This window comes from Solanum lycopersicum, chromosome 12 (assembly GCF_036512215.1).
Source record: "Solanum lycopersicum chromosome 12, SLM_r2.1".
NCBI classification, from domain to species: Eukaryota; Viridiplantae; Streptophyta; class Magnoliopsida; order Solanales; family Solanaceae; genus Solanum; species Solanum lycopersicum.
Genome location: NC_090811.1, coordinates 11,561,259 through 11,633,347, shown reverse-complemented (window position 1 = coordinate 11,633,347; position 72,089 = coordinate 11,561,259). Strand labels below are relative to the sequence as shown.

The following is a 72,089-nucleotide window of genomic DNA, read 5'->3' as shown; positions in this document are numbered from 1 at the left end:
TTAGTTAAATAGTATCTATTACCAACTGTGATAAAACTTATTGGTAAATTACTAATTACTAACTTTTATTTGAATAGTTGATAAGTTTATTAATTGAAGTTAAAATTTTTGGTAAATCAATGTCTAGTGTTGAGACTTTCATATGTAGTTTGTGTTGTTAGGCGTTTTAAATTTTGACTTTTAGTCAAAACTTGGTTTTGGTCAATAATTTGGTAAACGTGCTCATATTAGAACTCTGTCAGAGTCATTGCCTTCTAAAGGTATTTATCTAACAGGAAGGTTGATTCATGTTCTGAGGCTTCTATTTTTTGTTATGTCGTTAGGTGTTTAAATATAATGTTTTGGCCAAAATTTTACTTTGGTCAATATTTTTGTGAATGTGCTCAGATGAGAAAACGGTCAGCGTAATTAACTCCAAAGGTCATTTTTATCTAATAGGATGGTTGGTTCTCGTTTTGAGGCTTTCATTTTTAGATGTGATGTTAGGTATTTTAACTTATAAATTTTGGCCAAAATTGAACTTCGATCAATATATTTGATAAACGTGCTCTGATGAGGATTTTGTGAGTGCATGCAAAAGGTTATTTTTTTATGTAATAAGCTAGAGGGTTCGGATTTTGAGGCTTTCATTTTTTGTTTGTGTCGTTAGACATTTTAAATTTTGGCCAAAATTTCGGTTTGCTAAAAAATTTTTTTGGTAGTCGTGCTCGAATTGAAACTTTGTCACTGAGGTTAGTCATATAAATTTAGTTTTGATATTTTAGGATGGTTGGTTTGGGTTTTGATACTTTTATTTTTAGTTTGTATCATTATGTGTTTTAACTTTTAACTTTTTGCTAAAATTTGAATTAGGTCAATTTTATGGGAAACAGGCTTAAATTTGAATTTTGCCAACGCGGTTAGCTCTGTAAGGTCATTTTTCTCCTTATTAGATGGTTGGTTTGAATTTTGGGGTTTCCATATTCAATTTTTACCTTAGACGTTTTAACTTTTGGCCAAAATTTAACTTTGCTTAACATATTTGTTAACGTGCTCTATGAGAATTCCTTCAGTGCATTTAGCTTCAGAAGGTCATTTTTATATCTAATACGGTGGTTGGTTCTGGTTTTGAGGCTGCAATTTTGAGTTTGTGCTGTTAGGCGTTTTAACTTTTATGTTTTGGCCAAAAATTAGATTTGGTCAATATTTTTTATAAACGTGTTGAAATTAAAATTTTTGATATAATGATATGTGTCCTATTGAGATTAATTTAACTTGTTATGATAGAGTTGTCATTGTTTCATTCAAATATGATTTATAAAATTGATATTAGTATTTTTAGATTTATATTCATGGTCTTAGATTTTTAAATGCAATTAATAAATATTTTACTATTGAATAATCATTTAGTTAATAATATTTTGAAAATATTGTTAACCAATGACTAACCTAACATTGAACTTGAATGATATATTACCAACTAACAATCAATTAGTAAATTTACTAGAAAAATAAATAATCATACTTAAGTCTTTAAAATTTATTACCAACAAGGGTTGTGGTAGAGTTGTAAGTAGGACTTGCGCATTGGTCTTGACATGAATGGGGGCAAAATAGCCAACACAGGTTAAAGGTGCTTGGGTGTTGGCAAAGAAACTTGAACATGCAAGGCTTACATGCGGGTTGGAGTCATCGGCAAGGCAGCGTGTTGGCATGACAAGGCAAAGTTGTGAAGACTTGACGATGGCAAAAACAAAGGCATTTTCACGTGAATTTCTGAAATAAAACTATGTGTTGGAGGGCAGCTAAAATATTCTGAGTATTGAAAGCTGGCTGAAATATTATAAGTGTTGGAATGTAGCCTGAAATATTCTCAGTGTTAGAATATTAATATTTCGTGTGGATAAGGATGTAATTTGAATTAGATTCTATCTGTTAGAAATATAGTTGTTGGAAACATTAGTTTGAATCCTGTGATAACAAGTGTCGGACAGGTGTCATTTGTAATTGCCGCATGTAATTGCCATGTGCAGAAATTTTATAAAGGTGGAAATTTTGTTTAAGGCCATAGAGAGTGATTTTGGCCTTAGATAAATTCATGAAGTCTTCCCTTTGTATTAATTACAATTTTAATAAAGGTTGGGACGAGTTCATGTACATTCTATTCGTTGTTTAACTTTGCTACTTAAGTATTTATATACTTAGTCAAATTTGTGTGAGTAATATAGGCTGAGTGTTGCAGACGTTTGCAAGACTGCCTAGGGTGGCATTCGGTAAAACTAAATAGACCCTCTTTCAATTATTTTTTGTTACTAGAATTTCCAACAAATTAAATCGAATAATGAAGGAAAAAATTTAATAACTCCTTTTAAATTACGGCCATGTTTCAAAATTTGTAGCAACATTTTGGGTGTTTATCAACTGATTTTTGGTTGGTAAGTTTACCAACAAATTAAAATCAGTTGATAATATTCACCGACAAGATTTTTAGCAACGAATTAATATAAGTTGGCATTTGGTTGATAACTCAATTCGCCAACCAATTTGATCATTTTACCAACGATTTTTTTGTTGGTAATTGGGGTTCCTTTTGTAGTGACTTGTATAATTCTAATATAAGTAATGTAGTACGTAATGAAGAAACTCAAAGTTCTAGGTCTAAGTATAATGAAGATGATATTGATGATATGTTAGATTCTTATCTTGATCTTTCTCATAATTATAGAAATGGATTTGATGTATATATTAATAAAAATACATAACCTACTTATGATATTTGAGAATTGTGGAGCAATCGCGACAAGGGATTTCCAAAACATCAACTGGTTTCTCAAGATGTGTTAACTATTCCAGCTCTTCAGTGGCTTCAGAAGGCGCTTTTAGTGCATCAGGATTTCAAAGTGGAGAGAATAGATATTCATTAGCAGAATATAAACTAGAGACATCTGTACCATTAAGCGATTGGAATAATTGCGAGAGAAAAAGTTATGGTCGCCCACCTTTACCAACCAAATTTGAAAAGGATTTTAATGAAATAATGCCAGAGTATGTTACTAAAGAAATGCTAAATCATTTATATGGTAGTATGACCTTTTAAATCTATATATCTATTAGTATGATAATTCGAGGTCTAATTAAAACAGAACCCTTCCTAGAATATGTCTATGTAGATTAGATCTTTTAATACTCCTAAGTAGGTAAATTGTCGACGCTTTGCGCGGTGCTGAACTACGTCAATAATCTACTCCTCAACATTTGATAATCTAAGTTGCTTCGAGAGGGTAAAACACTATGATAAACTTTCAAGACTATTTTATCCAAAGAAGATATGAAATGTTTTTTAATCTTAAAACAAAAAAGATTTGATTCTAAGTATTTATAGATTTTGCTCTTAATTCTCCATATTACTGTAGTTGTTCATCACCGAAGTATTTCAAAAATATATGTAATTGTTTCATTGTCTATATTTGTATTTTTCAAAAAATGGTACAAACATTTTATTCATCAACTGCAAGAGTTTTCTCCTATTCAAGGCCTCTACATACAGAACCTAAATATATACATTTTATATAATTAATTGCATACTTGATACATTTATTAAAATATAAAAATACATCTCTTGAATTTCAATGAAATAACGTATGTCACACAAATAATATGGATAAAATGATGTCTTGTCAAGTCCCTTATTCAAAATCATACGTAGTCGGTGACTCTAATTTGATAGACAAAAGACATATTTTGTTGTTTATGTTTTGATCAATATGGTTACAACTTTATTTTATGGGACTTTTAATTCAAAATTTATAATGAGATAATAATTTCTTTAATATTTCATAAATATAGATTTGTCCTACTTTGAGGGTTAATTCATCGACTCCAATCCAATATTTGAACCCCAAATGTTTGATTAAGGTTGAGTACAATACTTTTCATCCCACTACATTCCTTTATTTTTTGGATGTCACAAATCAATTGAATACCTCGATAAGATAGAAAGTTGAATATATAAAACTCCAAGGTAGTGTGGAACCACCTAGATTTTGAACACTCAAAGTCCCTTCTTTGACATCCCATGAATCTTTTAGCAACTGAAAACTCTATAAAGATCAAAGTCATATATTTTACAAGTTTAAGAATTCTAATATACATGTCACTAATAGGTAGTATTTACCGGGAAGAAATGGGATGACTTTGTCATTCTGTCAACAATCACCCAAATAGAATCATGTTGCCTTCAAGATCTTGGCAAGCCTATGATGAAGTTCCTATTAATCATCTCCCACTTTCATTTCGTAAGTTCTATATTCTGAGCTAAACCTCCAAGCCTTTGGTGCTCCACTTTCAATTGCTGACAATTTGAACATTTGGCAACAAACTCAGCAATATCCTTCTTCATAGCTTCCCACCAGTATACCTCTCTCAAATCATGGTACATATTGGTGGGATCAGAATGAATGGAATATCCGGAGCTATGAGCCTCCTCCAAGATCCTCTCTTGAAGTAAATCAACCTTAGGTCAACATAATCTGCCTTGGTACTTCAGTACACCATCTCCCCCTTGTTCAATAGACAATACTCTTTGCTTATGAACACTTGCCTTAAAATCAACCAAAATGGGATCTTGACTTGCTTCTCTTTCACCTCTCACACTAATGATGATTCAGCCTCATTGGTCACCATTGTTCCTCCTTATATAGAATCCATAAGTCTGACTCACAGGCGGGCTAGTATATCCACATCTTTAGATAACTCCCTCTTCTCTTCTTTGACATGGGAAGTACTTCCCATGGAAAACCTGCTTAAGGCATCAACAACCACATTAACCTTACCTGGGTGGTAAAGAATACTCATGTCATAATCCTTGAATAATTCCAACCACCTTCTCTGTCTGAGGTTGAGTTCTTTTTTAGTGAACACGTACTTCCCATGGATAACCTGCTTAAGGCATCAGCAACCACATTATCCTTACCTGGGTGGTAAAGAATACTCATATCATAATCCTTGAATAATTCCAACCACCTTCTCTGTCTTAGGTTGAGTTCTTTTTGAGTGAAAACGGATTGGAGGCTCTTATGTTCGGTGAATATATCAACATGCACACCATACAAGTAGTGGTGTCATATCTTCAAAGCAAACACTACTACAACCAATTCCAATTCATGAGTTGGGCAATTCTTCTCATGAACCTTCAACTGTCTGGAGGCATAGGCTATAATCTTGACATTTTGCATCAACACACAGCCCACATCAACCCTTGATGCATCACAATACACCAAAAAACCTTGAGTGCCCTCTGATAAGGTCAAAACAAGAGTGGTAGTCAATATCTTTTTAAACTCTTCAAAGATTTTTTCACAAGCTTCAGACTCATTGAAACTTGACTGTCTTCTAAGTTAGCTTGGTCAAAGGAGAAGAGATAGATGAAAATATTTCGAGAAATATCCTATAATTGCTAGCCAAGCCCAAGAAACTCCTAATATCTATTGGAGATGTGGGTCTAGGCCAACTCTGAACTGCTTTAATCTTTTGAGTGTCAACTCTAATCCCTTCACCAGAAACAATGTGACCTATGAATGCCACAGATTTAAGCCAAAACTCACAGTTGGAGAACTTGGCATATAGCTCCTTATCCTTCAAAGTCTGCAGAACAATCCTGAGGTGACAAGCAATATCTTCTTCATCCTTGAATAAACCAATATGTCATCAATGACGATGATGAAAAGCAAATCTAAATAAGTTTTAAAGACTCTGTTCATAAGATCCATGAACGTTTCAGGTGCATTTTCAAACCAAAGGACATAACCAAAAATTCATAATGCACAAACCTTGTTCTAAAAGCTTTCTTCGGGATATCACATTTCTTTACTTTCAACTGATGATTGCTTGACCTGAGATCAATCTTTGAAAAATAAGAAACACGTTGAAGTTGATCAAAATGATCATCTATTCTTGGAAGAGGACATTTATTCTTGATGGTCACCTTATTCAATTAGTGGTAGTCTATACACATCCTAAGGGAACCATTCTTCTTCCTAACAAACAAAATCGGAGCGCTCCAAAGTGAGACACTTGGTCGAATGAAGCCTTTATCTAACAAATATTTCAACTACTCTTTTAACTCTATTGATGCCATTTTGTATGGAAGAATAGAGATAGGACGAGTATCTGGATGATGTATATGCTTAAGTCTATCTCTCTTTCGGGAGGGACTCTGGGTATATCATCAGGAAAGACTTCTGGAAACTCACTAACTATAGGTATTGTCTGAAGAGAAGGTACCGCAACACTTGAGTCATTAACTAAGACTTAGTGATAAATGCAACCTTGAAAGTAACTTCCTCGCCTTAAGGTACGAAATGAAATGACCCTTAGGCACTGCTGAACTACTCGTCCATTCTATGACTGGATCATTAGGAATTCGAAACTTAACAATTTGAGTTCTTCAATCTATTGATGCATAACAGGCATGGAGTCGGTCCATAACTAGGATTACATCAAAATATAACATGACTAACTCTATTAGATAAGCCATGTTACTCTTGTGACTGACGAAAACAAGACAATCACAATATACTTTTTTTTCTAGAATGGATTCACCAATAGGTGTGGAAACACTGAATGGTTCTCTAAGTTTTTCAGAATGAATCTCAAATTGATTTGCAACATAAGGAGTTACAAAGGATAAACTTTCTCCTAGGTCTAACAAAGCATAAACATCGAAAGTAAAGACTTTGATCATACCTGTAACAACATCTGGAGAGTTCTCTTGTTCTTGGCGGCTAGTGATTGCATAGAGATGATTTGCCCCTCTGCCGGTACCAGAAGTGGCTCCTATAGGTATAGCCTTGTATGTTGGGGCAACTGATGATGACTGAGCTCAATTGCTGGAATATTCACCAATTTGCTTATCTTAGGGCATTCCCTCATGAAGTGACCCTCTTGAACACGCTTTAAACAACCTGCATGACCATCAAGACATCTACCAGGGTGAGTTCTACCACACCTACAACATGCATAAATCCCACTAACTCCTTGTGCCACACTACCTTGGAATTGAGATAGTCTAGCTTTGAAGTTTTGTGACTTCTGGCCATTGTACTAACCTTTGTTTTTGGGCAGGAGCACTAATGGATGATTGTGCATGGCCCTTTGACTTCTGAAATTGTGGCTGATTCCAACAACTTTTTTGTTGCCCAGACTCATTCCTGATCTAGGCTTTCTTGTTTCTATACTCCTCTCTATCCCTTGGCTTTTCCTTTTTAACTTGCTGCACATAGACCATTAGCCTGGATATTTTCATGTCGCCAATCAATATTGCAGCCCTACCTTCTTTACTTGAAGCACAACCCAAACCGGTAACAAACAAGCTTATTCTGCTCCTTATATCCTTTACCATCTCTAGAGCATAGAGGAAAATTTGGGTGAACTTCAACCCAGACTCTTGAACACTCATTGTAACAACCCAAATATCGAACAGGATAAATACTTAAGGTGATTTAATTATTATTTAAAATTTGAAATTTTAAGGGCGTAATGGTCCTTTCACGTATTACTTGAAATACATCAGATTCGTATTAATTTAATTAAATCCTATTTTGACTAAGTCTTGAATTAAGACTCCTAAACCTATGCTAACACTCTCCTAATCACGTTTATCACCTCTCCACGTTCAAAAAAGAAAAAAAACTCTCTTGTTCTCTTTTCCAATTAACGTGAAGAAACATGAACTTTGAAAAATTCTTCACACTTGAAGAACTAACTAAAAGGTCTAAAAAACACAAGTTAATTAATAACGTTGAGGCAATGGAGATTTCCGTCGAGTTGGGGTGGAACTTTAGGTGAATTGGGTGTGGTTTTGGAGACAAGTTGGGCAGTAACTTCATGCTTGAACAACGTCAATAGGTATGGGTCTTCTTCCCTATTGGTCCCTTTCCTATGAGACCCCTTACGGTTCATATTATTCATCCGAAACTAGGATTGTTTTCCCTTTTCATGTTCCCTGGTACTAGCTCCCAACAACCTTAGGTTGCTATGTTTGCTGGTAGAGTTTAGGGATACTGTGTGTGTGGTGACAATATCGTTTTGAGTATGTAGTCATAATTATTTGCCTATGTTTTTGTGTCATTCAAAAATATAAATGTAGACATGAACATATGTTTGCTAGGTTGTTACGATGACTTTGGAGTATCCGTTTTAGCATGTTGATAACATGAAATCACTTGTGTTTTATGTGTAAGTAGATGTTCCTAGACATGATATTCACACGGTTGAAATACTATCAACTCTAGCTAAAAAAAACCACCAAATCATTCCTCTAACTTGTCTTAAGAACCCTAACGAATGTCAAATAAACAAATGCTAAAATGACCCATAAAATGATGCATAAAATCATGGAGTAAATTTCCAGAATTTGGAGATCAACTGTACATAAATTCTGGAAATTTTGAACATCAAAAAAATAGGTGAGGTCTATAGGGATCGAACCCAAAACCTCACCAAAGCATACCTTAAAAAATAAATAAAAAAGGGGTGTGCCAGGAGGGGCTAAAATTTGGGCTGGGGTCCGGTGAAATTCGCAAGCAAGGAAAATAAAAAAATTGTTGTGGGTTTTATATCCCACGACGCGGAAAACCCCGACTTAAAAAATAAATTATATATATGGGGTCGTGGGGAATCAATCCCACTCCCCTTAGCGAGTGCAGAAATTAATAAAAAGAGAGGGGGTCGTGGGGAATCGATCCCACGCCCCTCACCCCTTGGTCAGTAGTGAATTAGGAGTAAAGGGGGAGGATAGAAAAAAAACTATGGGGTCGTAGGGAATCGATCCCACGCTCCTCAGTAAGCTGTAAAAAGTTCAAAGCAGAAAGGAAGATTAAAGGAAAAGAATTTTGAGGTTTGGGAATCGAATCCACGACCTCCTAGACAGATTCAAGGCAAAAAATTAGACAATAAAATAGAAGATGTTGTGGGGGTTCGAACCCACATGCCTTCGCCCAACCTAAGAGCAAAATTAAGTAGACAATTAATCCTTCGATGTTAATGTTGGGATTTAATTTAGAGTTCTAATGTTATGAATATTTGAAATAAAATCAATGAAAAATATAAATGATATCCAAGTGACTCAAACTTGGATTTCCTTGCTCAATTTTCCGTATTGATACATAAGTCATACGTGAATAAAATATCCAAGAATAATTCGCATACTTAGATAAAAAAATAAAGATCTTGGCATATATACAAGTTAAATAAGACTTGTACTACATAATCTTAGGAAAGTAAGAATCACTTAACGAACTATGAATGAAACCTCATGGCTTGTATGTAAAGACACATAAGTCTAATATACGTTCAAAAGTAAGTGAACCAAAGATGTATGAAATGAAATGATGAACCCTAGGGGGGTAAAATATGAGTGTAAGATGCACTAAGTGGCCAAGTGCATTGGCATATAATGAGATGAACTATGAAATGATGAAATGAATATTCACGTAATAAGAGGTGAGTAACTATGAAAAGTAAAGGTGCTAATGATGAAGAATGTGGTGACAACATGACATGAGGCTAATGTAAATGATAGGAGCAGTCTCAAATGAGCTTAAGTAAATGTCATAAATACGTACTCACCAATGAGAGTGTAATATAATGAAGAGATCAGTCTCTATGAACACTCTAAAGAAAGTATTGAGCTTAACACACTTCATACTATTGATGAGATGAGAAATCGGATAATGACCTATGATTTCCTCATACTAGAAGCCAGCTTCCATAACGTATGAGATGAATGTAATGGAACTTTATACTGAGCACCGATAGGCTAGCTATGATCGGTGATGCCTTCTTTCGAGAAGGGCGGAGGTTCACGTAACTCTCATGAGATGAGACTGTCCGGCATGCCGGGTATGGGTATCCTTATATATCCTAGTCTTTGAACCTATACAGCCAATATAGGGATCTTGAGGGGTTAAATTCACATGTACTCTAGCGTGTTTTGGGTCACTTTGGTTGGTGATTCCACCTCTCTTCGGTGTGGGACAGACACTGGATTTCATGATGCTCACATAATCTATGTCGGTTAAAGTTAAAGTTCCCAATGAATGAATGAGGTCAGCCTCAAATGATGCACATAATGAAATGAATGATACCAAAGGTGTTAGGATAGGATAATCAAGAGGTGATCTAGACAAAGGTAATGACATTAGGGTATTCCTGATCGTTCCACAGCAAACCCGATGAAAGTCTTAAACTACACCCTAGTTATAGCTGGTGTTCACACTAGGCTATGAATGAAATGAAATGAAGTACATATAAATAAATGAAGCAGACTATGTGTTTCCTAATAAAGACTCCCTGGCTGAGGTCCCATATGTTGAGACCTCATTTTGAAAACTGTTAATGTCAAGTCCATGATTCCAAGGTCTCATGGCATATGAATGAATGATATGAAAAAAGATATGTGTTATACGTTATGTGCTATGGTATATACTATATGAAGATGTTACTCTCATGGCATGACCTTCCTAACCCAATTTGGAAAGTTCACTAACTTTCCTAATCTCGATTTGGCAAGTCTACTGACTTGACCTCCAAAAATCATGTTATTAGGAAAGTGCTATTCTTTCTCATGCATGTCCTTGGTGTGTGCTTGCATATACCCATACTTAGTACAAGTGTGTACTAACCCTATACATCTATACTATTTTTAGGTGCAAGCACAGGTGGGCGATAGAGCTACAGAATCATTATTGCAGCTATTCGGACGTCCGCATTCATCTGGATTTTGGTAGGTTCTCATGCTTTCGAGGATGCTACTGTTTTACATTCCAGCTTAGTTTTAGAGTTGAGCTAGTGTAGGATGTTCCACTAGCGTTTCTTTCCTGTTTTCATTCAGACTTTGTATTTATGCCATTTTGGCAATTATAAAATTAATATTTTTGCACTATTTCTCTCAGTTGTTTATCTCTTAATGTTAGAAGGTTGATGGTGAACCATTATGTATTTATGAGAATGTTTTTATAAGTATGTTAAAAAACAAAAAGTTTCAAATTTTCCGCTAAAATTAACCTATGTAAAGTAAGAATGACGTAAGTAGGCTTGTTTGTAACCTCTGAGAGGTCAACGACGCCGGTCTCGTCTAGGGTCTAAATTCCGGTCATGACACTCATGGAGTCCTGTTTCAAAGTGAGGAACTCCCGTACCTTTGCTTCCTTCAGTTCTCAAGGAAAGACTCTCCCCAAAAAGGCTTCTTCGAAACAATCCCAATTTTAAGGTGGTGTGACACACTCTTTCGTTTATATGCAGCCAATTCAACGTTCTTAGCATTAACCACATGCATAACGTTACATACTTTGTTCAATTCTTCTACAAAGTTTTTCGGATCCTCATTAGTGCTTGATCTGGTGAAGCTGGGAGGATTCATTCTCAAAAACTCATGAACCCTCAAGGTATATCAGCCCCTTCTTGTCAAACTCCTCTTTGTTGCTCGACTTGGTTGGTTACTACTTGACTTAACATCCGGATATTTCTCAAAATTTGGAGTTTGTAACCTTTCCTTGGGGTTGCACATCATGTGAATGTGGAACATCTTTTTCCTCAACATTTCTTCGGGCTGGTCGACCTCTGACTACTCTTCGTGTAGGCGTTATGATCTAAAAATAAGAGTAAGCACGAATTAGAGAGAGACTTTTAGAGATAAATTCAACTCACTGAAGAATATGAAAAAAGTGAAACATTCCTAAATGTTGTAGGCTCCTAATCATAGATGTAGCACGCTTCACACCGAAGACTAAGACTATACAGACACGACTTCATAGACTCTCTAGGACTCTTGAACCCTAGGCTTTGATGCCAAGTTTGTCACGCTCGGAGCTTACACCCTAGACGTGGCCAGCACTCGAAGAACATTGTTGTCCCCTAAGCAAACCCTTGACCTGACTTACTTAACTCAGCGAAAGACTATACTCATTATCAAATAAAGAATTAGAACATTCTCATCAAATAAATTAAATAAATTTTTTTGGCCAAAATGGCACTAAGTCTCAACACTTGAACATATAAAATATATGATGAATTAGACTCCAAGACTGAACTACTAATTGTCTAAGAAGCCTCCAAACTTACTGAGATGGACGTTGGGACATACCTCACAGCATCCTAATACTAGTAAAGCAAATGAAATGGATGTTTTCTGGAAAGCAAGGAGGCTCACCACTAACAACGAAGTGCTGCGTGATAATCCTGGTTACCTGCATTTGCATCATAAAATGATGCAGACCAACTGGCATCATTACATTGGATGTAAGAGTATGCGAGTTGGAAACTAAAGAACAACATAAGCTTGAGAGGATTAACTCTGCTCAACTCAAGAATATACTTAACTCAAAGTATGTATATAAAGAAATTTAAAACACATACGATATATACAAAGCTTATAAAATAATAAGACATCTTGGTTCGTTAAAGAGATGCAATAAAAAACTCAACTTTACTTGTATATGAAAGTAATATAACTTTTGCGAGAGATTCTGTAACAGACAACTATCACTTGAGTCTAAGTGATGATACAATGTTTTACATCACACTGCCGAGGACCATCCTATACATTGCCATCAGTATAAGAACTTAATTATGTTAATTGATTCTCTAGATAAACTTATCTGATCATCTAAAAAGTATGACCCATCAATTCCCATGATGACTTCATGGTTTACATGGAGACTTGAGTTAATATGAAATCTCATCCCCACATCGCTACTCAATATTACTCCTAAAACATACTTTAGCTCTACTTTTAAGAAAACTTCCTTCTTTTGGGTTGAGATGATTTACTAAACCCTTTAGCTTAAAAAAATCTCCTTTTTTGAAAACAATGTTTCCCTTTTATGTTCAAAACTCTTTTGGAACTATTAGTTCCCCTTTAACTTAAATGTGAAACATTTATAAACCTTTAGGGAATACTTAGTTCCCTTATAAATTTTGAGAATTGAACTTGACTCTTACTCTTTACTTTACTTGAACTTAACTCTTAGGGAATACATAGTTCCCCTATAGATTTTGATAATTTAACTTAACTCCTTACTCTTTGCTCCACTTGTAACTTGAGTCTTAAATCAAAGTTAAAATTATTGTTTAACACTCTTTGAAATCTTTAAGAACTTAAATTGAATTGCTTTTTAACTTTTAAACTTGACTCCTAACTTCCTTCACTTTGATCTTGAATTTTCTTGCATTGAATTATGGATTCAAGGATCATGATCTCATCTTTATAGAGTGCTGGAATCATCTAGGAGTGATGGGTACATCACTTAGGAACCAGTACGAAACGATATGATGAGGAAAGAACGGGGTCTCCAGGGGGTCTTCGCGCTCTAAGAGGCGCGGGGGGAAAGGGACTGTCGAACAGACCCTGGTCTGGGGCGCTCTATCTGGCGAGGCATGCAAGGTCCTGTCAGACAAAGCCTGCCCTGAGGGGCTCTGGCAACCGTAGCGCCCTAATATACCCGGAATCACGTCAGGGGAAGTCTCTTGCTCACCCCTAGAGCGGAGATCATAGAAGTGGTTCTTATTTGGAGCTTTATTTAAACCACTTGATTGAGCTTGACCACTACTCTTGTCTTGACCCCTCACATTTGGGTAATCTGTAACCTTGTGCCCACTTTTACCACAACCAAAACAATTGTCCCTCCCCTTAAGGCAACCAACATAGTGTTTTTTGCCACACTTTCCACAAGTTGGCTTCTCGGTTGGTGAATTAGTACTCTTTCACTTATTGAAATTAGGGTTAGACACCCTATAACCAATATTCTTTGGGAACTTGGAAGGAACTTGACTTGAAACCCGCTTCTTAAACCTAGGTTTGTCTTGTATCTCAAGGCCTATTCTTTGAAGAACCTCCACCAAAAGATCTTGCCCTCTTAGCATCTCTATTCTTCATCCTAGCCCTTGCCTCTTACACATGATTCGAACTCACCATAAGACGATAAATGTTCATGTTGTCGTGTAGCATAGTCGAATGACACTGCTCTTGCAAATTATCCGACACGGCCATCACAAAGCGGCTCATTTTATCTCTAGTATCAAAAACCAAAGAATGAGCATATTTTGAAAATTTAGTGAATCTTAAAGAGTATTAATGAACACTCATACCTCCTTGGCGAAGATATTCATTAAACGAAAGAAGGAGCATATTTCGACAACACGAACTTCACAACTTTTCGTTAAAAACTTCAAGATTTTCATTCAAATAAACTTTTTTGCTGCATTGAATAAAACTGGATGTGGGTGAAAGGACCCAACACTGAATGATCTCATATACCTCGATAGGGATCACCCCCGACGAAATTCATAGAACGATCTTAGCGTTTCTTGAAAAATTCTTGATCTTCCTCTTCTTTTCTGTTTTTTCTCAAGCCCTAAGCGTTCTAAGTTTTTCTAAAACTGATTTGCACTTGGTTTCACCCCTAATATAACCTTAAAATGAATTAGGAAATACTAATGTCACATCCGGGATTCACACGCTATATGTAACCGACATCGTCATCCTCTTTGATGACTAGGACTAGCCTGTTAGCTCTCACCATCACATTCATAAGTCGAATTTTACAAAAAAGTTAAAACTTTTATTATTTCTACTTGGAGGTTTACATAGACCACTACATACACATAATATATATATATATATATATATATATATATATATATATAGAGAGAGAGAGAGAGAGAGAGAGAGTATACATAGACCCTTCATATAGGAAGGTTACATAGCATTCTACTTTTATTTCACATACATATATAAGATAGAAAAGTATTCTCAAGGATTGTCTCATTTCATACCATCTAAATACCATAGCAATTTGGGAATAGACCTACATTAATGTAAAAAAGCCACATATAGACTTATATAAATCGTACTCAAATGAAAGTGGATTGAACATAAGAGTCTTAGAAAAACAAGCAAATCAATAAGCAAGATATTAGCATCGCCCTCGAAAAATGAGGACCTACCCACTCGGATGGTAGAGAATATCCAAGTCTTCTTCAAGTCGTCTCAAATTAGACTTCAATGATCGAAACCTAAAATGTTTGGGAAAAAGGAAGAAAACGGTTTTAGTACGCCACTTGTACTAAGTATGAGACTAGATGCACATATATGATTAAAATATGCTAAAAAGGGACATTTTATAAAATATGCATTTTTCCCTTAAAACTCGTTGTGCTCATTCAACAAGACCATACCAATCAACATTTCATAATTATTAAGTCATAGACATATTCCTCACAATACCACAACTTTCAAGTCTATCCAAGTCAATCCTTAATATCATGTAGATAGATACATACTCAATTAACTCCTTCCCCAAGTCATATTTAACAATAATCATAAATAAAAGTACATTTCATTATAACAAAGCAAGAAAATTAATCATGCACTCTTATCAAGTCAACAAGTGCAATGACCAAGCAAAGCCCCATAAACTTACTCAATCGAGTAACCCAAAAAGAATAATGACTAACACCCTACTTCATATGACAGGGCATTTAGATATACAGTTCATCTTACTTTATCAATATAAACCAACACGTACTCATAGGTGAACTAGTCAACATATAGTATCAATAATGTGCAAGTTCTTCATATACATATCGTAAACAATCATAAACATAAACAGAAGTATGAACATCCTCTGAAGACTCGCCTCAAGGCTAACTAGTGCAATGCTTAGGTAGAGACACATACCCCTACCTAGACCAAGATAGACTCCTTAGGTTATCCTAGTTAGAGTTAATTCCTTTAATTCATTTTACCTTTTGGACACATCTTTCTCTAACCGACATAGACCATATGATCTAGAGTGGAATCTGGTGTCAGAAAACCCTACACGGAAGGAAGGCGGACTACTTGCCTAGGTAGTACAAAAACATAAAACATAGCAACTATGTGGATCCAATGGCTAGTATTCCTACGGGGTCAACATAGTTCAAGTACTAGGAGATATAGTTTGGACCCTATTTATACTCTATGCGTTGTAGTCTCCAATCTCAAGAGTAGTGTAGTGCTCCTACCTTCTCTATGTATGAAGGGACACTACTCAATCTAGTTCACTCGGTGCTAAACTAGAGTCCCTTCTTGAAATGTCTTTACACCTTTAATTATCAATAATAGCTTAGTTTAGGTCATACGGTCTACCCCTTGTATAATCATCATCATCAATAGCTCAATAAGAATTTTATAAGTATAAGTCCTTTCATTACAATTCATATAAGAGAGGTTATCACATTAGCATTTCATATCATAATAATGCACATTGATCCTTAATCAACCTTACAACGTAGTCAAGACTTTTCAATTCAACATCATACTATCCTTTCAATCCTAATCCAAGGCTTATTCCAATATAACAACATGACTTAACAACAATTAATCACAATTGGAAGTAAAGATAGAGATCATAAAACATATCAAGTCTCCTTCTTAGTTCATCATTTAGGCCTTACCATAAACCCTCAATTTAATCCAATTTAGTTGTACCACATCATAATTCAATAATCAACATGATAACAATACTAGAATATTCACTACACCATAATTCAATACTAAGTCAACGCTTAAGACAAGATACTTATGTCAATTCTCATAATCCTAGGTCACTTCTAAACAACCTAATATCAAAGACTACAGTTCATCTTAATTTTTTCATGATTAGTGTAACAACATCATTAAACAGTGATTTAACCAATAATCAAGTCAATTAAATCAATCACAATATCAAGATCGAACCTAGGGTTAAGGGTTAAGGATCATGCTCTTCAATTTAGATCAAACCATCAAAAATTATCATATTAAAGTTAAAATACATGTAAATATATTCATTATATCATAAATAAAACATAAACAACTCAGTTCATAACATCAAATTCGTAATTGAATGAAACTTACTTGAAAACCCAACTTTTAGAAATAGTTTGAAGGATCCCTTTGAGGAAATAAGTCTCAAAGGTGAATTAGATCTCATACCTCAATGTTTGATGAAGATTCGATGATGAAATCGTCCCTTTCCATTGCCCAAAACCTCCCCTTAGCTTATCTTCTATGGTGTCTTCCAAATAGGTAGAGAAAGAAGAGAGAAGGAAGAGAGTATATATTGTGATGTGTGTTTAGACTAATGAGGGTTGGGAGTCATTATATTAGGGATTATTTAACTTAATTAGATTCCCTTAAACCCCCAATTGATCAACAAAACCCCTAACCAATTAAATGAAACCAACTCAAAAATATGCAGGAAAGTTGTTGGCCCATCGACGAGACCTCGACCGACGAGCAGTTGGTCCATAAATGGCCAAGCCTGCCTTTCATACTACACAACCGTGTTCTTGTCAGAGAGTATGAAATTGGGGTTCTTCATCAAAAAGTCTAAGTGTTGATCGACAGTTGAGTACGATGCCCCGTTGACCCACAGACGGATCATTGACTGCCTCGTGGTTACACACTGCCTAGGCAATGTTGACAACAACGTGCAAGGGTCCTTCTCAAGGGCCCTTGGTTGGCCCTTGGGGAGTCGTACCCAGACATTTTGACCATGAATCATCTTAAACACCTATTAAATAACCTTCCACAAATTTTATGAATTTTTTGCTCCTAAAGGCTAGTCAGATAAGCTAAGGCACGCTAGTAACCCTTAGAACTAGTTTCAGAACGTCATGGACGTTCTTGGATGTTTTGGTTCCTAAACTTCCTAAATGACCTATATTTATTAAAATAAGTCTTAAAACAGTTTTTAGACCCCATGACACCTATGTTAGGCTTTAAGACTCATCTTGGATTTTCAAAATGTTACATCATCCCCCCCTTAGGAACATTCGTCCCCGAATGACGCTAAAATTCTTTTGAAGGAAGGAATAGACTCAAGACTAGAAGTCCAACCAACAAGAATACATAAAAACATAATTCATATCATTTCAACAAGGCCAATTTAAAAACTTCAATTAGCACGCATAAGTTTCAACATTACATCATGAGGAATATCCTTCTCACAACAACAACATGAGCTCAACATGTATTACATAAGTCAATTATCACAAAGTTCAACTTATCAAAATGCTATGTATGATTTCTTAATGTATCACCATATCAAAATGCACAACTTACCTCAAACAACCTAAAAGGAAAAATTTCAAGTTTTATGCATCAAATTTTACTGTAACTCACTGTAATGTGATTCAAAATGTACATTTTTGCATGACTTCACCAATAATAAAGAAACTTCAGTTTTTTTCATTATTTATGTTATTAAAAATAATGACTAACCCTAATTATCAAAATATGAGGATAACGGGACTTCATGTCGGCCTCGGCCTCCCATGTTGCACCCTCAACTATGTGATTCTTCAATAACACTTTTACGGAAACCACCACTTTATTTCTTAACATTTTGACTTGACTATCATGAATTTAAACCGGAACTTCATAATAAGAAAGGTTATCCTTAACACCAAGAACCTCGATAGAGAGAATAGACTCGGGATCACCAATACACTTTTTAAGCATGGAAACATGGAAAACCGGATGAACCGAAGCCAATTCACTAAGGAGTTTCAATACATCGGCAACCTTATCAACCCTTTGCAAGATTTCATAGGGACCCACATAACAAGGACTCAACTTCCCTTTCTTGCCAAATCTAACCACCCCCTTCATAGGTGAAATTTTAAAATACACCTTATCACCTTCTTCAAACTCCAAATCTCTTCTCCTATGATCGGCATAAGACTTTTACCGACTATAGGCCGTTTGCAACCGGTTCCATATGATATGAACTTTCTCCAAAGTCTTATAAAAAAAATTGGGACCAAGAAGTGAAGGCTCTCTTACTTCAAGCAACCCTATATGTGACTTACACCTCCTACCATACAACGCTTTAAAGGGAGACATGGAAATGAACTAACGAAAACTGTTATTATAAGCAAACTTCACCAAAGGAAAATGGTTATCCCAATTTCCCTTGAAATCAATAATACAAGCTCTAAGCATATACTCAAGGGTTTGAATCGTACGTTCCGTTTGACCATCTGTTTAGGGATGAAAAACGGTACTCAACTTCACTTTAGTACCCAACCCTTATTAGAATGACCTCCAAAACCTAGATGTGAATTGTGCACCCCTATCCGATATGATGGATAACGGAATACCATGGAGACACACAATCTCATCTATGAAGATCCTAGCATAATCTTCCGCCGAATAAGTAAACTTGACGGGAACAAAGTGAGCAGACTTGGTCAACCTATCAACAATCACCCATATAGAGTCATATTTCCTTTGAGTCCGAGGCAAACACACTAAAAGTTCCATATTGATGTCTTCCCACTTCCAAGTAGGAACCTGGATATCTTGTAGTAAGCCACCCGAATTTTGATGCTCGACATTTAGTTGTGGCAATTCAGATACTTAGGTACGAATTTCGCTATGTCCGTCTTCATTCCTTCCCACCAATAAATTTCCCTAAGGTCATGGTATATTTTTGTCAAACCCGAATGAATTGAGTAGCGGGACACATGGGCTTCCTCAAGGATATGGTCCCTCAACCCATCTATATTGGGAACACATAGTCTTCCTTTGCACCTTAAAATACCATCCCCCCTAAGGAGAATTCTCTTTAATCTTGCCAAGGACCGATTCCTTGAACTCCATCAATGATTTGTCAAGATGTTGTTTATACTTAACCTCAACTACTAATGATGACTCTTAGTTATTATGAACCATGAAGCCACCACCCAAAGAAACTTCTAATCTCACCCCCAACCTAGCCCACCTATGAACATCCCTCACTAGGTATTTCTTGGCTTCATCAATGTGAGATACACTACCCATAGTCATACGACTTAGGGAATCCACAACCACATTAGCCTTGTCGGGGTGACAGAGGACACTCATGTCATAATCTCTCAACAATTTTAACCACCTTCTTTGTCGGAGATTCAACTCCTTTGGGTAAACACATATTGGAGACTCTTATGGTCGGTAAAGACATCAACATGAACCCCATACAAGTAATTCCTCCATATTTTCAAGGCAAACACCACAACCACTAACTCAAGGTCATGAGTTGGATAATTTAGTCATGTACCTTAAGTTGCCTAGAAGCATAGGCTATCACTTTCTCATGTTGCATATGCACACCCCAACCCCACTTGGGATGCATCGCAATACACAACAAAATCCTTTGTACCCTCCATAAGGTCAACACTAGAGCGGAATTAAGCCTATATTTTAACATTTGAAAACTCCTCTCATATGATTCCGACCACTCAAATTTCTTACTCTTTTGGGTCAAAGTATTCAAGGGAGGTGCAATGGATGCAAAATCATCCACGAACCTCTGATAATGACCCGCCAACCCTAAGAAACTCCTAATATCCATGGGAGTCAATGGTCTAGGCCAATTTTTCACCGCCTCTGTTTTCCTTGGATCAACCTTAATTCCCTCACTCAAGATTATGTAACTAAGAAATGTCACCGACCTCAACCAAAACTCACATTTGCTATATTTGGCAAACAATTGATGTTCTTTAAGTACTTGCAACACTACCCTCAAATGGTTCATATGATCACCCTCATTCTTTGAATATACCAAGATGTCGTCAATGAAAACAATGAAAAATGAATCTAGTTAATTTCAAATCACTTTATTCATTAGGTCTATAAATGCCGCCGGAGCACTAGTGAGACCAAAGGATATTACTAAGAACTCATAATGACCATATCTAGTCCGGAATGTCGTCTTTGGTATATCCTCACCTCTCACCCTAAGTTGGTGATACCCCGATCTCAAGTCAATCTTATAAAAGTAGCTTTCCCCTTGGAGTTGATTAAACAAGTCGTCAATCTGAGGGAGAGGATACTTGTTCTTGATTGTGACCTTATTGAGCTGGCAGTAATCAATACACATTCTTAAAAACCCATCCTCCTTCTTCACAAACAAAATCGGAGCACCCCATGGAGAAATATTAGGTCTAATAAAGCCTTTGTCTAGTAAATCCTTGAGTTCTGCCTTCAACTCTTTCAATTCGACCGGAGCCATCCGATAAGGAGGAATTGAAATGGGTTTTGTATCCGGTAGAAAATAGATACCAAAATAAATTTCCCATTTGGGAGGAATACCGGAAAGGTCATTAGGAAAAACCTACAGAAATTCACTCACTACGGCGACCGACTCAATGGGAGGAATTTTGGAGTCTAGATCTTGGACTCTTACAATATGGTATAGACAACCTTTAGAGATTATTTTGCATGTTTTTATACAAGATATGATGCGACCTCTAGGAATAGAGTTTCCCCCCTTCCACTCAACAACGGGTTCATTTGGAAAGTTAAACCTCACAATCCTTGTCCTACAATCAATAGAAGAAAAGCAAGCATGCAACCAATCCATACCCAATGTAGCATCAAAATCAAGCACATCGAATTCTACTAGTTCAATAAAAGAAACTCTATTGGGAAACATTATAGGACAATTTCTATACACTCTTTTTGCAACAACCGACTAACCCATCGGAGTAGACACTATAAAAGGTTCACACAAAATATCAGGTAAACTGTCAAACTTTTTGGCTACTAGGGGAGTAACAAAGGATAAAGTAGCACCAGGATCAAGTAAGGCAGATACATAAATAGAGAAAACTTTCAACATACTGGTCACCACGTCGGGGAAGTCTCTTGCTCACCCCTAGAGTGGAGAGCATAGAAGCGGTTCTCCTTTGGAGCTTCATTTGAACCACTTTCTTGAGTTTGATCACTACTCTTGTCTTTACCCCTCACATTTGGGCAATACCTAACCTTGTGCCTTCTTTTACCACAACCAAAACAATTGTCCGTCCCTTTAAGGCAATCATCATAGTGCGTCTTGCTATACTTTCCACAAGTTGGCTTCTCGGTTGGTGAATTATTGCCTTTTCCCTTCTTTAAATTAGGGTTAGACACCCTATAACCACTAGAATTTGGAAAATTGGAAGGAACTTGACTTGAAACACACTTCTTAAACCTAGTCTTGTCTTGTATCTCAAGCTTATTCTTTGAAGAACCTCCATCAAAAGATCTTGCCCTCTTAGCATCTCTATTCTTTCTCCTAGACCTTGCTCTTCCAGGTGCTTGGCATGCACCATAATACGAGAAATGTTCATGTTTTCGTGTAGCATAGCCAAATGACACTCCTCTTTCAAATCATCCGACACCACCGTCACAAAGCGGCTCATTTCATCTCTAGGATCAAAAATCAAAGAAGGAGCATATTTCGATAATTTAGTGAATTTCAAAGAGTATTCATAAAACTCATACCTCCTTGGCATAGGTATTCATGAAACCAAAGAAGAATCATATTTCGACTACAAGAACTTCACAATTTTTCGTCAAGAACTTCAAGATTTTCATTCAAAAAAACTCTTTTGTTGTATTGAATCAAAATGGGGTGTGGGTGAAAGGAACCAACACTGAATGATCTCATATACCTCGATAGGGATCACTCGACGATGAAATTCACGCAACGATCTTAGTATTTCTTGGAAAATTCTTAATCTTCCTCTTCTTTTCTCTTTTCTCCCAAGCCCTAAGTGCTCTAAATTTTTCGAAAACTGATTTTGGACTTGGTTTTACCCCTAATATAACCTTAATACGAATTAGGAAATAGTAGTGTCACATTAGGGATTTACCCTTAGACGTAACCGACGTCGTCGTCCTCTTTGAGGACTAGGACTAGTCTCTTAGCTTACATCATCACATTTACAAGTTGAACGTAGCAGAAAATTTAAAACTTTTATTATTTCTACTTGGAGATTTACATAGACATACATACACCTAATATATATATCGAGTATACATAGACCCTTCGTATAGGAAGGTTAGATAGCCTTCTACTTTGATAGAAAAAATAGTCTCAAAGATTGCATTATCTAATACCATCAAAAGATCGTAGCGATTTGGGCATTCCCCTACATCAATGTAAAAAAGCCACATATAGGCCTATACAAACTGTACTCAAATGAAATTGGAATGAATATAAGAGTCTTAGAAAAACAAGAAAATTCGTAAGCAAGATATTGGCATCACCCTCGAAAAGTGAAGACCTACCCACTTGGATGGTAGAGAATATCCCAGTCTTCTTCAAGTCTGCTCGAATAAGACTTCAATGATCGGAACCTAAAATGTTTGGGAAAAAGGAAGAAAATGGTTTTAGTACGCCACTTGTACTAAGTATGAGACTTCATGCACATATATGATTAAAATATGCTAAAAAGGGACATTTTATAAAATATGCATTTTTCCCTTAAAACTCGTTGTGCTCTTTCAACAAGACCATACCAATCAATATTTCATAATTATTAAGTCATAGACATGTTCCTCACAATACCACAACTTTCAAGTCTATCCAAGTCAGTCCTTCACATCATATAGATAGATACATACTCAATTAACTCCTTCGCGAAGTCTTATTTAACAATAATCAGAAATAAGAGTATATTTCATTATAACAAAGCAAGACAATTACTCATGCACTCCTATCAAGTCAACAAGTGCAATGACCAAGCAAAGCCCCATAACCTTACTCAATCAAGTAACCCAACAAGAATAATGACTAACACCCTACTTCATATGACATGACATTTAGATATGTATTTCATCTTACTTTATTAATATAAACCAACATGTACTCATAAGTGAACTAGTCAACATATAGTATCAATAATGCGCAAGTCCTTCATATACATATCATAAACCATCATAAACATAAACATACATAAGAACATCCTCCCAAAACTCCCTTCAAGCTAGCTAGTGCAATGCTTAGGTAGAGTCCCATTCCCCTACCTAGACCAAGCTAGACCCCTTAGGTTATCCTAGTTAGAGTTCAATCCTTTAATTCATTTTACCTTTTGGGAACATCTTGATCTAACCGACATAGACCACATGAGCTAGTGCGGAATTCGGTGTCATAAGACCCTACACCGAAGGAAGGCGGACTACATGTCAAGGTAGTACTAAAACATAAAACATAGCAACTATGTGGATCCACAGCTAGTATTCCTATGGGGGAAACACAGTTAAAGAACTAGGAGATATAGTTTGGACCCTATTTATGCTCTATGCATTGTAGTCCCCAATCTCAAGAGTACTTTAGTGATCCTACCTTCCCTATGTGATAAGGGACACTCCTAAATCTAGTTCACTCGGTGCTAAGCTAGAGTCCCTTCTTGAAATGTCTTTAAACCTTTAATTATCAATAATAGCTTAGTTTAGGTCATAGGATCTACCCCTTGTATAATCATCATCATCAATAGCTCAATAAGATTTGTATGAGTATAAGTCCTTTCATTACAATTCATATAAGCGAGGTTAGCACATTAGCATTTAATATCATAATAATGCACATTGATAGTTATCATCATCCTTATAACACATACACCTTGATCAACCTCACAACATACTCAAGACATTTCAATTCAACATCATAACATACTATCAATCCTAATATAAGGCTTACTCTAATATAACATCATGACTTAACCACAATTAATCACAATTGGAAGTAAAGATAGAGATCATAAGACATAACAAGTCTCCTTCATAGTTCATCATTTAGACCTTTCTATAAACCCTCAATTCAATCAAATTTAGATATACCACATCATAATTCAATAATCAACATGATAAAAATACTAGAATATTCACTACACCATAATTCAATACTAAGTCAAAGCTTAAGACAAGATACTTATGTCAATTGTCACAATCCTAGATCACTTCTCAAGAAACTAGCATCAAAGACTACAAGTCATCTTAGTTTGTTTATTATTAGTGTAACAACATCATTTAATAGTGACTTAACCAATAATCAAGTCAATTGAATCAATCATAACCCAATTCTCATCAAGATCAAACCTAGGGTTAAGGGTTAACGATCATGCTCTTCAATTCAGATCAAACCATTACAAATTATCATAATCAGTTAAAATACATGTTATCTATTCATTATATCCTATATAAAACATAAACAACTCAGTTCATAACATCAAATTCGTAATTAAATAAAACCCACTTGAAAACCCAACTTTTAGAAATACTTTGAAGGAGCCATTTGAGAAAAAAAGTCTCAAAGGTAAATTAGATCTCATACCTCAATGTTTGATGAGATTTGATGATGAAATCGTCACTTTCCGTTGCCTAAAACCTCCCCCTAGCTTGTCTTCAATGGTGTCTTCCAAATAGAGAGAGAAAGAAGAGAGAAGGAAGAGAGTTTATTTTGTGAGGTGTATTTTATATTGAAGCTTAATTGACTTAATTAGATTCCCTTAATCCCCTAATTAATCACCTAACCCCTAACTAATTAAATGAAACCAACTTTAAAATGTGCAGGAAAATTGCAGGCTCATCGACAAGATCTCGACCAACGGGTTGTTGCTCCATCGACGGCCAAACCTGTATTCCGTGCTACACAACCACCGTTTTTGTCAGAGACTATGAAATTGGGGTTCTTCATCAAAATTCTAAGTGTTAGTCGACGGTTGAGAACGATGCCCTGTCGACCCACACACAGATCATCGACTGCCTCGTGGTTACACACTACCCAGTCATTGTTTAGACCAACGTGCAAGGGTCCTCCTCAAGGGACCTTCCACCAATTTTTATGAATTTACGACTCCTAAAAGTTAGTCGAATAGGCTAAGGCATGCTAGTAACCCTTAGAACTAGTTTTTGAATATCATGGATGTTCTTGGACGTTTTGGGTCCTAAACTTCCTAAATGACCTATATTTATTAGAATAAGTCTTAAAACAGTTTTTTAGACCCTAAGGTGAAAAGACAACTTTACCTTTACTCAAAATCCGGATTGGATTTATCTTAGTCCAACTGCCCAGCTTCCGAATGACATATCTCCCTCATACGACATCGGATTTTTGCAAACTCAGCGGCGTTGGAAAGATATTCCCGAGGGATTTGCACCCATTCAAAAAACTCATCCAAAATCTTCCTGAGCTGGAAGTTATGGCCGTTTGAAAATTACAAAACTCACTTTTGAAAGCTGAAAAATTTCCATATTTCCCTACTTACTCCCAAAATTGATTATTTTTTGTTTCTTGGCTTATTCTTAGTTAATTCAAGTTATCATATGTTATATATACTCCCTATATTTTCAACACTAATGTGGGCTAGAGACCCGAGTCATCATGATCATCCTACCGCATCAGTGTCTGAGGCTTACACTTGGGAGTACGTGTAGTTGTTAGTTGCTCTAGTACACTTGAAATATTCTTATACATTGTCTTTATTTTACTCTAGAATTCGAGACATTAGACTAATTCTTTAATTGAATTTGTATTATATCTAGTGACTTGTAGACGTGAACCAGGTTTGGGAATGTTTTATTTATATTATGGATTTTGCAATATGTTATTCTTAGTTCTTTGTTTTCTCTCTTATTTCTGGTTTTACCCTTGTAGAAGGTTGTTAAGCTGACCTACTTTGGTGGGATAAGACAGGTTGCAGGACAACCCAATTTTGAATGGTGACAAAATCAATTTATGGTTTTTATCTTTCGCAATGTCTTTACATATTTCCAATTTGATTAAATATATAATCTAGTTTAGTATACAACTTCATAGACTCCCGTTGGGCCAGAAAATCATATCAAAAACTCAACCTCAAACCCCTATGTCAAATTTAAAATTTCTTTTGAGTTGGTTCACCCATACGTTGGGGAACTCTCACATTGAAAATGAGTCGTTAATTGACCCCCATATTGTAAGAACTATATAAATCTCAATTTTGGGGTAACCCCCTCCCCCCCCCCCCAATTTCAATCCTGAAACTAAATTAAATCACTAATTAAATAATAAAATAGCAGAAAATTATAAATGGAAGTTTAGATATTTATACTCACAATGAAATCTTGAAATTCCTTCCAAAATCTCTCAAATCCAGTTTAATGCTCCAAAAACGAGTTAAAAATGATTAAGAACCGTTTGGATTGACTTAAAAAGTATATTTTAAGTTGAAAATAAGAAGTCAAACTTAAATGATTTTTAAGTCAAAAAATAAAAAATAGGGGAGACTTATTTCTTATTTCTACCTTATTTTAAACTTTGTGAAACACTAACTTATTTTAAGTTTAATTTATATGTTTGTCACACACTTTTAGAAATCAAACTGACATAAAACTAGATTTGACAAACTTATAAGCCAATTCAAACACTCTCTAACTCATCTTGGAAAAAACTTAATAAAGTTGTTAGGTTCTCTTTCATTTAGTTAGTATGATTTAATTTATTTATAAGATTTTGATTTGACACAAAATTTAAACAAATAAAAATAAGCAGACTTTAAGGGTGTGTTTGGTATGGAGGAAAACATTGTTATTTTCAATTTTTCCAAGTTTGGTTGGCTTAAAATGTTTGGAAACAACTCATTTTCCTCAAATTTAAGGAAAATGACTTTCCTTCCAAAATTAAGGAAAAAAAAATTCAAAACTCTACTTCATCTTTTAATTTTATTTCTTACCTTACTCATACCTTGTATCCGACCCTCCCAATTAAAACAAATAAAATAAAATAAGTTAAAATTTTCAAATATATTTTTATTTCTACCTCCAAACCAGCCCACCCCCTCCCCCAACCCAAAATGAATAATGTTATGAATTATTTTGATAAATGTTTCAAATTTTAAGATTTGTTTGCCTCACCCAACCCTACTATCCCTGTCCCCCTCCCCCCCCCCCCCCCAAAAAAAAATTGCTTTTGAAAATTTTCAATTTTTGGTGTCAATACCCTCGGCTCCTGCCGCCCCATAAAAAAATTTAAAAATTTATTCTGGAAAATATTTTAATTTTTTTTTAAAAAAAATTATGCTATCCCTATATTCTTTCCCCCACCCCCACCTCGTCAACAATATTTTAGAAAAATTGAAAATATTTCCAATTTATTTTTAAAAAAAACGTTCACTCGTACCCCCACCCAGGCATTCCTATTTTAAAAAAAAAAATTGGGAAATATTTTAAATTTTTTTTAAAAGAAATCATTTTTACGCCCCCACCCCGCCCACAAAGTCATCCCCGTCAATTTTTTTTAAAAAAAATAAATGCTTTGAAAAAATAGTTTAAATTTTAAAAACTTCAATTTTTATGCCACTTGCACCCTCTACCCCTCCCCCTCCCCCCAACCCTAGTTGCCAAATATTTTCTTAAAAATATGTTTTTGAATTTTTTTCTCTTGGGTCGAATTTCGAAACAGTCATCAGGATCTTGTTCTCGTTCGGTATCGGGGTCTGATTGTTGATCAATTTTAGGAGTTGATTTTCAGATCATAAATTATTTTTCTAAAGAATATTTTTTAAGTCCCAAAAGATATTTTATGAAAAGTATTTTTCATTCACCAATCATACATTAAAATATATATTATCTACCATCCAATAAGACATGACAAAATAAATTAGAAATGCACTTATTTTCCATTGAAATTATTTCGTTCGTACCAAATACACCCTGAAACTTTTTAATGATAAACTAAAGTTTTATACTTTTTTTTTCTTTGATGTGAAGTAAAGTTAGACATGACAAAATCAGTTAGAAATGCACTAATTTTTCATGGAAAATATTTTCGTTCCTACCAATCGCACCCTTAAACTTTTTAATGATAAAATAAAGGTTTTTATAAATTTTTTCTTTGATGTGATGTAAAGTTTTATACTCAATAACTGTATCCTCTTAAGTATGAATCGTCCTTCATCTCCATCTGTGTCGTCTTGTATGTATTTGTACTACTGATTCAAGTAGGATTTGGGAGTTGACTCTTGTCTATCGATCTCCCCTTAGACATAAGATGGGTGTTATTAAAGCAGCGATTGCTGATGGGTTATTGACGTTTTTATGGGTTTTTTGCTCCTCTAATATTGGGGTTTCTACTTATTTCATAGCTTCTTATTTTGGTATTGTCAATGAAATTCCATCCCTTTTCATCACTACCCTTATTGTTTTTGTTATTTTCTTGATGTTTGATTTTCTTGGTGATGTATTGGGTGGTGCTGGTTTCAATCCAACTGGAAATGCTGCCTTTTATGCTGCTGGTCTTGGTGACGATTCTCTTGTCTCTGCTGCTGTTCGTTGTCCTGCTCAGGTTTTAAGCTAAAATTTCGGTAACTGAACTAAAATTTCATGGGTTAGGTTCAAGATGATTTGAATTGAGTCATTCTCAATCAATTCAATATTTAGCCTATTTTGAAAGAATTGAATTGAATTTACTTTCTATTTCAATTTTTATTTTAAGGCTCTTTATTTGCATTAACGTAAGCGTATGTTCTCATATTGAAGATAGCATATATCTATCTATTTGTAACTTTTTTTGTTTTTTTCTTTAAGTTAAAATTTGGGTTATAAAAGATATATAAGGAGATGTTTAAGTTATTGAGATTAAGTTGGTCAAATATGGCCAATCATGACTCAACTCACTTTTTAGCCCATTTGATTTCAAAATAAATTTGAGTGGGTCGTGATCCAACTTGATTTCTATTTCAATCTAGTTTAATATTTTGAATTTCAAACATATCCGTTCATTTATCACCCCACTCATTAGTGAATCTCTCTGTTATTTTATGTAGATATTAGTTATATAGTTATTCAACCTTGTATCTGTAAAATAATACATAGATTTTCCAATAATATATACATGTATTAGCAATATTACATAGAATTTCTCATAATTTATACATGTATTAGTTATGCAAGTTTCTAAATTGTCAACCAAGTCATAATAATTTTATATTTGAATAACTTATTTCCTATGTACCTATGAAATGTCATATAAGTTATTTGGAAATTTATACATATATAACTTGTTACTTATCTAGCTATCAAACGACTCCGGAACTTTTAAATTTATGTTCTACTGAAGTGGTGCTAGAAATAGAACTGTCTGATTTGATAATGAAATTTAAATAACAGAAAAGAAGGTGAATGGAATAAGCCCAATCCATTTTTTATCATTACAGGTAGCAGGTGCAGTTGCTGGTTCACTAGCACTCGTGGAGCTTATACCTAAACACTATCACCACATGCTTGACGGGCCTGCTTTGAAGGTGGATGTACAAACCGGAGCTATTGCAGAGGGTGTCTTGACCTTCGTAATCACATTTATGATCTTTGTCATTGTACTAAGGGGTCCGGAAAGTGTACTTCTCAAGAATTGGTTGCTCACCATGGTAACTCTACCATTGGTACTGGCAGGTTCAAACTTCACTGGACCTTCTATGAATCCAGCCAATGTAAGTAGTGACCTTTTTCTTGCATCTTGGAAACATAACATATTATTCGACTTTTACATGTTGTTCTTTTTATGGAACTGTTTTTATGATTTATAACATTTAAACATGTATGTTTGGTAATTTCTTTCATATATATATTTTTGTCTGACCGTCTTCATTAGTCGACCCTTTATTTTCTTCTTCTTGGTTTCTAGACTTGAGCTGTCGACATTACTGATGAAAAGAATCAGTCTTCCGGTGACTGTTCAAAGGGTAGGGTGGAAAAGAGAAAATGAAGGTTTTTGATGACAAATTCTTTTCAACTATCTAAGTATTTGTATATTTTATGAAAGATCTTCACTTACATATCTGGGATTTCAGCTTTTGTCTATGCATAAATATAGCATATGTCGGAAAAAAAAAAACAATTCTAATTTATAGATATGGATGATTTTGAGCTTTTATTAGAAGCAATAAACTAGATACTGATGTAGGATAGGAATGCTCTCAAGGAACATCCAATCTAACTTCAGTTTCATAAATCATCTGAAAAGGCCCTCTTAGAAGATTTATCGACTTCCCCATTGTAAGAATAGTCAGAATATAATTCCGTTAGGGCTCATTTTATACAAGGGATAAGAGATCACTAATCACGGTATTAACTTTAGGATGAGTTTATCTCATGTTTGGTTGGATAGAGTTGCAGGATAACATATTCCAAGACTAGTTTTCTCGGGATTGAATTGAGGGTGTAACAATAATCGGATTTTCTGCTCTATGATTTCTTCATTTCCACTTTCGCTCTTCTTTTATTTCTTTTTAGCACCTTCTTTAGTAGCGCCCCTTCTAGCTATTTAAGGAAAAAGTTATCGAACAAGAAAATATGACAACCCCGTGCTTTAAAGGAGAATCATTACTGGGAGGGAATTTATATTCTTTTAAAGCTATTCTGTGTTCTTTCGAGCTCTAGCAATCTTGAAACTATGCATGAAGTCTCTGTGATCACAAACCTAGTGATAAATTGCAAGCATTCATGAAAACAAGGCTATATACTTTGTGCTAATTTTTGGCTGGACTCATGACTGGCGATCTTAGAGTCCACATTATTGTTAATGACATCAGAGAACCAGTGGTGTTGCTAATGCAGTGGTTACACTCAGAGAGACTTCCCTAATGAAAGTAGTGAAAAAGTTGGGATAATGCCCAAGTACCCCCTTAACCTATGCCCAAAATCTCAGAGATACACTTATACTATACTAAGGTCCTATTACCCCCTTGAACTTATTTTATTAATAATTTTTTACCCCTTTTTAGCTTACGTGGCACTATCTTGTGGGCCCAACGATGGTTGACTTTTTTTTTTTGAACTAGTGCCACGTAGACTAAAAAGGGGTACAAAATTACATATAAAATAAGTGCAGGGGGGTAATAGGACCTTAGTATAGTATAAGTGTGTCTCTGGGATTTCGGGCATAGATTGAGGGGTACTTGGGTATTTTCCCGAAAAAGTTTCATAAGTGACATTCAACGTTAATTCTTTATTTTTTGGAATAATGTTGTTTGCTTACTTACCAAATACTAGAAAATAATTAAGAACACTTAATTTTTAGAAAAACATTTTCCTTCGTGCCAAATACACCCTAAGATGAACAATTGTTACTCTCTCTACAATCTTCGATTTCTAGTTTCTTTAGGAAATTATTACATAGTTAAGCATTTCTTTTTGACTGTCCAACTTTAATATTTTCCGAAATGCTGTCTTGTGTCCGTGTTACATCCCCATAGCCTCCCCACATCACACCATAAATGAATTGAGGCAGTCTTGAGAAACCTGCTTTAGACTTTGCTCTGCATCTCAATCTTTCCATAAGAAATCACTATTCTGTTTTTCTAAAGGAGATGATCATCGCAAAACGGATGTCATTTCTCTAATATTTCTCTATTAGGAAACAGAGAAGTGAAGAATGGTGCAAATAAAATGTGCCTATCCATGTGTGAACATTAACCAACTGAACCTTGATTATGCTATTTGCCTCATACTATCATGGAATAAGGTAATTTTTGAAAATGGATTTAATTAGACGGCAGATATTAGCAAAATATGTTTAATCTATGGATTGATCATATTTCTGTTATTTCCTCGTGCTTCCCTTCGTAAGTTGTAAACATGTTCTCATTACTTATTTGTATTTTCTGTGGCCTGTAGTCTAGTTACAAACTTCTTCATCAATGTTAGGTATCTTTGTTTACAATGTGGGAAACATAAGACCGGGAATGAGTTCAATCAAGAACTAAGTCTTTCATTTTACCCTCATTTTCTATGAACACGTTGTATTAGAAAACATAGGTACGTGACTTAAGTGAAAGAAAAAAGTCATAATGAATTATATGACGGTTTATGAAATTCACCTAAACCTGTAGCCATTTGTTTCTTTTCGTTGTTTCCTGCTTAAATTGTTAAATCGCCCCATAACACGCAACTATTTGTTATTTGCAGGCATTTGGCTGGGCTTACCTAAGCAATACACACAAGACATTGGAACACTTTTATGTTTATTGGATCAGTCCCTTCATAGGAGCAATTTTGGCTGCATGGATTTTTCGTGTTCTATTTCCGCCTCCAGTAGAGCAGAAGCCTCAGAAGCAAAAAAGGAACTGAATAAAATTGTTCTGCTTCAGTTCATTCTCCAGCTCCTTTTTTGTTGTTGTATTGTTCACCATAAAATGATCTATACCACATTCAGTATTCATGTAATATATATCATTTTATGAAATTATAAAAGATAGTAGTATTTTTCCCCTTTTAGTGACCATTTTTAAATTTTAATATTATCATTCAGCTATTGTTGAGACGTGGGTATTGTCATTGGAAAGAAGATTCAGAGATGTTTAATTTAATAGTTAATATGACACGTAACCCCAAACTTTCCTGCTAAACATGCTTCAAGTAATGATCATTTCATTCCGTCCAACAACATCGGAACGCTAAGGATCTGCTTCAACATAATGAGTGTCAAATACCCAACATTAAGGTAAATTTTGACAAAATTGAATTTTTTTATTGGGACTTGTTGATTTTTGGTGATGATATGACCAAGTAGCTCCTACGTTTTATTGTATTGAGGCCTCCTTTTTTTTTTTATGATACACCACCACCAAGACATTATTACGGGTTCGGCTGTCTCATTTTATATGGCATTATTTAATTTGATACGATGTTAAAGAATAAGAAGATGACTATTGAAATTTGTGATCTAAAAGATGATTCTATGGTTGTTAACCATTTTATTAAGAGTATTGTTTCTGATCATAGTAAGATGACATTCTTTCTGGGATAGACCAATAAAAAAGAGATCACATCATTATTATTTTTGGGGAATGGATCAATAAGAAAAAGATAGTCACACAAAATGAGACAAATAAAGGAATTTTTTTACCTTTTAACTTTTAACTTTTAAGTAGCTCAAGATTGCTGTCCTACTACGCATAAATCATCATAAAATGGACAAATTTATAAGGATCTCATTTTCCACCTTCAATTAAATATTGGTTAAGACCAAAAAAAAATAATACACATAGAACAAGAAAACAAGAAAGACAGGTCTTTTAAAATACCAAAGCTAAAGAGAATCCAATCCATCATACTCTCTATAAGTAGAATGAATGTATGTTTTAAGTATTCGCACCAAAAAATAAGATGGATATTCTAACAATGAATCCAATCTCTATATTTGCAACATTTCCTTCTATTTCTCTATCTTTTCTGGTATTGATAGTTTTCTTCATGAGCAAACTAGGAGAAAAGCAAAAAGGGAAAAAGAAATACCATCCAATTGTTGATTCTACAACGAAGCAACTCATAAACTTTCATCGTATCCACGATCATATGGCAGATCTTGCTGCAAAATACAAGACTTATCGACTTGAGAGCCCATTTCGGAGAGAGATATACACTTCTGATCCAGCTAACATTGAGTACATTCTAAAAACCAATTTCGACAACTATGGAAAGGTAGTATCCACATAAGTAGTGTAATATAGTTAAACTGTTTGACTCACGAAATTTGAACTGTGTCATATAAACTGGGAAAGATGGATTGACTCCAAAAAAATGTTTGTGCAGGGAGATTACCATCATGAGATTCTAAAAGACTTTTATGGAGACGGTATGTTTACTGTAGACGGTGAGAAATGGAAAGAACAGAGGAAAGTTTCAAGCCCTGAGTTCTCGAAAAGGGTTATAAGGGAAGTTAATTGTGTTATCTTCAGCAAAAATGCAGTCAAGCTTGCTAACATCTTAGATGAATCCGCAAATTCAAAAGAAACAGTAGATATTCAAGTGAGCTACTTCAGCTTTATTAAACAAATCATGTCTTCTATAACGTCATTCTAGCTACGTACTTAATCAATAACCATCATATATATACATATATATATACATATATACATACATATATATATATATATATATATGCCTATTTTGTAGGATTTGCTTTTGAAGTCAAGTTTGGATTCAGTATTTCAAGTTGCTTTCGGGATTGAACTTGACAGTGTATGTGGTTCATGTGAGGAAGGGGCTAACAGATTCATCAAAGCACTTGATGACGCGAGTGAAATGAGTCTTTTGCGATACATTGATATGTTCTGGAAAATAAAGAAGGCATTGAATTTTGGTTCCGAAGCAAAGTTGAGGAAAAGTATGGAAATCATAGACGAGTACATGTATAAGCTTATTCGTAGCAAAGCTGAACAGCTTTCACAACAACGCGACACCACTGTAAGTTGTGATCATTTGAACTTCTCGTCCTCTTTCTAAACAATTAAGTTAATTTGTTGATTGTGAACATTTTACAGGAGAAAGCAGAGAACATTATGTCAAGGTTCTGGCATTACTCTTCGACGAATCCAAAGTACTTGAGAGATATACTGATAAACTTCATGGGTGGTGGTAAAGACACAACAGGAACGACACTCTCGTGGTTTATTTTAATGCTCTGCAGGTATCCACATGTGCAGGAAAAACTGGCTGAAGAAATCAAAGAAACAACGAATACGAAAGGAGGCAGCGGAACAATTTCAGATTTTGCAGCCAATCTGAAAGAGGAAGCAGTGGATAAGATGCATTATCTTCATGCTGTTCTTTCCGAGACAATCAGACTATATCCAGCCATTCCTGTGGTAAACATAAAAAACTTATTGTTGAAGTATGTAATCATCTCATCTTTCTTTCCGAGACTATCATACTATATCCAGCCGTTCCCGTGGTAAACATAAAACTTATTGTTGAAGTATGTGACCATCTCATCTTTCTTTCCGAGACTATCATACTATATCCACCCATTACCGTGGTAAGCATAAAAAACTTATTGTTGAAGCATGAAACCATCTCATCTTTCTTTCCGAGATTATCAAACTATATCCAGCCAATCCCATGGTAATCATAAGTAGACAAAAAATACTTCGACACTTATTTATCACCTCACATGCGGGCCTGATTTTTCCAAGCACGTGAATATTTTTTTGATATGGGTGGCGGTGAGATTCAATCCCAGTATCTCTGTCTGCTCTGATACTTTGTTAAAGTTGTGACAATTTTATCTAAAAGTTTAAGCGGTTAGAGAGAACATATTTTTATTATTTAATTATATTCTCAACACTTATTTTCTTATCTCAAAGTCCCCTGCTAGTTCTAACACGGGGTTTACATTTCATGCATCCAGAATGCCAAAGTATGCCTTCAAGATGATGTATTTCCAGACGGATATAGTGTGAAGAAAGGAGATATGGTAGCATACCCACCATACGCGATGGGTAGGATGAAATATCTGTGGGGTGATGACGCTGAAGAATTCAAGCCAGAACGATGGCTCGATGAGAATGGCTCCTTTAAGCAAGAAAGCCCCTTCAAATTTACTGCCTTCCAGGTCTGTTAACTAAACATAAACTATAAACATGATGTTTGAATATGCAGAGATAATATCTCAAATAGTTACTTAACTGTGCACTCTTTTTTCAGAAAGTCATTCTACTTTTCTTTAACTCAAAAGTCACTCAACTACGAGCTCTTTTCACAAAAAGATACTCAACTATTAGCTCTTTTCATAGGAAGTTACTCATGTATGAGCTGTTTCCACATAGAGTGACTGAACTACGAGGTTTTTTCAATAGAAAGTCACTCAACTTTTGATTTTTAACTCAAAAATCACTCAAAGTATGAGTATTTTACTTACAAAGTCATTTAACTTATTTAATTGATTTGATATATGTGGAAAAAAAACCATAATTGAGTACTTTTGAGTTAAAAATCAAAGTCGGGTGACTTTTTGTGAAAAGAATCTATAGTTGAGTAACTTTTGAGTTAGAAATCAAAGTTGAGTAATTTTCTGAGTTGACTAACCATTTGAGATATTATTTCGAATACATTGCATAATGTTCACTTCCAATTGTTCTCGCACATATGCAAAACAAAAAAGGGCATTCAATATACATGCATCATGAATTAACTAAAATCACATGACTCATTTCACTTTAGATTGTGGATTCTCCTCTCACATTCATCCAACGACATAATCTTATTATCACCACACGTTTAAATTACATCTGACGTGTGAAATATTATTGTTTGGATATACACTCACACAGGCTGGGCCAAGGATATGTATTGGAAAGGAATTTGCATACAAGAACATGAAGATTACTGCTGCAGTTTTAATGCAATTCTTTGTATTCAAATTGAGTGATGACACAAAGCCTGTGAACTACAAAACTATGCTTCAGCTTCATATAGATGGAGGATTACATGTTCGTGCCTTTCGTAAAATCAACAACTACTAGCAGCTAAGTCAAGGAGAATAAATGGACTACCACATTGCAGCTGTATTAAAAATAATGTTTTCTCCGTTTCAATTTGTTTTTCCGGTTTTAACTTATTAAGAGTTTAGCAAAATAAGAAACACTTTTGAAATTTTTGGTTTTATATTGAAGATATGTGAAATATATTAAAATATTTTTTAATCTTACGTTATTAAACATGTCATGTGAAAAAATAGAAGTAAAGAACGGTCAAAGGGCAAAAATATAAGAGTTAGGGAATACACCAATTAATTATTAAGAGTTGGCTACATTTAATGAGAATACAATACCTCAAAAATGATAGTTAGCGGAATTAACAACAATAAATTAATTGTTTGTACATATGTTTTTTAGATGCAATTACTAGTAACCTGGGGCGAATCTATGTGTAAAGGAGGGATGCCACCGTACCAGTGAACTTGTTGAAACTTCGTATGTTTTATATATATATATATATATATATATATATTATTCTTATATATAAACCAACAAGGGTAGGACTAACACAATGACAAGTTATACGAAAAGCATTCTAAATAGTACTCTAAAATTGCTACTTTCTCCCCTTCACAAAAACATGTGGCAACACCATCGTTCTTCAGGGAAACACCTGTCAGCACAATTGTTAAGCACGTGTGCTTTTCCATTCCCATTCCATCACAATATCATTCAAACCCTTTCTCCACAAGCTCTTCTCTCAACTCTCAAGACTCTGCATCCCAGCCTCTTGCAGCTCCATGTATGTGAAACTGGTGGTTTTTTCCCTTCTTTTTCGATCTCTTTTTCTTCTTTTTTCCTGTTGTTACTTTCATTGTGATTATGTTGTTATTGTGATTAGATTTTCTTTTTTTGGTAAGTTGTTCTCCTTTCTTCCTTTTTTCTTCCACTAATTTGAAGGTATATACATAAAAATAAGAAATAAATAGATGCAATAAATTGGTTTGATATAAGAGAATAACAAAGACATATTTTGTATCTGAAAAATATAGATGCAGTACATTTTAAATTTGAATGTATAATATTTGCATGTGGATATTTGGGATCTTTTAACCAAGTTCTCAGCTTCTGCTGAGTTTTCATTCAATTCTGTGTTCAAAGTTCTGAGTGTGCTTTGGTTTTATAGCTTCCATATTGCTCAAATTAAATTCTTCTTTTCTCCTTCTTTATTTCTCAGTTTGAGTTGCATGTCAATACTTTCCTTTTGTCTCTACTGTATAGAGAGTGTTTTATTGGGAAAACGCGACAAACACAAAATATATATGGTCACAGTAATGGCAATAAAATGGTAAAATAATGACACTAAAAAATTTACGTTGATACCCTTCATAAATAAGGGAAAAATCATGGGTCAAGAGAAGCAATTGATATTACTATAGTAAGGAATTTACACTGTGTAGTCACGAATACAATACTCAAGTGACTACCATACACTCAAAAGGAACAACACTCTTTTGGTTTCCAGCTTATTAAAATATGACTCACATTCTATTTTTCTTCAAAGACTATTTTTTCTTGTTTAGTCTGTGAAATACCTCACTTTGCTCTCAAAATACATTTTATGTCTGACTTGGTGTATTCTACAAATGAGCAAGAATGCTCTATGTATAAAAGGAGAAAATTATACCTATGTCACTAATGACATAGATAAATACAACAAAGTCAAAAAAGAGTTGCAAGTCTTATCAATTTGACAACTATCAAATCTTTATTTTTAACTTTTATCACAATTGAATAGCAAAAGTTGACCAAAAAATGGGATGGACTCAACATGTTTGATGGTATGCCTACATTAACTTTTCCACCTTCAATAGAAATTTCTAATCAAAATTTATGTTTATTGCGTTTTGATCTTTTCTGTTTGTCCTTTCTTTTTTCTTATTTGTTGGTGAAATCTTTCACAACTTATTGTCTCTCTTCTGTTGTTAATCACTTTTTTGTGGGTGATACTTTTTGCAATCCAGCTCCGTATTGGTATGCAAGTTACAATTATGTTGCATGTATTGATTTAAAATTTCTCTTCACTGTTGATCTGTCACCTTTTTTGTGCTCTCTGCTCTCCTTTTCCTCCTTTTGGGATGTCGTGCTTTTCAATTTCAAGTAAATACATTATGCTTTTTCCCAAAAAAATGCTTAATACACTTTGCGTAGTCATTTCACTCTAACTTAGTCTATGACCAGATGCCCCTTTTCCCTTCCTGTAGTAAATAATCAGGTATAATTGTGTTGTATGCATACATTGCTATTATCATCGAGATCTTAGACATTGACAAAAGGATTTGGTGTATGTTTAGAATATGTATACGACACTTTATTTTTAATTGCATAAGAAGTAAATATTGGAAGAACTTAGACATTAACAAAAGAATGTGCGTCTTAGTTTAATTAGATGTCACAAATTGAAGAGAACTTTAATTAGTGTGGCTCTCTAACTCTTCCTACCCATATTATTGTCAAGATATCTTGGGTGGACACATGGTACTAAGATTTAATATCGATCGAATAACGATTAAAACTCTTTATTGGACTTGTAGAGTCCAAATTGTGGACATGAGTCGAGAGCGAGAAAGTTTGGAGAAGAAAATCAGATTTCATATTTTGATTTTGGAAGATACAGAGGTACTTTTCCTATGTAATATCATCTTATTTTCCTCACATAATTATATTACTGGCCTACAGCTCAGAGAGCTCTGTATGGTGATGATATTGGCAGTTATGCAAACAAGCTTACACTCTTTAAGATATATCTAATTTCAGTCGCAAGAGTAAAAATTTCATCAACTTCAATCAAAAGAATAAAAGGTAGATTTTATTGGATACTTGACAGAGAAATTATAGTTGAACATGTCAAACTAACCGACAAGCTTGCGAAACCACTGTTGTCGTCGATCAAGCTATCTATCACAATTTTTTAGTGTATTTCTCATATCACTTCTGATTATGTTGTAGTAATTGGTGCACTGCCCCTACAACCTATTAGTTGCCTAATATTGAAATTTTATACGTGTATTTCCTTATTTCGCATTAGCTTTTTCTCATCAGATATTTTAGATTTTACAAATGTCTACTTTTGTTTACGGCACCAACTTCTACGTATTGACCATTCATCTGAGAAAGTCATCCTGGATAAGCTCTAGCGTCACTAAAAAATTATGAAAGTTCTTTCATACACAAAGTAGAAACAGGTTTTCAGCGTAGCATTAATGCGTGGAACACTAAAAAATTTATGTCGCTCAACATAGGAAAGGTGGAGATGAAGCCATCAGTTATTGAATCTAGTTCAAGTGTCGGGCTTTTAGTTGAATCACTGATGCCAATAAAAAAAGCCGTAAAATGTGAGTCGTTTAGTGATCCTTCAATTTTTTCCAATGCAAATGATTCCCCAATAGATTTATGTATCTTACAAGTAGACATGTATCTATCTCGGAAAACAAGCATTATTATGCAGTTGCTCGGAATAAGTTTTGTTCCCTCATTTTTTTTCTTATAGATTTGTAGTTATTGACCATTTTCAATCTGCCTCAAATGACATCCTCTTATTCACGCGTTAATTAGGAAAAGATTAATTAACAATCTTTTAATTCCCTTTTGTCTTCTGGTAGATAAGTAAGCAATGTCTCATTCTCGATTGGATTAATTTCCTATGTATTTCTCCAGTAAAACTCACTAGAAATTTCATTCTTACGGTTGTCATTTTCTATCATTTAGATGAAAATATGATTTTATTTTTTCCCATCAATATATGCATAACTTTTTTTTTTTGAATTTTGTTGATCTTTGTTGTAGGTTCATTCTCCCATTTTACTATGCTCTCAAGTTCTTTTTCATCTATATTAGATTGAAATTTGTGAATTAAATTTGTAATCAACAGCATTGTAGTATTCTTATTGAGATTGTTGTGAATGGACAATCTTTCTTGGTGCTCGAGATCAACATCGAATTAAGTGGCTACATTTAAAATTTAGGTTGATAAATAGCAAACTGTGAGAGAAAAATAGGTTTATGTGAATTATGTTGCAATTTTCCAAATTTTGTTATCCCCTAACTCCACTTTTGCCCTTACAGTCCTGTGTTGTTAGAATCTGTGCATTCACTATCAGACAACGGACCAGGTCCCTTGACACACAAATAAGGATATAAGAGAAAGTAAATGCAGTTTAACAACATATGAGTTTTACGTGGAAACCTCCTTGCTCAAGGGAGTAAAACCACGACTTGTCTCACAGGATTTTCACAGCCGTTTCACTAATCTTCACAAACAAAAAAAGTTTTTAATCTCACCAACAAGCAATAACTCTATTGCTTGATGAGCCTAAGTAGATGTTATTCTAACCACTAAGCTATCACTCTAGACAACTTAGAATTTTCTAAGCAACACAACAGTTACCCACTAAATTAGTTCAACTAACTAACTTATAATTTCAAATCAAACCACACTAATTTCTTTATACATTTTGGATCAGTTTAAAATGTAAGACCGAAAGAATATATTCTAAAACAACTACACAATATAGGCTTGAGTTTAGGTTGTTCTTGAATGATTTTTCTCCTTGATTTTCTTAAGCCTTGGCAAGAGTTCTTGAATGTGCTTTTCAAGTTGCAAAAACTAAAGAGCAATGTATTAAAGATGACATTGTATAGACAAGTCACATTCCTTAAACCTCTGTCATTGGTTGGAAAGGTCTGAAGTTTCTGACGCTGTTGGGAACAGTGCACCAACTTTCTGTACCTTCAAAGTTGAGAACTGGATACCTTCACAAGGTCCCTTAGTTTGTTACATCATCAAAACTACAAATAACATTTTCCCCCTTTTTGATGATGAAAAACAATACTCCAGGCTCCACTCCAGTTTTAGGACAAATTCCCCATTAATTACTTATCCACCCTCCTAGCATAAACTCAAAACCAAAAGAAAACACAATATACACTACACTAGTTGTATTCCTCCTCACTGTATTCCCCCTCACAAACATGTCTAGTCACAACAACCAGTTAAAATTCTACCTTTTGGCATCATAAAAAAGAGATACGATAAACCAACAGTATCAATAATAATATTAGAGAAGATCAAAGCCTTTTGGAAATCAAACATAAAAGAAAACATTTGACAAGAGATATCATCTAGAACACCAGGGGAATAATATAAATAGCATTCCAAAATTAACATTTAATACATTAACAGCAAACTGAAATACAAGGACGAAAAGATAAGCCACACAATGAAGACAAGGGAAGATCATGGGACGGACTATTAAGAGGGAGGCTGATGGGAAAGAGACTCAATGATGAGAGTGAGTTTAGCACTAGCATCATCATTATCCTTGGCCCTCAGTTCTGCATTTTCCCTATCCAGGGCTTGAACCACAGCAGTACCAGGTCCCTCTATCTGCGCAGTGAGTAGCTCAGCCTTAAGAATAGCAATTTCAACTCCTTGCCACTCAACCTCATAGTTAGTTCTTCAACTTCATGCTTGAGTTGGTCATGGTCTTCAATGAGTGAGCCATTTTACTCTTGGGATTTCCTTTCCCTTCAATGCACTCACATTCAACCAAGGTAGTCTTTAAAAAGGATTATTTCACTATACCGACCTTGCCCACACCCAGCGGAATGTGAAAGTATTTGAATACTTCAGTGAGAAAGTATCCATATCGCTTACTATGTATCCCTTTCCACTCAATCACAGTCTTGTATATGTGTTCAAGCATGAGTCCCGAAAGATTCATAGGTTTGAACTTGCACAACAATTCCATCACATACAAACCAGCAGAAGTTGCTGAGGTCCTCTTTTCAGTTCGAGGGAGGAGAGTTTTGTTGACAAATTTTAAAACTAACTGATACTCACTTTTCATCACTTTCTTAAACAGCCCTGCACATTTTGTAGTAGGAAGCTTCGAACACATCTTTTCAGTTCGAGGGAGGAGAGTTTTGTTGACAAATTTTAAAACTAACTGATACTCACTTTTCATCACTTTCTTAAACAGCCCTGCACATTTTGTAGTAGGAAGCTTCGAACACATCTTTTCAGTTCGAGGGAGGAGAGTTTTGTTGACAAATTTTAAAACTAACTGATACTCACTTTTCATCACTTTCTTAAACAGCCCTGCACATTTTGTAGTAGGAAGCTTCGAACACAGTGTCACAAATTCAACAGAACACGTTTTCCCTACCAAAGACCTGGTACCATCTCGAGGTACCCTAAGAATATTTAAAAACAGAGTCTCGTCAAGGTGAAAAGCAATGTCATTTACTCCGGTATTGACACTTCCATCTTACTGATTGAATGTCATAGTAAAATTCTCGCATTTCCTTTTCATGAAGAATGGGAGATTTCTGGTTGAAAAGATGCATCTAAGACTGAATCTCAACCATGTCATGAAGTGAGTCCATTCCAGGAAGCTTAATTATCCCCATGTCAAAACCCTGCCCGCAAGTATAGACTGCTTCCTCAGATTGTCAACAGTCTCTTGTTTGTTGACCTGCTCTTCAATTTTCCCTTGTGTACCAGGTCCCTGTGACCTTTTCCTTTTTTTCCTGTATCCCTTTTCTATATCTTCGGTAGACACATCTATCACACCAGACTCGGGCAGTTTAAAATTGGACACTTTGAAAGTTCTAGCACTCCTGTTTTCTGTTGTAGACTTAGAACTGGCTTTCAGAGCATCAACCATCATCTTTTTGGCGTCAGATCTAGTAATAGGTCTCCTTATAGACACTTCTCCCACCACTTTATCTTTTTTCTTTTTAGATGCACTTACATCTCTCCGTTCAACCTTCCAATTTATAGATTGTTCATTACCTGCTGAGTCAGAGGAATCAGAGGATGGACATCTCTTAAAATCTGTAGTTCTATCGAAGATAGGTTGGGTCTCTCTGATATCTCTATTATGAAAAGATACATTTCCTCAATCCTGACTTCCTATCGCATAATAGAAAGACTCTCAATCACCAATTCTTTACTTGCAGCAAGAATGTTTGACTCAGAGGTTTTGTTCCTTGGCAAATCTCCTTCAAAAAGAGAATCTGAAAGCATTTCATGATGAGGACCAGGTCCAGTAGGACCATTTGAACTGTTCGGATCTATAGAGTGAAAAGAGTTTTCGAGATTATCTAAAGGGAGAACTTGTTGGAAGATTAGATCTTGACCTTGTGGATGAGGGAGAGTAGAAAGCAATTGGTTAAATATCACTAAGTGTTGTAAGCATTTGCTTAGAAGCAGAAGAAGGTTCAGAAATTTTGTCAAGAAGAAGAAGAGAGTAGCAGAATCATTGAATGAAAAATGTAGAGTAAAGCAAATTTACCGCTCCCCCTCCTTTTTTCGACAGAGTGAAGGAATATTGCAATAAGATGAAGGATTAAAAGAGAGAAATAAAGGGGGTTTAAAAAGAAATGAAATGGTGCCAGGTCCCTATTAATTTGATGCGTCGCTTGGAAAGTAAGTGATGGTACTAACGGTCAGAATAACCGATGATTGACACGTGGCTTGATCAACGGTCACTTTATCTCAGTTTGAAATTAATGTACGAATGCTAACCTCGACTAGGACCAGGTCCCATAATGCAATTTTATCATCATTCCTCAACTGTTCTAGGCATGTATTTGCTTTGCTAGTCCTTTATGAATGTATACCTGCAATAGGTAAAATAGTGATCTAGCTTAAATAAAATATTATTGACACAGAGGATACCTGCACTACAAGTTTTGCCATCAAAGAAATTCAACGATTGAATGACTGGAATCAGTTTGAAGTCATAATGACCAACTTCAACCTATTACTCTGAACTTGATCTTTGCTAAGAGCCTTGGTGAAGATATCTTCAATTGGTTCCTCCGTTGGACAATATGTAAGCATAATGTTTCCTTTTTCAACATTGTCTCTCAAAAAATAATGTCTAACATCAATGTGCTTGGTTCTCTTGTGGTGAACAGGATTCTTTCCCATACTGACTGCACTAGTATTGTCACACATAAGAGGTATGGCCTTGATGATTACCCCAAAATCCTCTAAGTGTTGTTTGATCCATAACAATTGTGAACAACATATAACAGTTGCTACATATTCAGCTTCAGCTGTTGAAAGAGCTACTGAATTTTTTTTCTTAATTCCCCATGAGATAAGTGAAGATATAAGGAAATGCGACATCCCTGTAGTGCTTTCCTGCCAACTTGATAATTAGCAAAATCAACATCTGCAAAACCAACAAGATCAAAAGTGTCACCTGCTGGGTAGAAAAGAACCAGGTCCCCTGTCTTCTTTAAATATCTTAGAATCCGTTTTGCAACCTTCAAATGTGAATCACAAGGACATGACACACATTCCAACACTATATACGATATCAGGTCTACTAGCAGTCAGATACAATAAGGATCCAATGATCCCCTATAGATGGTTTGATTCACAAGTGAATCAGATTCATCAGCTATAAGCTTGTAGTTTGTTCCAATAAGAGTATCAATAGGTTTAGAATCAAACATATTGAATTTCTTCAACAGCTCCTTAATGTACTTCTCCTGACTGATTGAGATTCCATTTGATGATTGTTTATTTGTAGCCCCAGAAAGAAGGTAAATTCATCCATCATGCTCATCTCAAACTTCTTTCCCATTAATGATGAAAATTCTTCACACAAATGCTCCGATGTAGCTCGAAAGATAATGTCATCCACATATGCTTGTATAATAAGCAAATCCTGTTTTGCTTTGAATAAGAACAAGGTATTGTCTATTTTCCCTATTTTGAACCCATTTTTCGACAGGAACTTCGACAATATTTCATACAAAGCTTTGGGAGCTTGTTTTAAACGATACAGAGCCTTATTCAATTTGAACACATGATCTGGTAACTCAGCATCCTCAAACCCAGGAGGTTGTTTAACAAACACCTCCTCTTTTAAGTCTCCATTTAGGAAAGCACTCTTGACATCCATTTGATATAGCTTGAATCTGATGAATGCTGCAAAGGCTATGAGAACTCTGATAGCCTCCATCCTTGAAACAGGAGCAAAGGTTTCATAATATTCTATACCTTCTACTGATTGTATCCTTGAACAACTAATCTAGATTTTTTTCTAGTAATCACACCATTTCCATCAAGCTTGTTTCTGAAAACCCATCTGGTTCCTACAACAGTTCTGTCAACAGGTCGAGGAACCAGGTACCACACCTTACTTATTTCAAACTGATGGAGTTCTTCTTGCATTGAATTAATCCAATCTGCATCACCTAATGCCTCTTTCACATTCTTAGGCCCAATTGATGATATAAACGCTTTGAATGCAACTAGATTTCTTGTTTTTGATCTAGAGTGAGTTTCAGAGTTCAGAGGTGAGATGAGATTATCAAGTGGATGTGATGAACTGTGTTTCCGTCCTGGTCTCAAGGTCAACTAGTTTAGCTGATTAGTATGCTCTTCTTCTTAGAGGAATTCTTCATTTTCTGGAGAGTTTGAGATATTCTGATTTGAGTTCAGAATGGTACCAGGTTCCTCTTCATATTTTTCATCTTCATCAGCCTTTTCAGATGAGCTTTGATTAGCATTGTCAATCTCCAATTGGTATTTACATTAGCTTTACTTCCTTCAATTTTCTGAGGATTAAACAACTCAATTAACTCATCTTCATCATTTGATGCATCACCTTTCAGGTTTCCATCTTCATCAAACACAACATGAATACTTTATTCAATACATTGAGTTCTCTTGTTGAAAACTCTATATGTTTTACTTGATGAAGAATATCCTACAAACACTCCATCACTTCTACGATCAAACTTTCCTAGATCATCCATTCCATTGTTCAAAACAAAACATTTGCATCCAAATGCCTAAGGTAGCTCAACATAGGTTTTCTGTTGTTGAGTAATTCATAGGGGGTCTTATTCAGTGAAGACCTTATCAAACATCTGTTAGTAACATGACATGTTGTGTTGATTGCTTCAGCCCAAAAACATTGAGGAAGATTTGACTCAATAATCATGGTCCTTGCAATATTTTCCAAGGTTCTGTTTTTCCTTTCGACTTCTCCATTATTTTGGGGAGTTCTTAGAGCAGAAAAATTGGGACTAGTGCCATTTTTCATACAGAATTGATCAATTTTTTAGTTTTCAAACTCAGTTCCATGATCAGACCTAATTCCAGCAATCACTTGATTCAACTTTGTTTGAATCATTTTGAAAAACACTACCAACTCTTCCAGTGTTTCTGCTTTTGATCTTAAGAACCTTGTCCATGTGTACCTTAAGTAGTCATCAACTATCACCAGATTGTATTTCTTTCCACTTCTACTTTGAACCTTCAAAGGTCCACATAAATCCATATGTAGCAGCTCTAATATTATCGAGGAGGTTACTTGATTCTTTGACTTGAAGGATGATCTGATTTCTTTGCCTTTTGACACAGGCTTCACAAATTTTACTTTCACAAAATTTCAACTTTGGCAGACCTACGACCAGGTTCTTAGAAATCAGTTTATTCAATAAAAATGAGGTTACATGCCCTAGTCTTCGATGCCACAGATCAGCATTTTCATTTTGAGCACTAAGACATGTCAGATCATGTCCATGAGATGTTTATAAGTTAGCCACATACATGTTTTTACTTCTATAAGCAGTAAGAATCACTTTCTTTGTAGTTAGATTAACTACAGTGCACTTCTCAGATGTAAATTTCACTTCATGTCTCTTGTCACAAATTTCAGACACACTCAAAAGACTATCCTTCAACCCACTGACATGACACACGTTGTCAATGGATTCCCCAAGCGATTTTCCCACTTTACCAACACCTAAAATATACCTCTTCTTTCCATCACCACAAGAGACACCTCCTCCCTGAAGTGCCTTGAGTGAGAGGAAATTTTTGATATCACCAGTCATATGTTTAGAGCATCCACTGTCCATGTACCAACATTGAATGCTGCTCCTCTCACTCACCTGCAGCAAGAATCACTTGTTAGGTATGGGAATCCATTTCAATTTGAGTTCCCAAAAAGCAGACAAAGGAGTGATCAAAGTGTTTCTAGCCTAATGAGGTAGTTTCAGATTCTTTTTGACAAAGGATTTTTGAGCTGGATCAAGTCCTTTCTTTGAAAATCTTTTGGTTGACAATTGTTTTGTGGGACAATGCCTCTCTTTTGAAACCCTTTGCTTTTCTGTGTACTTTGAAAGTCTCACATGTGACTTTCTCCAGGCAGTACACTCTTCTTTTAAATGCCCATTTTTACCATAATGAAGGCACATCAAATTATCAGACACAAATACATATTTGTTGTGAGGATTGAAAGAAGGAGTAATATTCAAACTTTCTAAACCCTTCTTGTTGAAATTACTTTGATTTGTTACGTTTGAAAACGGCTTAGAATACTTTGTACACTTAAGAGATTTTCCAATTTCATCTTTAAGTTTGACAATATCCTTTTCTAAGTAGTTTCTTCTTTCCAAAGCCAAACCAAGATTAGTCTTAGAGGTTTTCAGTTTTTCTTCAAGATCAACTTGTAAACAATTAGACTTTCCTTTTTGCTTTTTAGCTTTCTCATTTATCAGATGCAACTGTTTTTATGTTTTATTTTGTCAGATTCCAGAACAGCCATTTTATCTTCAATTTTCAGCATTTTCTAATCCATTTTATCTCTATTTTCATTTATGCTTTCAAGCTCAGCATCATAATATCTCTTTCAGAAGTTAACTCAATAACTGAATCAATCCTAACATTTGCTAATGTTCTCAATTTTTTAAGAGAATAGGTATTCAGATCATGTTTCATATCAAGAAGAGTTACTTTATCCTCATCATCTTCATTTTTTGAATGAGCCATGAAAGCAAACATCTCATTGAATATGGTTTCCTCTTCATGAACCACCACCATTGACACATCATTTGGTTCATCAAGATCTCTAAGTCACTTAAAGAGTCTCCCCATGCAGAAGAGCTTTCTTGAACACATAGTCAGCAACAACTTTCCGATCATTCTTATTGAGTACTAGGTCCCTTCGATTTTCTTTATCACCTCTTGATTTTTGATATTCTTTGTTTCAGCTTTGAGTAATGGACACTCTCTTATAAAGTGTCCAGCTTTTTCACTCTTGTAACAAGTATCATTTTGAGTGGCAGTTCGAGGAACATTTGCTCCCTTTCTAAAACCTCTATTTTTCCTCACAATCTTATGAAATCTCTTGATGAGGTAAGCCATATCATCTTCATCACTGGAGTCCTCTTCAGATCTGTATTTCAGTATCAAGGACTTATCTTTCTTGACTTTCTTATTTGACTGATCATGACTTCGGTTCATCTCATCAGTCTTTAGATTTCCAATGAGAGCATCCATTGTTAACAGGTCCTTTGCTTCAGTAATAGCATCAACCTTACTTTCTCAAGACTTGGGAATGATTCGAAGAACTTTACTGACTTGCTTACTTATACTGATAGGTTCTCCAAGACTTCTCAACTCATTTGTGATGGATGACAGTTTAGTGAACATTTCATGAATAGTTTCACCTTCTCTCATTTAGAAATTTTCATACTGAGATTTAAGCATATCAATCTTTGACTCTTTTACTTGTTCAGATCCTTATGGACTACTTTTAAGCAATCCCATATCTCTTTTGCAGATTCACAAGCTGAGACAAGATTGTACTCATCAGATCCTATACCACAGACAAGAAGTTTCTTGCTTTTTACCCCTTTTCAATCTTCTTCCTATCATCTTCATCATATTTTTGCCTTGTCTTTGGAACAAGCCGAGTGTTTTCACCATCTTTCTCTTCAATAATAGGGATGAATGGTCCATCTAAAACATGTCCCATAGTTCATTGCCTTCATCCATAAGGAAGTCGTGCATTCTCACTTTCCACCAACTATAAAAGTGGCCATTGAAATGAGGGGGTCTAGTTGAAGACTGACCCTCTTCCAGATTAAGTGGAGCATCCATTCTAGAACGGGAATCACTCTCTTGGTGACCAGATAGAGAATACTGACTCTGATACCACTTGTTAGAATCTGTGCGTCCACTATCAGTCAATGGACCAGGTCCCTTAACACATAAATAAAGATATAACAGAAATTAAATGCAGTTTAACAACAGAGGAGTTTTACGTGGAAACCCCCTTTCTCAAGGGAGTAAAACCACGACCTGTCTCACAGGATTTTCACAACCGTTTCACTAATCTTCACAAGAAAAAGAAAACCGGTTACACAAATGTGAGAAAAAGTTTTTAATCTCACCAATAAGCAATAACTCTATTGCTTGATGAGCCTAAGTAGATGTTATTCTACCCACTAAGCTATCACTCTAGACAACTTAGAATTTTCTAAGCAACACAACAGTTACCCACTAAATTAGTTCAACTAACTAACTTAGAATTTCAAATCAAACCACACTAATTACTTTATAGATTTAGGATCAGTTTACAATGTAAGACCGAATGAATATATTCTCAAACAACTACACAATATACGTCTGAGTTTAGGTTGTTCTTGAATGATTCTTCTCCTTGATTTTCTTACCTTTGCAAGAGTTCTTGAATGTGTTTTTTCAAGTTGCAAAACTAAAGAGCAATGTATGTAAAGATGACATTGTATAGACAAGTCACATTCCTTAAACCCCTGCCATTGGTTGGAAAGGTCTGACGTTTCTGACGCAGTTGGAAACTGTGCACCAACTTTCTGTACCTTCTCCATCTGGCAGTCAATGAACTATTCAAGTTGAGAACCGGGTATCTTCACAAGGTCCCTGAGTTTGTTACATCATCAAAACTACAAATAACATGTCTGTTTGAATACTGTATAATTGCAGAAAGTATCTTCCTCATTTTGATGTTGCTGGAAAAGAAAAGTCTTTATGGATTCTCAATATCTACAACTTCTCTTGGTATGAAGGACCAATTATTAGGAACTAGGAAGGTGGGAGTAACAAAGATGATATGCAGGTTTTCCATGTTTTTTGTCACCTCAACGCTCCAAATTCAAAATGAAGTGGATATGTCACTTTCAGTTAAGTTTGTTGAATCAAACTTTTGTTTAAGTAAATATTCACTATTATGAAACTAACTTCACTATGTGTACATGTATAAATACATATACTCTTGGAAGAATTTTTCTCGTTCCGTATATTAATTCTGAATGACATTGTCCTGATTCACAAGTACAAGAACAGAAGTCAGAAAGTGATTTTGTGATGACTAATGAGGCATTAGAGAGGGAAAAGGCGTGGTATATGGGGGTGATGATTCAACTTTGCGAACGGGGTGATCTTTAGTTATTTCATACTGGATGTGGTATTGATTCGTTTGATGTGGAAGCTATTGAAGTTCTCAATGCTCAGAAAACTGATTTTGGGATGTATTGATGTTTGACTATATTTCATGTTTCTGTATGAGTTCTCCTTCATTGTTGTGTGTTTGTAATAAATAAATTCCCTTTCTCGGTTGATTTTATTTGTCGCTATAAGGAAGATGAAGTTTGACATCAATAAAGCGAGAGACTTTCTTCTAAAATGCTACATCACATTTTTCATGCTTTTGGTTCTGTGGAAGGTGAAAGGGCCAGGGACAGAACTCCGGACACATAACTCCAGGGGGAGCACTCTCTGGGGACATAACAATATTCTGTCACCGCGAGCTTAGGACATTGGTTTGTGGCAGTCGTAAGGTATTATAGCTCCTAATAATTTCTCTCACCCATTGGCCTTACATCATTTTAATTACCAATTATTTTCATGACAACAAATAGAAACGAAAAAATATGAACAGTAGTAGTAGAATGAATTATCATGTAGGGAGTTGGAAAAATCCTTATATGATTTGTGAACTCTTTTAGTGTTTGTTTTGTTTACTAAAGAAATTAAGATGAGAAGCTGAAATCAGTTTTCTATTACTGTATCAATTCTTAAATGGAGAAAGTGAATCACTTCAATGTGAGCAATAACATAGAATAAGTGTGGTATCAGTTGCTAGAATAAGTGTGGTATCAGTTGCTAAATTAACCTTTGGCTTGGTTTATCTACTCAATTGCGGAGAAAAGGTGGCAGAACTTATTTCATAACAACATTTTTAATACACTGCACTTTCAGGACAAGTTTGCGCGCAGGACACTTTGATCTTCGAGCCTTGTATGATAGTGAAGGTTAGTGAGATTCGGGCTGCCAAGGGTCCCACATTCTGGTGAGTTGAAGATTGCTTTTGAAAATTTATACATTTCATTCGAGATTCTTCTCATGCATTTGTGCATATTCAATGAAAGTTGTAATTGCTAAATTCGTTGAAAAGATTCACGGTTAAAGGCAGAACCGAAATTCTTACTCTTATGCCTCATGGTTGGTGAGGAAATAGAAATCATGAGAAACGGTGAAATTAGATTGTTTATCTGTTAATCTATATACGTCAATTTTCTTCGTTCTTTTTTTTTCCTTTCAAATATGACTTGTATTCAATTTGGTGAAGGTACATCAATATTTTGGCAGTAGTCATTTTCGCTTCTAAGCATGTTCAGAAAATTTATGCATCAAGCTAAGTTTGATCATTTTTTGCTACATTAAATCTAATTAAATTGGATATGTATTTTGAATTTTTATCCTAGATAAGCCTGCAAGTCGTTTATTCTATTCCCTTTTTTGTCGCTGTTCTTGTAGATTCTCATATACAATGTCGATTATATGAAGACCATAATACTATCAGATACCCATTCGTAGACGAGCCTTTTAGAATATTATAAATAAATATAACATATATAAAAGCTTTTTTTGCTTCACCAACTATTTAATCTACATGAAAAGTACTGGTGTACTAACAATTTTTTTCTCATCGACATTTCTTTTGGTTAAAATTGATGTTATTTTCATGTCAATATTGGGCTCGTGCTTTATCCCTTCTTTTATGCATATATATATATATATACACATATATATATGTATATATACATATATATATATATATATATATATATATATATGTATATATATATACAAGTAACAAGTATGTTTATGGTGCCAACGGTATTCGGTTAAGTTTTTGGCATCCTTGCCTATCTTAGAATTGCATATTTTTATGTTAAATTTTAGGATAATTGTATGAAATAACAAATTATTAATTCAAATTAAAAATTATAGTAATAGTCTATTTCTTTTTAGTTAAAAGTAAAAATCTCATTTTTTGTCATCTGATTCTGTATACAATTAGTCATTTTCGGCATACAAACTCATCCAGTGTACAAATGTATAGAATGTGTTTGTGTTTGTATAAAGTGAGAAAAAAGTGTATACACTGTATTACATATTTTTTCATCGTATATACTTATAATTATACAAATAGAGATCTTCCTTTTCCCTGTTCTCTTTTGTTTTCTCTCTTTCTCGTTCTATACAAATTGCAATGTATAATTTGTGTTGTATAAAGAGAAAGAGAGATTTGCTTATAATTTTCACATATACACTTATACAAATAACACATCCATATACAAATTACGACAAATGATTTTTATACAAATTATCCAATTGTATAAATAAATTTATACAAAATTGAACAATTGTTTGTATGTAAATTGGATGTATCTAGCGAATTATACAAATCAAAAGCGCAATAGTAAACATAGATTTGTTATGGTGGACAATGCAAACTATAACTATAGCATACAAATATAATGTTTATATTGTTATATATGAAAGTTTCTCTAAATTTTATGCTGCATTTTCCATTTCTTTTGCCAAAAAAAGGTTGAGCAAAGATTCAAACCCACTAAGCATTATTATTGGGTCATCTGATATCAACTAGAATCAAGTTGTAAAGTAATAAACTTTATATGTTTTGGTGGTGGGTTGTCCATGTGGACCGATCCAACACGACCTAATTCTGTTCGGTCCAATTCATTTTTGTCCTATCCGATTTAATTAATTAATTAATTAATTAATTAAATGGATAATTTTTTTTAAAGGATACGAGGAATAGAAAGGCAAAAACAGTTAACAAATAGAAAGAAAAGTTCGTTACATAAATCAATCTACACAATAAAGAGACTCTTAGTTTGTGAACAAGAACAGTCTTGATTTTCTTGTGATTCAAAAAGAGAACTGGAGTAATTTATTTCGACAACAAAATCAATAATGAATATTTCACTGCACGTTATCAAGTACGCATATTGTTATTATTTTGTCTTTAAAATTTCTTCACTGGTATCAGAACAATTATCAGTTGATCCCATTATTTGGATGTTGATATTTTAACTCATTGTGTTGTTGAAAAGAAATCTTCTATAACTACTTTTTATTGAAAATCAGTGAATTTTTTGTTTGGAAGAAGTTAGGGTTTTCTTTTTTATATATTTCTTATGTGGATTAATTATGTTTTAAATAAGATTCTCATATTGTATATAGGATTCATTATCCTACAAACAAAGAAATTTTGTCATATTTTTTTAAAAACTGCTTTTGTTTGTAGTGATGTGTAAATTGATTGTACAATATTCTAGGTTGCAACTTATGCTATATAGAATGATCTGCTTGTTCGTAGCTTTTCGAAAATATATTACATCAAAAAATGGAATTTAAATCAAGTAATATATGAATTTTTGTACGTTGGTTGTTTTTGACTTTTTTTTTCAAAAAACCTGCTTCTATTGTTTGCGATTAGAAAATTAGTGTACTTTTTTTTAGCTTGAAACATAATTTTTCATGATCTACTCGTTTATGGCTTTCTGAAAATATATTATAATAGAAAAATATATTTAAACGAGTGAGATATGCAATTTTGAAATTGGTCAGGGGAAAAACAAAAAACATTTTTAAATTACCTTTTTAGAAGCGTTTCGTGTCCTTTAGGATTACACTTTTTTGGAAACTGAATATTTGTCCTTTTTGGAATATTTTTAGATAATATATGTGTTTATATATTATGTTTTTCAAATACAGGTCTTGTTGATTTGTTTAATTTTTATATTCCTTAAACAGTTGTTTTTTTGTCTCATACAAATGAAAGTGTCATATATGAATGGTTCAACCATTATTATTGTTTCCTTCTTCCCATTTCAGACATGGTTGAACAAGAACAAACTCGAATTATTTCAACTGGAGTTCTCACAGTCGAGTAAAAGGACAATATAGAAGAGCACAGAGCCATAGGACATGTTTTTGAGAGAGAGAAATCATACGGATTGGTAACATGAGGGCGACACAAAATTTGTTAAGGAATCAAAGAGTCATTCGAAAGAAAAGAGATAAAGATCTGAAAGAGATTATCTATTTGAAGATGAATCCTCTTGTGTATTTATTAGACTTCCTCATATCCTTTAACATGAAATTTGATGAGGTTAATGAAAGTGTTATTCAAGTTGAGGAGTGGCTTGCACACGGCGTCTTGTATCATTCTTTACCAGAGTACTCAAAGCTAGAACTAATCAAAACCTATTTCGAAAGGGGATAATGAATCACTATGGAAGTATGTGGTCAATATATGAGTTAAGTGGGTAAAATTTCAAAACATAAACCTATTTTCGTATTGAATTTTGTTGTTTATTTTTTATAAATATGTGACGCACATTTTAATTATGCTTTATATATGAATATTTGAGTTTTATCCTTTTTTTTTATGGATTAGTAGATTGTTAATCTATTGCGCATTATCATATAATATTTGATTATCGGACATGTAAATCTTTGTGATTATGCTCTAAAATATATAAGTATATATACATAATAAAATTAGTATCGAATTTTGGTTAAATATATAGTTTGTAAATGATGATTGGATACCTACACGTCTTTTCGATTTTACATTATGTATGAAATCTTTTTGAGAATTGATTTGCTTGTACGTCGCATGCAAAATTTATTTAAAGTATTCTTGCCTAATGAACTTGCAAATATAGTCATGACATCAAAATGCTATTATTGTTGACTTAAACAAAGGTGAACTTAACATTGAGAATTACGAAATCTGAAATCATATGATATGGTATGTATCGAAGAGAAAAATACTCTGCAAGTGGTAAATCATGTTTTCAATCAACCAGAAGAGGATAACTCTACACAACATAGAAGAAATCTTGAAGCTTACAGAGTTTTTAGAAAAAAAAGAAAGTTGATTCCACTATACATGAAATAATAGTTAGTTATGTGATTGATGACCTCATACATGATAAGATGAATTTCTTATTGTTTATGCAATGTGAGCACATCCGCAAGGAACATATGAGGGTACTTCTGTAACCCGCCTCCAATAGACGATTATCAAATTTGACGCTTATAAGAAGTGTCATGATCATAATGTCAAATAACACCTTAGGGTGATGTCAACCATGATAGCACAACTCAAGAGTGTTGTCCATGTTCTTTTAGATAAGCAACAAGTCCAGGTAGTGATTTGGTCTCTTTTCAATAATTGAAAACATTTGAAGGTTAACTTGATCCATAATGGTAGTACCAAAACTTTTTTAGATGTTGCTTGCCATGTGGAACTTGAATATGAGCGACTTGGTGCTGCCAAAGCTACTTTTAATGCATTTGTGGCAGAGTCAAGTGGTACAAAATCTTCAGGCTTTAAGCGTAAGAAGAATTGGAAAAGAAATGGGAAAGAAAAAGAGATTGGAGAAGGACCCTCTAAGAAAAAAAAGAAGCCAAAGTTCAATAAGGAAGGTTTTTTCAAGAAGATAGACAAGAGTAAAATGAAAAAGTGTAACAATTTTCAAGTATTGGGGTATTTTGCTCGTGAATGTACCGAGCCCAAAAAAGTAACATTTCTTAACGCATATCTAAGTTCTATATATGTTTCTAGCACTTCCTTATTGACTTAAACTTATCGTATGTGGATTGTAAACTCATAATCCACCGACCACGTGAGTTGAGATCGAGAAACGTTTGTGGAGTTTCATCAAGTTTCATCTAAATTAAGGTGGATCTACGTGGGAAATAATGCAAAACTGAAAGTCAATGAAATAGACACTTGCAAAGTGGACTTGTGTGATGGTCGTTCCTTCATGTTGCAAGAAGTCTTGTATGCACAAGAAATTTTATGAAACATAGTGTTTGTGTCTATTCTTGTAGATGTTGGTTTTGATTTATTTCTTTGTCGTAATAGTGTTAGAATAACATTCAATAATGATTTATATGGCCCAATGGTTTCACAACCCTTATGTGGGCCCACACATACCTCGACAATCAAACCCTCACTAAATATTTATGTAGTCAATCAATTGAATTATTATGATTGCTCGGGATATCACATGTCAATTATCACTTTTAACAACTTGTTTATAGTTAATTTACCAGTAAATCATATTTCCTCTATCACCTCTTAGTTGTCATGATTTCATAATTTAGAGTTAAATAATAAGAATTTTGACTTATATTTTAGAATTTATTTTTCATCATATTTATATGTAATAAAATTGCAACATGTTGTACTTTTTGTATAGTTTTATAATACCTAAATTTTTTAGTTTAAAATGTAAAATTAAACTTTAAAAATTAGTTAAATTGACTTTGTAAATGCGTAATATCACAACTAAAAGGAAACGGAGGGAGTAGGACCATAATGATATTTAATCCCGATTACATTCCCCAATTTATCTAAATTTTGCTTTTATGGGACGAGTACATTCTTTAAAAGCTATAACGCGGTATAAGAAAAATACAGCATTGTTATTTTTGCTAAAAATCACTTCACATTGCAGAATGATATGCGTATTATTTATTATGAATGTGAATTTATGCAGTAACTGAGGTTGTTTTCAGTTTTGATCGATTCTTTGCATCGCGCGAACATGTAATCCTCCAGATATATGAAGTTGGATCATCGTCTTGTAGATGACTGTCCTTAATTCATCAGTCAACTTGAATATAAAGACTCGTAGTAAAACTGCTGCAGTGATCTTCATTTGTCTATAAGCAAATTCTTTTCCTATACATATCCTTGGCCCAGCCTGCGCGTTGTGCATCAAAACATGTTTTTTAATTCATTATGTTCGATAATGAAAGTCATTAGTCTTGTTAATTTGTCAACATATGTATATATGTACAGACCAGGAAAAAGGTAAATTTGAAAGGGCTTTCTTCTTCAAAGAACCGTTTTCATCTCTCTGTTTTATATTCTAGGTGTTTTGATAATCCTCACAAATGCGGGGACCTGGTCCATAGCAGAGTGATCTCGTCTAGATATAAATGGGGTATAGTCGTAAAAGCTGTCATGTCAGGTGGTAGGTGAAAAGTGTTGTATCCTACACCAATAAGAAGAATGGACGAGTTTGTATGTTTCAGTATCTCACAAATGCAGGAACCAGGTACTAGACAGAGTTTCCTGCATCAGATACATAATTGGTTACAGCTATAAAGCTGTCACATCAGATATTGGTGAGGCATCAGTGTACTACACCAATCAGAATGGAGGAGGGTGTTTGTCCAACGGATAATAACTCTTTATGTTTGATACTTTTAGCATGACAAATACCGTATTATTTTCATTCATCCAAAGAAGAAATTCATCCAACAAGCTTTTTCAAGAACTCACAAAGAAGTTTGCAAGGGACGTGGTCCCCGTAAGACTGCGACGTGAAAAAGGTGAAAAGACAGCTGTAAGAAAAGCTGTCACCTCTAATGCGGTAGGTGCACAACTTTTCCAACAGCAGGCCTTCAGCTAATGGGATGATTTCAACGAATTTGTGGTAAATTATATTATCTCTTTTCATCAAAAACAAATTCAAGTTTTGGCAAACAAAGTTTTGCATTTCAGAAAATCCAAAAGCTCAAAAAGCAAAGGCCATCTTTAAGAAGTGTAATTCTAACTAGAACAAGGATCTGATAGAATTACAAGTTATATAATTGTCTTAGGATTATATCTTCCGTGCTTACATTGTAAATTTGTTCCTAATCTATAAAGGATTCAGATTTGTTTTTTAGTTTGTAAAATTCTAAATTAGTTAAGGTTGAGTGATTTAGTGGGAAACATTGTTTTGTTGCTTAGTCAAATTCTAAGTCATCTTGAGTTAGGTGGTTTAGTGGGCGGTGTGGTATCCGCTTAACAAATTCTAAATCATCCGGAGCGTGGTAACTTAGTGGGTGGTGTTGTATCCGCTTAGGCTCTTCAAGGGAAAATTAAAGGCAAAATGCAGATGCTCTTTCATCAACTTAGGCGAGAATGTAGCAAGTGCAGCTTGATGGGAACTCTTGTGGACCAGGAAACATCTTGAAGCTTATAAAAATCTGGCTGAATTAATCAAGATGATGATGGAAATGCTAAAACCTTCTTGAATGGATCCTGCCTGAAGCAATCGACTCCTTCATGACTATCAAAGGGAACATGTATCCTTGCTTTTCAGTTATGTGTGTTTTAGCAAGTTCAGTTTCATACCTTTTGTAGGTATACAGATAAAGAAAAAGGGGATGAAGGAAAAGGGAGGTCAGGACAAATCTAGGCAATGACATTCAAACTAGAGAGAGGGACCTGGTCCTTTCTTGAAGGTTAACAATTTTAACATTGCAGTTTGAATTATGCATGAGAACCATTACAATTACCACATGTCTGTCATTCAATAATTTGACTGTTGTCTCATCTTTTGAGTGCCAAACTGATAACTCATTTTCTCCTTCTTTATATTCCATAGTTTTTTCTATTTCCTAGAAAAATCAAGTTTCCTTCCAAATGTCAGGGCGTTTCGAAATTCTATTTTCTCTTCTTTACAAACACACTTAAAATTGTTAACCCCCTCTATTCTTGCTGGAGAATTCTCTAATGAAAATTTTTCAACTGTGAAGAAGGATCTGGTCCTCCATGAAAAATGAAGAAGTGAAAAGATGATGTTCAAAAAGGGTGAAGTTGATATTATGAGAACTCAAAGTTTTCTGAAGAGGAAGGTGTAAAAAAATTATTTGTTCCTTAATTGTTGATCTATTCATCTTGGAGGCGTTGAGTTGTTTGTTTTACCAATCTTTCTGTTATGAGAAACTCAGGCTAGTGTTGGAAGCTATGACAGTTGCTAGTGTTAACTAGAATACTGAAATGGGTTGTCTAAAAGTCCATCTTCTAAAATAACACCAATAGAGGGACCAGGTGCCAAAACCAAAAAAAAAAATAAAATTGGCAGCTCTGAAAGTTCAACATACATGTTGGGCTGCACAACATGCTGAATGTTAAGAGATGATTCTGAAAATCTTATGCTAAGGGATATGCTCTATTAATTCTATTCGTTCAATCCCTTGCCTCTAAGTCATCCCTTCTCTTCCTATATCTCTATGTAGTCCTCATTACTCCTTTTGGGCATTGTTCTTGTTTTCACTTGTAATCATATTTGCGATGCTTTGATGGCTGATCTTTTGTTTATGGATGAAAAATGTCTTATTTCTACTGACTTGTCTCATTACTTTATGCCTTTTTACTCATGCTCAGTGTTGCTCAAGTGGCCATGAATTTGCTGGAACTATATTTCTATCAACTTGGTTTACTGCTTTAACCCTTTTTTATGATGTAAAAAGGGGGATAGTTGTTAAGGTAAGGTATGAGATCAATGGTATTATAACTGCTTGAAGAAGACATGGCCACATCGATAGAGGGAATCAATGATAGCTACTTGAAGAGATATGGTCATGCTTATAGGAAAATATATGCTTTCTACCTAAAGAGGACCTGGTCCTTTCGATAGGGGGAAGAAGATGTTTGTCATCATCAAAAAGGGGGAAAATGCTATGTTGATGTTTTAATGATTTGACAAACTTTGGAGATGATTCAACTCCAGTTACCCTAAGATTTCTTTTTGATAGGGGAAAATGGTGAATAAATATATTATCATCAAAAAGGGGGAAAATGTTAGTTCAAAGCTGAGTTAAGATGATAGCTCGAACTTGATATGAAGTTTTGATGATTTAACAAGCTTATCGATCTAACAAGGAACCAAATCCTTGTTATTAGAACTGCTGACAATGACATGAATGATAAATTCAGTGTGTATATTTGTGTGCTATCATCAAAATGGGGGAAAATGTTATATTCTAGGTGATTTGATAATCCTCACAAATGAGGGGACCTGGTCCCTGGTAGAGTGCTCTCGTCCAAATATAAATGGGGTACAGTCGAAAAAGTTGTCATGTCAGGTGGTAGGTATCCTACACCAATAAGAAGGGCTGACGAGATTGTATGTTTCAGTATCTCATAAATGCAGGGACCTGGAATCAGGCAGAGTTTCCTTCATCAAATACAAAATTGGTTACAGTTGTAAAGCTGTCACATCAGGGGTTGGTGAGGCGTCAGTGTACTGCATCAATCAGAATGGAGGAGGGTGTTTGTCCAATGGATAATAACTCTTTATGCTTGATACTTTTAGCATGACAAACACCATATTATATTCATTCATCCAAAGAAGGAAGTCATCCAGCAAGACTTTTCAAGAACTCACAAAGAAGTTTGCAAGGGACCTGGTCCACGTAAGACTGCGACGTGAAAAGGTGAAAAGACAGTTGTAAGAAAAGTTGTCACCAATGATGCGGTAGGTGCACAACTTTTCCAACAGCAAGCCTTCAACTAATGGGATGATTTCAACGAATTTGTGGTGAATTATATTATCTCTTTTCATCAAACACAAATTCAAGTTCTGGCAAACAAAGTTTTGGATTTCAGAAAGTCCAAAAACTCAAAAAGCAAAGGCCATCTTCGAGAAGTGTAATCCTAACTAAAACAAGGATTTGATAGAATTACAGGCTATACAAGTCTTAGGATTATATCTTTCGTGCTTATATTGTAAATCTGTTCCTAATCTATAAAGGATTCAGATATTTTTTTGGGTTTGTAAGATTCTAAATCAGTTAAGGTTGACTGATTTAGTGGGCAACATTGTTTTGTTGCTTAGTCAAATTCTAAGTCATCTAGAGTTAGATGGTTTAGTGGGCGGTGTGTTATCCGCTTAGCAAATTCTAAATCATCCGGAGCATGGTGGTTTAGTGGGCGGTGTTGTATCCGCTTAGGCTCTTCAAGTAACAGGTAGATTACTTGATAGTGATATTAATAACTTTTTCTCACATTAGTTGTAATCGGGTTTCACTTTTGCTTGAGAAGATTAGTGAAGATGGTTGTAAATCCTGTGCAACAGGTCGTGGTTTTACTCTCTTGAGCAAGGAGGTTTCCACGTAAAATCATCGTGCAAATTTTACTTACAGCCATTTACTTTCTGCATTTGTTTAAACTACCGTTCTTGCTGAGTCAAGGGACCTAGTCTGTTGACGTATAGTAGATGTTGACCACTGTCTCTGCTTACATTTTGTTCTTACTGTGTCAAGGGACCTGGTCCACTGACTTTTAGTGGGCGCATCCATTCCAACACTCTGGCTTAAACTCCCTTGTATCATCACCCCATATGTATTTCATCATTCCCATTGCGTATGGTTGATACGCCACCATATCCCCTTTATTCACATTGTATCCATCTGGAAGTAACAAAATTTCCCATTCTACCAGAATATGTATGTCCATAATTTAGACTTAAAATAACACATTATGATGTTCGTGAATGAAGAGATCGAGTTTGAGTATTTACCAATGGAATACAAGGATAAAGTCTTAATGTCTCCGAAAGCACAGTTTGTAGATAGTGCATTTTATACATGGCTTCTTCATTTAGATGTGATGCTAAATCTGAAATTGTTGTACCAATATTAGATTTTGTCGCGTCTTTAATCACTTGTGCTACTTTCTCCTGTACTTGAGGATGCTTGCATAAACTCCAAATAAACCAAACGAGTGTCGTTCCCGTTGTATCTTTACCAATACCCATGAAGTTTACAAGTATATCTCTCAAGTACTTTGGATTTGTTGTAGAATAGTGCCAGAATCTTGACAAAATGTTTTCTTCTTTTCTCTGTTGTACAGTTAAAGAATTCACATCGATGAATACAGTAATTGTTACTCTTTCTATCTCAATTTATATTATTTAGTTTGACTTGACACAAAATTTAAGAAAGAAAAATTGTTGAGATGTAAGTATTCATAGAGAAAAAATAAAAATGAGTCGAACAAATTGAAACAGAAGGAGAACTAAATAAAATTGGTTACTGAGGAATCATGTGAAAGTTGTTCTGTTTTTGTGTTGATCAAATTATATATACTTGTGGAGGATTTGAGCACTTCTCTTGAACTTAGCTTCGGATCCAATATTAAGAAACTTTTTGATCTTCATAAAGAGATCGATGTATCGCCAGAAACTCAATTCACTCACTTCATCAAGGGCTCGGATGAATCTGTTCGAGCCTTCTTTATTAGAACGACACACACTCTCCAGCTCAATACCAAATGCTAATGCTACTTGAAACAGTGAATCCATAGATGACTTCAGAAGCAGATTCTACATAGATTTTTTTTTTATGATTACGTATGAAATAGTAATCTACTTGATAATGTACGAATAATGAGTGAAGATTACTTGAATGTCTACTGTGTTGTTAGAATTTGCAGTTTCGTTCATGATGTTAGCAAGTTTTGCTGCATTTCTACGAAAGACGATACTGTTAACATCCCTCAAAACTCTTTTGGAGAAATCTGGACTCGAAAGCTTTCTCTGTTCTTTACATTTATCTCCATCCATCCTGCGAAAATACCATCTCCATAATAGTATTCTAAAACATCATTCCCCATCAGATTTTTCAAACATATAATTTTATGTTTTGAGTTAAAAATATTTGGACGTTAATACAATTTTAATAAACACTGCAGAGAACAATTTATAAAACGTATAATATAATATAAGCTTTATTAACAAATAATATATTTATTACACATTTTAATACATTTATAAATTCATTATGCAAACTGAAGAAACCTTACCCCAGACCAAGAACTAGGTTCTTGTAAGTTGCTTTTAAGTAAAGACACAAACACTTATTGAATTAAAAATCTTCCTCACTCAAGGAAGGAAAAACCTCGTTTTATTAATTCAACTATAAGATTTTGTGTCTTTACTTAAAAGCAGCTTACAAGAACCTGGTTCTTGGTCTGGGGTAAGGTTTATTCAATTGGTATCAAAGCAGGTCTTTTCGATAAAAGATTCACACCTTGAAAATACTCAATGGTAGCACCACCTACCCCACAAGAGGGAGCTTCACAAACACGACCCCAACTGTTCAATGGCAAATATTATGGATGGTGAAAAATCGTATGATGGACCATCTTATTGGCAAAAATCCTGATCTATGGGGAGTAATTCTAGATGGCCCAACCATACCTATGAAAACCGCAACTGATGGAATCACCAAAATCCCAAAGGAAAGAAAAGAATGGAATGCTGAAGACAAGCTTGCAATCCAAAACAATGCCAAAGCCAAGAAAATTTTGATCTGTGGCATAGGACCATACAAATACAATCGAATCTCGTCCTGTCAAGATGCCAAAGCCATATGGGAAACACTACAAACCGCTCATGAAGGAACAACACAAGTCAAGAAGTCCAAAATTGATAACTTGAACAGGCAATATGAGCTGTTTAGGATGGCAGAAGGGGAGACTATTCAAGACATGCACACCAGGTTCACCTCCCTCATTAATGAGATGTACTCCTTGGGAGAGATAGTTCCTAATGGAAAGGCAATAAGGAAACTCTTGAGTGTCCTTCCTGAAACTTGGGAAAGTAAAGTCGAGGCTATCACTGAAGCCTGCGACCTAGACTCACTGGCCATGGATGAGTTGATTGGTAATCTCATCATATACGAACTCAAGAAAAACCAAGAAAAGGAAATTGGAGGAAAAATGAAGGAAAGGAACCTGGTTCTAAAGGCTACTACATCAGATGATTTTGAAGATGAAAATATTGCCCTCAGTTCACAAGAATGCTAAAGAGAGGGCAGGCCTTTCAAAAGAAAACTTCTCAAAAACCATATGAAAACACTAAAGACCAGGTTTGTCATAAGTGTGGGAGCCCAGATCACTTCATCAAATTTTGTCCACTTTGGGCGTTAAAGCAGAAAAAGGCAAACTTTGAGAAGGGCAAAGACATCAAGAATGATAAGTACATTCCCACAAACAGAAGAATGACCAATCAAGAAGCGGATCTTTCAACTAGAAGAGCCTTTGCCGCTATGGGGGACTTATCTGAAAAAGAATTTGAGGATGGAGGGTTCGAAAATCAGTCACTACTTGCAATAGAACAATCAAATAAATATGATTTTCTTGCACTCATTGCTGAAACAGATTTTGAAGATGATGAAGATGATGACAATTAAAGCAAGGTAAGTTTTCATCACATCAAAGTAAATATTGAATCATATTCTAAAAAGGAACTAGAGTCCTTATTGAGTACTCTTATAGATGCATATCAGTCTGTCAAATCTGAAAGAGAACAAGTGATGGAAAACTATGCATCTTTAAGAGAAGTCAATGACAATCTTGAGAAACACAATCACTTTCTTCAAAATAAATTAAAATAAAATATTAAAATCTCAGAGTTAAGTCACAAGGGCAAAAACTCTGCTAGTGAACTTCAATTAGCTCTAGAAGAAAAAATAAAATTGTTAACCATAAAATATAAAGCTTTAACATAAAGGAATAGGTTGTTACAAGAAAATCTTGATCATACCAAACTGGATCTGGAAAGAAAGCTTAGATGGACCAGGTCCTCTGAAATTTTAACTCAGATTCAAGAAAAGCAAACCACTAGTCGAAGTGGGATAGGTTTTAAAAAATAGAATAATCTTGTGTCACACACTATTCACATGTCTAAAAGTTTATGCACTCATTGTGGAAACTCAGGTCATTTAAAGAATCAATGTAAAGCTTTATTTGAGGCTTTTCAGAAAAATGTTAAGTTCACCAAAAAGGAAAAGACTGATACGGCTAAGAACCTGGTTCGAAATAAAAATGCTCCAAATAAAAGGTTTTCTTTGCCTTTATGGGCTAGAAGAAATCTAATTCATCCTTTTACTTACATAAAGGGGCCCAAGGAAATCTGGATTCCCAAGACTAATCTTTGACTAGTGTTTCAGGTGAAGGTGAGAGGGAAAAGACCAACTTGGTACATGAATAGTGCATGCTCCAAAATGGTGCAAAAAATGGTAGAAAATTTCCTCTCGCTCTTTGATTTTCAAGGAGGCAGTTTATTCCTTGAAAAGGATGAGAAAAATGAAAAAAAAAGTTGAAGAAAGTGACATGATATCAAGCATCTTTGATGATGCAAATTTAGGGAACACTGCATATGAACCTGGTTCACAGCTAATAATCATTGATGCACCTGCAACATGAACTACTACTTATCTATGGTTCTGGAGATTTGATGAATATTAGAGCAATCGAGACAGTAAGAGTATGACACACATTTGGGGGAACTTTGTTGTGTGAACATGGTCCTTGTTGTTCATTGGAAGGTATTAAATATTGACAAGGGTTGGTTCTCTGTGAATCAGCTTGAGATTCATTTGATCTGGGAGAATATGATGATGCGACATTTTTGTGAAGACCTTGAATATGAAGAACTTGAGAAAAATCAGTCAAAGCATGGCGTTATCGAAACAAGTTGATGCATTATCATGATTTCCTTTAATAATTGGCTAGTAAAAGAATAATCTTACGCTTGAGTAATTATACAATGAATATCTGCTAACTCAACCTCGTACTGTAACAGGTACACACTCAAGTCACATCTCAAACAATGCTTAGAAAGTTTGCGGATGTTATCTCTACTCTTTGCTAACACCATTAAGTAAATCACAGAGAAACACAAAAAAAAAGGAAACCTGGTTTCTCTGTAATACTCAGGTATGTACCATCCTTTTTCAAATGCATTAATTTCCTGAGTTTGGGTCAAACATAAGCACTAATGAACCTGGTCGATCATCAAAAATTCAACTTTCATAAAGATCACTAAGAACCCTCTTTGATAATAAGCATCGTTCAATCCCAAACTGCTCTAATGATTAAAATCTCAGTATTGAAGTCACTCATGCTTTAATTTAGGGGGGACCTTGCTTTACCACCCACATCTGAACCAGGTTTATAAACTCTAAAATTGATATTTCATCCATTCCAAGTGTATAACTTGTCTATCTCTCAGGGGAATAATTCTCACAGAAATAAATTGTTGCTTGCTTTCATTATTGATAAACACATCTCTTTGTGCACCAAAATGTGATGAATCTCTTACTGGTAGTTGGTACTCCTTCAAAGTTGTCATCAAGAAAAAGGCTATTAAAAAAAAGTAAGAAAATCATGGAGGAATGAAAATGTTACGGAGTAGAGTTAAAAAAAATGATGATGTATTTCATGTTTCTCTTGATGAAATTTCACATTCTAAGAAAACTGATCAGAATAAAGAAGCTGGTGCACAATGGGCATACTGAATTTTTTTTATCAATGGCAGTAAACATCCCTTTCTTCCTCACTTTAGTAATCTTTGTCACAAGCCTTATCCTCAAATTTTATACTTTTTTGACTCTTTGATGTGCTTATGTCTGTCTCATACTCATGATATTATATGTTTTTGATTAAGGGGATAAACTGGTACATATTTGTTTATTTTGTTTCTCATTGAAGATCTTAATTGTGTATGAGTGTAAGATGACTAATATCCTCAGATTAACTAACCATTTTGTTAGCAGAAGTGTACTTGAAAGTGTTTCCCAAGTGGCTATGAGTTAAAAATGATATTTCACTTATTGAATGTTATTCGAGTTCTTTGGTTATTGATTTTCAATGATGCCAAAAGGGGGAAATTATATAATGTGGATAGACATATGCATAGTTTGTCATCATCAAAAAGGGAAAATTCTTGGGGAATGAGAAAACATGAAGTTTGTAGTTTTGATGGATGACAAAGAATTGAAGGTTTTGGAAATCTGTTAACTAGAGTGTTTGATGCATTTGAATTACCATTGGGAGAAGGCAAGATTTTAACTCGTGCAAATATGTTCACTCAAACCATTCTTGCTGATTGTGGCATTCCCATGGAGTCGAAGCAGGTTGCAACTGCGTCTCCATGTACATCTGGTCATGTTGCTCAGTTGCTCAGGGAACTTAAAGTAGCTGAAGAAAAGTATGCCACTCTTGAGTCAGAAAACCAGAAGTTACGTGCTGAACTTGACACTTCAAATGCTAAAATTCACAGGTTGAAGGATCAGTTAGTGCAGCAGCAACTTGCTAACAATGCAAGAGTTGACAGAGTTCTGGATATGCTGGCTTCTGCTTCAACTAAGTCTGGTCAACCTTCACATTGAAAAAGCATCTTGTTTGAACCTGATTCTCTTAGTTGTTTAAACTTATTATGCTCAACTGGCTGGGCTTATAGTTGCTATCGATGTTGATTGGATTTGTTTAGCTGCTGTTGGACTCTTTTTGATTTGTCAAAAGGGGGAAGAGTATTTGCGCATGCATCACACAGAAAAATTTGTTTGTCTTCATCAAAAAGGGGGAATATGATAGAATATGATAGAATCGATAATTCATGTTTTGATGATAGACAAGAAGCGCAAAGAACAGTAGCAAATGTACGCAGCAAAAGAAGCCAAGCTAGAGTCCAAGATCGAGTAAAATGGAGTTATTTGTCAAAGCCAAAAATAATATATTAAAGGTACAAGTTGATACAAATAAGGAAAACCTTAAATATATTAGTAAGGAAGGAAGTTGTATATAATAAGGATTGTACTTTAAAAAGGAATCCTTGGTTAATAATAACTTCCTTACCTTATCTGATAAGGAGTGTACAAGGCAAAAGAAACACTATAAGAAAAGCACGTTGCAGATGAAGAAAACCACGACTTCACATAGAGAGAAAAAGGAGAATTATTCATCAAATTGAAGTCTTCAAGATTGATAGATTTGCTACGTTTAAAGTGTTCTTGAGTGAGAAGGTTTTTAACGTGTAGAACTGTTTTATTATTTTGTTCTTGATTGTAATTTACAGTTTATTGTACAAAGGGTGGGTTTGGCTCTTTGTAGGGTTGAGTGTTAGTAAGAGTTGTAACAAAAGGTGGGTTTGGCCTTTTGGAGAGATCGATTGGAGTCAATCGAGGGAATAGTAGAGATAAGACTTTTGATTATTGAGTTTTAATCACAAAATCTTATAGTTGAATTAATAAAACGAGGTTTTTCCTTCCTTGAGTGAGGAAGGTTTTTAATTCAATAAGTGTTTGTGTCTTTACTTAAAAGCAACTTACAAGAACCTGGTTCTTGGTCTGGGGGTAAGGTTTCTTCACAAACTTTCTTAAAAAATAAGCATTATATGTTTTAAAAGATTTATAATACATCTATTGTGAATGCATAATTCATTTTTTATATATAGGCAGATTTATCATAATATTACCATATATTGCTATAAAGTATAATAAATCAACACTATCACTAAAATCAGTAATTATTTATTAAAAAATATTCAACCAAATTACTTTGTCTTTTTTAAAATTATACTAATATTTAAAGATATTTTGATAGATTCAAACATGTCTTTAGTTTAAAATGACAAGATTTATTTTTTTAAATTGTCAAATTAAAAGTTGACCAACAAACTGAAATCGAATGAGTAATTTATCACATTTCAGAGAGCTTACGTTGCTCAGACTCTTCAAAAATGTCGACAGTTGCTTATTGAATTCTCCAAAAATAGTTTATTTTTGAAGAATCCGACATGAGCGCAAAAATAATTTTGAAAAGTCTGGACAACTTAGGCGGAGAGACATACCTTTCCATAGTTATCAAAGTTTGTCTTTAAAATGTACTCAATCGGATCAGAAGTATATATCTCTCTTCTAAAGAGACTCTCCAATCTATAAGTTTTGTATTTTGCAGCAAGACTAGTCATATGGTCATGTATCCTATCAAAGTTCATTAATTGCTTCAAAGTGCTATCACCAATTGGATGATATCTTTTTCTTTTTTTCTCGACATTACTACTGCTCATTTAAGAATAATAGTACACTAATTATGACAAATGAAAGACAAAAAACTACAAAATCCATATATGAAAATCTAGTTTAATTTTTTTGTTTTTATGGTGTAGGACATTTTAATAAAATAGGGTATTTATATACTGAATAATTTCTTGATTTCATCTTTAATGTCAAATGCGATTTGTCTTTAATCTTCTGTCTTTGTCTTTAGATGAAATATCAAACCGAACATTGCCTTATTGAAAAAAAGTCTAATCTTTGTATATCAAGAGGAAGAGGTAGACATAGACAATAAAATCCATTAAAAATTGAGTTAATAACCCATCCAAATTGATTCCTTGTCAAAATACTTCGAATTTTTCTTTAATTTGATAGGTTACATATAATAAAGAAAAAAATGATTTTATTAAGTATCAAAATATTTTTAAACAAATAAAATAACTAAAACATAATAAAAATTAGTTTGCACTGAATCTGGACCAGTTTTTTTATTCATTACCTGACCTGAAAGTGCAAAAATCTCTACTACACATCATCAAAGTGTTCACTTCTTTTTCGCCAGGTTTCATTCAATTTGTTGTGGATGGAAAAACCAGCAAGCTACGGCAGTCGGATTATCACTTTACACGATATCGATCGGAAACATCACTTTACCATGTATCGAGTCATTAATTTACATGATGTATGGATACAACATTTTATGTGAAGTGTAGAGACATAGGTGATGAATCGGGCCTTGAGTTATGTATCTAAAACACAAACTTGGTGTATCCGTATGTATCTAAAATCGAAAAGGGATGCATCCCGGATATTTGCGATATATCTAGATTCACCAAATTTAAGGATTTTTGTAATTTTTTTAAAAAAATTGAGATAAGATGTAATTAATTAACTCTCAACACTATAAAATTTGTGTAAAATCTACAATTTAAATTGTATTGAGTTTTGATCCGTTTATCATACTACCCATCCAAATTTGATCCACCACTAAACAATATTTACCTCGGATTGTAAATGTAGAATATCGTATCCAACTATGTGACAAAATGAAAGAAAACAAAATATACGAAGCATACAACTCAAAATCTGTACATCGGTGTAATAATATATATAATTTATAAATATCTTACTGTTTTATTAGTGTTTCCCATTTGATCTGTTTTTCTAGTGGACTCGTTTTCAATTAATAAAAGAGTAATTAAGGTAATCGGCAACTTAAGATAAATTTTTGGAAAATATTTATTTTATGAGTATCCAACCCTTGTCGATCTATGGACGATATTGTCGCTTTTTTGGCTTCTTTGCATATTCCGCACACCTTAATTATTCTCTGTAACTATCAGATTCCATCGTTATAGAAATGCCAATGAGAGAAAAATTAGGGCCAATTTTGTGTTAGGATTTTTTCAATTCTGTCCAGATTTGGAGGAAATCAGAGTCGTCAAGGCGTAGGAAAATTTTGTAGCATTTGGATAGAGTAAATATGAAGTCAATTACATAAGTTAGATAACTCAATGAGGAATCCGTACGACCTTATGCAATTGAATTTGGATAAGCAAATATCCGGAAATTAATCTTAGCATTAAGGGTATTTTCTGAGTGTATGAGGTTAAGGGTGTGTTATAAAAAGGGGAAATTGAAATATCCTTAAAAAGGTTTTGTCTCACTTTGGGCCACTGTAGCGGGATTAGTGCCGCTGCAGCGACGCCGCTACAACAGGATGGGTGCCTCTGTAGCGGACGAGACGAGACTGAAAATCGTAGAATTTTGGGGGGAGTTCACTGGTTCGAAAATGTCGTTGGAGTAATGCCGCTACAACAGGATGGGTGTCTCTATAGCGGGACAGGCGCGAATAATGTCGTAAATAAAATCCCTAAACAATCTTATTTTATACTTTTAAACTTTTAAACTTTTAGAGTTAAAGAAAGACCCCTGATTTATTCCAACTTGTTTTCACCATTCATGAAGCTAAAGGTAAACTTTTTCAATCAGTAAAACGTAATAGAATGGGTCAATATTTACGGGGAAGGGTTTCTTGATATATTCATGTTGTAATTAACCCTAATTTGACTAGGTTGAATCATGATTTTGATCAAGGGTTCATAGAATTGTTAAGTAACCTGGGCAACTAGCGATTGTTTGTTGATTCTCATGTTATTGTGATTTTTTG

At 34.5% G+C, this 72,089-nt stretch overlaps 2 protein-coding genes, 1 long non-coding RNA gene and 1 pseudogene across 7 annotated transcripts; 3 read left to right on the top strand and 1 right to left on the bottom strand.

The window, feature by feature from the left end:
* Positions 1-28,705: 28,705 nt before the first annotated feature.
* Positions 28,706-33,061, top strand: LOC101243965 (aquaporin SIP1-2-like). The gene is made up of 3 exons (NM_001287361.1): positions 28,706-29,132; positions 30,004-30,276; positions 32,753-33,061. Exons 1-3 carry the CDS (start codon positions 28,839-28,841, stop codon positions 32,912-32,914), a joined length of 729 nt encoding a protein of 242 aa, NP_001274290.1. The 5' UTR covers positions 28,706-28,838; the 3' UTR covers positions 32,915-33,061.
* Positions 33,062-33,869: 808 nt separating this feature from the next.
* On the top strand, positions 33,870-37,269 carry LOC101266910 (cytochrome P450 704C1-like). The gene is made up of 6 exons (XM_004252127.5): positions 33,870-34,267; positions 34,379-34,594; positions 34,742-35,032; positions 35,110-35,433; positions 35,976-36,179; positions 36,898-37,269. The coding sequence occupies exons 1-6, from the start codon at positions 33,953-33,955 to the stop codon at positions 37,087-37,089; spliced, it is 1,542 nt and encodes a 513-aa protein (XP_004252175.4). The 5' UTR covers positions 33,870-33,952; the 3' UTR covers positions 37,090-37,269.
* A 104-nt stretch (positions 37,270-37,373) lies between these two features.
* On the top strand, positions 37,374-55,653 carry LOC104644877 (uncharacterized). 5 transcript variants are annotated; one of them, XR_002026276.3, is made up of 5 exons: positions 37,374-37,846; positions 39,639-39,723; positions 44,782-44,945; positions 45,031-51,741; positions 52,163-53,200. It is a non-coding gene; the product is annotated as an uncharacterized lncRNA (long non-coding RNA). The 5 variants fall into 5 exon arrangements; XR_011213074.1 differs by adding an exon at positions 55,112-55,653 and having other exon boundaries at positions 37,376-37,846; positions 44,782-51,741; positions 52,163-52,253; XR_011213072.1 differs by having other exon boundaries at positions 44,782-51,741.
* A 2,154-nt stretch (positions 55,654-57,807) lies between these two features.
* Positions 57,808-69,930, bottom strand: LOC101266309 (cytochrome P450 704C1-like; annotated as a pseudogene).
* Positions 69,931-72,089: the final 2,159 nt, after the last annotated feature.

What these genes read in the sequence shown, in the direction of transcription:
- LOC101243965 (NM_001287361.1), top strand. Translation starts at nt 28,839, where the DNA reads ATGGGTGTTATTAAAGCAGCGATTGCTGATGGGTTATTGACGTTTTTA. An exon ending in CTGTTCGTTGTCCTGCTCAG is followed by an intron (nt 29,133 to 30,003) that starts GTTTTAAGCTAA and finishes TTATCATTACAG; the next exon opens with GTAGCAGGTGCAGTTGCTGG. An exon ending in CTTCTATGAATCCAGCCAAT is followed by an intron (nt 30,277 to 32,752) that starts GTAAGTAGTGAC and finishes TGTTATTTGCAG; the next exon opens with GCATTTGGCTGGGCTTACCT.
- LOC101266910 (XM_004252127.5), top strand. Translation starts at nt 33,953, where the DNA reads ATGGATATTCTAACAATGAATCCAATCTCTATATTTGCAACATTTCCT. An exon ending in TATATCCAGCCATTCCTGTG is followed by an intron (nt 35,434 to 35,975) that starts GTAAACATAAAA and finishes TCATGCATCCAG; the next exon opens with AATGCCAAAGTATGCCTTCA. An exon ending in TCAAATTTACTGCCTTCCAG is followed by an intron (nt 36,180 to 36,897) that starts GTCTGTTAACTA and finishes ACACTCACACAG; the next exon opens with GCTGGGCCAAGGATATGTAT.